This window comes from Aethalodelphis obliquidens, unplaced genomic scaffold (assembly GCF_003676395.1).
Source record: "Aethalodelphis obliquidens isolate GAN/ISIS:26980383/991018 unplaced genomic scaffold, ASM367639v1 scaffold20, whole genome shotgun sequence".
NCBI classification, from domain to species: Eukaryota; Metazoa; Chordata; class Mammalia; order Artiodactyla; family Delphinidae; genus Aethalodelphis; species Aethalodelphis obliquidens.
The window spans coordinates 340,395-409,384 of NW_020837964.1; the positions used below are offsets into that span (position 1 = coordinate 340,395).

At 56.9% G+C, this 68,990-nt stretch overlaps 3 protein-coding genes, 1 long non-coding RNA gene and 2 other non-coding genes across 7 annotated transcripts; 1 reads left to right on the forward strand and 5 right to left on the reverse strand.

Annotated features, from left to right (window-relative positions):
* Positions 1 to 3,281: 3,281 nt before the first annotated feature.
* Positions 3,282 to 16,940, reverse strand: CPNE7 (copine 7). The gene is given in 13 exon segments (XM_027119895.1): positions 3,282 to 6,439; positions 6,904 to 7,037; positions 7,555 to 7,594; positions 7,596 to 7,690; positions 7,692 to 7,892; positions 8,676 to 9,152; positions 9,437 to 9,535; positions 9,761 to 9,874; positions 10,508 to 10,591; positions 11,095 to 11,412; positions 13,837 to 13,865; positions 13,868 to 14,018; positions 15,669 to 16,940. Coding segments are annotated over 12 exon segments (1,707 nt in total). The 5' UTR covers positions 15,681 to 16,940; the 3' UTR covers positions 3,282 to 6,439; positions 6,904 to 6,950.
* Positions 16,941 to 17,070: 130 nt separating this feature from the next.
* Positions 17,071 to 19,318, reverse strand: RPL13 (ribosomal protein L13). Of its 2 annotated transcripts, XM_027118933.1 has the most exons (6): positions 19,263 to 19,309; positions 18,966 to 19,086; positions 18,699 to 18,840; positions 18,325 to 18,498; positions 17,783 to 17,839; positions 17,071 to 17,254 (listed from the first exon to the last, which is right to left on the reverse strand). In XM_027118933.1, the coding sequence occupies exons 2-6, from the start codon at positions 19,067 to 19,069 to the stop codon at positions 17,096 to 17,098; spliced, it is 636 nt and encodes a 211-aa protein (XP_026974734.1). In that variant the 5' UTR covers positions 19,070 to 19,086; positions 19,263 to 19,309; the 3' UTR covers positions 17,071 to 17,095. The 2 variants fall into 2 exon arrangements, with proteins under 2 accessions (XP_026974734.1, XP_026974735.1); XM_027118934.1 differs by lacking the exon at positions 18,325 to 18,498 and having other exon boundaries at positions 19,263 to 19,318.
* On the reverse strand, positions 18,554 to 18,637 carry LOC113627417 (small nucleolar RNA MBII-202). The gene has a single exon (XR_003435538.1). It is a non-coding gene; the product is annotated as a small nucleolar RNA MBII-202 (small nucleolar RNA).
* Positions 19,319 to 20,706: 1,388 nt separating the features above from the next.
* On the reverse strand, positions 20,707 to 24,346 carry LOC113626936 (uncharacterized). Its single transcript, XR_003435351.1, has 3 exons — positions 23,602 to 24,346; positions 22,815 to 22,859; positions 20,707 to 21,580 (listed from the first exon to the last, which is right to left on the reverse strand). It is a non-coding gene; the product is annotated as an uncharacterized LOC113626936 (long non-coding RNA).
* A 76-nt stretch (positions 24,347 to 24,422) lies between these two features.
* On the reverse strand, positions 24,423 to 55,250 carry SPG7 (SPG7 matrix AAA peptidase subunit, paraplegin). The gene is given in 19 exon segments (XM_027118932.1): positions 24,423 to 24,956; positions 24,959 to 25,043; positions 25,045 to 25,110; positions 26,593 to 26,670; positions 27,176 to 27,342; positions 28,111 to 28,267; positions 29,382 to 29,497; positions 30,729 to 30,839; positions 31,405 to 31,507; positions 32,618 to 32,742; positions 38,780 to 38,953; positions 39,185 to 39,347; positions 39,608 to 39,733; positions 40,835 to 40,937; positions 41,938 to 42,077; positions 44,322 to 44,563; positions 51,434 to 51,523; positions 52,824 to 52,926; positions 55,068 to 55,250. Coding segments are annotated over 19 exon segments (2,379 nt in total). The 3' UTR covers positions 24,423 to 24,909.
* LOC113627408 (U6 spliceosomal RNA) lies at positions 53,149 to 53,255 on the forward strand. The gene has a single exon (XR_003435530.1). It is a non-coding gene; the product is annotated as a U6 spliceosomal RNA (small nuclear RNA).
* Positions 55,251 to 68,990: the final 13,740 nt, after the last annotated feature.

The following is a 68,990-nucleotide window of genomic DNA, read 5'->3' on the forward strand; positions in this document are numbered from 1 at the left end:
TCCAAAGGAAATGAAATCACCCTCGAAGGGACATCTCCCACTTCCACAGCAGCACTATTCACAATAGCCAAGACATGGAAGCAACCTAAGTGTCCATCAGTGGATAATGGATAAAGAGAATTGTCTCGCCCACCCCCACCCTCTCTCTCTCTCTCTCTCTCTCACACACACACACACACACACACACACACACACACACACACACACACGAAGAGGAATAGCATTCAGCATAGAAAAGAAGGAAATCCTGCCATTTCTGGAACAAGGATGAACCTAGAGGGCATTATGCTCAGCAAAATAAGCCACACAGAAAAGGACTCTCTGTTCTCACTGTATGATCTCAGTTACACGTGGAATCTAAAAGCCAAACTCATAAAAACAGGCAGTAGAGGGTGGTGGCCAGGGACTGTGGGGGAGGGGAAACGGGGAGGTGTTGGTCAAATGGCAGAAATTTCCAGTCGTGAGTAAGCTCTGGGATCTGATGTACAGCATGGTGACTGCAGCTCGCAATACTGTGTGTATAGCTGCAAGCCGCTCCGAGTCATCTTACGTCTCATCACCACACACAAAGAACAGGTGATCATGGGAGGCGATGCTGATGGTCTAGCCTTGTTGTGGGAATTGTCCCAAAATGTGTAAGTGTATCAAATCATCACATCGCACGCCTTAAACTCACACATGTTACCTGCCAGTTGCGTCTCAGTAAAGCTGGGGAAGAAGCTGCCGATTTGCTGTCAGCGCGGAACGGGGTCCCGTGAGCGCCTGGTTTGGGGCGCCCCCTAGTGGAAGCCAGCGTCCTGACACCTCGCGCTCTGTGCAGCGTTGAGGGCAGGGGTGGACGGAGTTCCTGAGGGACCCCAGGCCCTGGACTCCAGGAGGTGGCCGCCCCCCAGGGCCGGCAGGGCTGGGAGGGAGAGTCGGTCATAACTGGTCCCCATCACAGCTCCGCATGCCTGGTATGAGAAAACAGTGTATCAAAACAAAGTGTGGTTATGGGGTCCTTCTGTTTAAACAATAAACTATTTTAGAAAATTTGAAAAATAAGACAAAATGCAGATGTCCCTCGACGCCTCTGACGCACCAAAGCCCAGGCGGCCCCTGGGTCCCCAGCCTCCCCACTTCCTGGGAGCTGCTGCACAAAACCACAAGCAACAGGAGTTCACTCTTTCCCGGTCCTGGAGCCGGAAGTCCAAAACCAAAGTGTCGGGCTCCCTGTGCAGCCTGCCAGGGGGGGGGGGGGGGGGGGGGGGACACAGCACCTGTCCCATCATTGGCACTTTCCTCCTCTTATGGCGACACCAATCCCTGGACTCAGGGGCCATCCTATGACCTCATTTGACCTTGATCACACCTGCAAAGATCTATTTCCCAAGAAGGCCCCATCTGCGGGACCGGGGTTAGGACTTGATCGTGTCCCCTAAGGACGGGGGAGACGGTTGCTGGCCTTCCCCCCGAGGAGCCCAGGGGCCCCCAGGACCACGTGAGCTTTCTCCTCCATCTGCTCTCCCTCCTGACTCTGGGGGGACTGAACACATTACTCCAGCACAAGCTCGAAACTCAGTGCTGTCTAAAGGCCAAGATGGACGACCCGGCCTCCACCTCCCCTGGACGTTAGACTGACCCCCTCCCTGACCCTCAACCTGCTTCTTCCTGGCCTGCCCTTGGCCACCCAGCCAGGGCCTTCAGTGCTGGCCTGCACCTGGGCCTGACAGTAAGAGGGGGGGCCTGCTCTGAGGACCCCACCCTCTCCACTGTCACCCATGGGAAGCTCACCCCTCATGGAACCAAGGCCCAACCTCTTTTCTGCAGGACAGGACACTGTGGTGATGTCACCTTCAAGATCTGGGGCCACCAGTACAGCTGCGTCAGCCTGGAGGCGTGTAAGAGGGAAGAGCCTTTACTCTATTATGAGTTAATCACTCTGAGGGATATTGCCAGACTTCCCTGGTGGCACAGTGGATAAGAATCCACCTACCAATGCAGGGCACATGGATTCGAGCCCTGGTCTGGGAAGATCCCACGTGCCGCGGAGCAACTAAGCCCATGTGCCACAACTACTGAGCCTGCGCTCTAGAGCCCGTGAGCCACAACTACTGAGCCCACGTGCCACAACTACTGAAGCCCGTGTGTCTAGAGCCTGTGGTCCATGACAAGAGAAGCCACCAGGATGAGAACCCCATGCACTGCAATGAAGAGTAGAGTAGCCCCCGCTCACCGCAACTAGTGAAAGCCCGTGCAGAGCAACGAAGACCCAATGCAGCCAAAAAATATACATATAAATAAATAAATAAATTTATTTAAAAAAATAAAAGAGGGACATTGCCTATAGCTTAAATTATACACGATGGCCCATCCCAGGGAACCCTGCCTCCCAGGTAATGAGCGTTAAGGTAAAATACCTTTGTTTAGCTCCCAGGAAACCTCCTGACCAGCCCACCTGTGAGGAAAGAAATTCACATCCCTCCCGAGCCTGGCCTGCCAGGGTGGGATGGGAGCTGGGATCCTCGCTGGGACCACCTGAGCCTGCATCTGGCCAGCTGCCCCCTCTCGGGGTCCCAGGCTTCTAGGAGCCTCCACGGAGCATCAGACACGAGGGCCCCTGGAAGTTAAATCCCCGGAGAGAGGCTGCCTAGGGCGCCACAGCGCGGTGTCTCCTCTGATTTTCCTGGGTGAGAATCCAGATATAGGTTCCTGTCCAGCTCTGCTGGTCCAGCTGAAGGGTCAGAATGACCAGAATGGCCATGTCCGGGGATAGGGCCTGGGAGGGGGCTGGCCAGCACCCAGGGCCGGGCCGTGGCTGGCAGGGAGGGACTTCTGTTCCTTAAGACGTAACTTGCAATTCCCTGGCTTGGTTCGACCTGGCATTGGGCTCTGTCCAGTGTCCGAAGCCAAATTCCTGGGTCTCACCTCAGCCACATGGCAAGGGAGGGAGGGAGGCCGGGTCTGGCCATCCTGCCCCCTGGGACACGGAGCCTGGGGCACTGTTCCGGAGCCCCTCCCAGGACTGGAAAAAGTTATCACATCTCATGTTCTCAGGGACATCCTGGTCAACGCTGAGTGACAAGTGTCCATGCTGGGCAGGGCACAGAGCTCCAAAGACACGCTCACGGCCACCAGCCCACACCCTGGACTGAATGACTCCCAGCTCGGCGACCAGACAGAGACAGGGCCCACAGAGCGAGGCTGACACACACACACACACACACACACACACACACACACACACACGACCCCCCCCGACCCCTCCCCATGTCCCCAGGAACACACACACACAGACACACACACACACAGACACACAGACACACACACACACAGCTGTGGGCTTCGGGTCCTGAGAACCAGGCTGGGTGGCCCAACTCAGGACCCTGCTCCAGTGCACCCCAGGCCCAATGACTTCACGTCTCTGAGCTCAGTCCCCTTCTGCGAGATGCCAGCCACCGCGGTCTGGCCCGGGGCTGCTGCTAGGGTCTGAGCCACGCTCGGCAGGCGGCCAAGACCAAGCCCTCACGGCCGGGGCTCAGCAGCTGCTGCAGATCTGCGAGGGTCCAGGGTGCCCTTGCCCTGGGGCAGACGCCAAAGCAGGGGAAGCTTTCGCCCAGAGCCCCCTGGGCCCAAGGCCGCACGCCTGGCATCTGACAGCCCTGCCGTCCACGTCAGTTACGGCACTCACAGCTGCCTGCTGCCGCTTCCCCTCCACAGCAGAGGAGAGAGCAGCCTGGCTGCCAAGCGGCCCCTGTCCCGCTGCCTCAGCCCACAGCTGCCTCTGAGGACACTGGAGGGGAGGGGCCCAGGGCGAGGCAGATGACCAGCAGGCTGGGGCACCTCCACAATCAGGGTCGCACAGAATGAGGAAGAGGCACCCCGCTCCCCCAGGAGACCGATATTTATTGACCAACAGGTGTTTTGTGCCAGGCCGTGTGCACACCCTCCCATGCAGTCCTTACGAGAGGGTGCAGAATTATACCAAAACGCGGTGGCTTAGAACAGGGGCAAACAAGGATGAACTCACCCCGTTTCTGTGGGCCGGCCGGCTCCCTCCTGAAAGTGCAGGAAGGTGTCGTGGGAGCTGGGGAGCCCCTACCCAGGCAGCAAGGGACCAGGGCAGTCCTGTGATGTGTTCATGACAGAGCCTTGGAGACACACAGGACCAAGGCCGCCTGGACTCCAGGAGAAGCGGCAGCCACCCCACCTCTCGAGGGGAGGGGCGGCCAAGAACTCTAGGGCCGTGATTTAAAGCTGCCGCGTCCCCAGGTGACAGCAGGGGCTCACGTGCAGGCTGAGGAGACTGTCCAATGAGCACTGGGCCAGGCGTTCGCCTGACTCTGGACCAGTGCTTAAGTCAGTGACCATTGCAGGCTTTTGCAAATCCCAAACCCACCCTCCGAGAACGGGGGCTGCTCCGGGCAGTGTGCTGCAGGCGACTTCGAAAGACAATGAGGCCCACGTGCCTCCGTGGGGGCCCCAGGCCACGGCGCACCTTCTGGGTCCGCCTGCTGAGAACCCCACGTGCAGTGCTGAAGAGCTGGGGGCTGGCCGGCCGCCGGGGTTTCAGCCCAGCCCTTCCTGGGCTTCCCTCCCTGGGATCCCATCTGGATTCCAGAGCCCTTGATGGAGAACCTTGTACTGAAAAGTACAAGGACTTGTACCTCCAGGAATTGCAAGAGGCTGGCGGGTCCTGCTTCTGCCACTGGCCAGCTGTATGACCCTGGGCAAGTCACTTAACTGTTCTGAGCCCTGCTTTTCTTGTCTGTGAACTGGGCGTATTTGCCATCCTTCTGGGCCAGAATCTTCGGGTGGCAAGGGACAGAAGCCCCACCCCCAGCCCCAGCTGGCCTGCGCAGAAAGGGAAGAGCGGATCCACGTGCCCCCAGCATCATTTCTCTGTCCACCTCCTCTATGCCGGCTTCCTCCTCAGGCAGGCCTTGTCCATGTGGCGGCAGTGGTCACCAGCTGCTCCTGGGTCCCATCCCATCAGCTTAGCAACCTGCAGGAAAGTCTCAGGACCCAGTCTCATTGGCCAGCCAGGTGGAGTGCCCACCCAGAGCCAATCACAGTGGCCAGGGAACAGCACGCTCGCTGATTGGCCAGGCCTGGGTCGTGTCCACCCTGGGATTTGGACAGTGGTCCAGGCCCATGAAATACATGGACTGAGAGACGGCCCCCAAAGGAAGGAGGTGGGAACGGATGCCGGGGTGCCCGCCTGAACCACCCCTGGGGCAGTAATCACTTTATTATTCTACTGCCTGTGGGCAGAGCTGGCCACCTTCTCAGGCTGGGCACCGGCTGGTACAATCACCACATCTGTGCAGCTGAGCCAGCTGATACCTTCCTGCCCCCACCTCCCTCGGCGGCCCCCCTACACCTGCACGTGCCCGGCCGAACCACCCACTGGCCAGGCCCCACGACTGCCCCCGTCGTCCTCGCGTCCACACCTGCTCTGGCCCCAGGAGGGCATCCTCTGAGGGCTGCCCCCCACCCCCCTTGATGCCCGACTGCTCTCTGCTTCTTGTTGGCCAGAGGTGAGAGGCTGGGGCCTCACACCTCGGCCCCCTCCCTGCTCCACGTGCTCTGGGAGGGGCTACAGCCCACCAAGGCGACAGCTCCTGGGGCCATCACGGCTGCCCCCGTGCTGTGCATGGACCCCTCCCATTCCTCTTGGCTTCTGCCTCCCCAGGGAGCTCAGCTGACCAGCCTCTGCTGGCTTCGCCCCTGAGCCGGGCCCAGGAACTGTCCACGGCTTTCTGCCGCTGAAATGGCAACCCACTCCCACAGGACTCAGCGGCTGGGCTGCTGCTGGCTCACCCTCCTGCTTGGGACCACGTCACCGCCACTCTGCAGCCCTGCTGCCTCCCAGATGTGGATGGAAGGGCTGCTGCTGGGGTGTCCTCGCATCCCCGAAGAGACCAGTATCGGCCCTTCTGGAATTCAGCAGTAGCCAGGTTACCATGGCGATGCCCACTATCCCCGCTGAACGGGAGATGAATCAGGAGCTAAAAATAGGCCCCCAGAGTGGATGGATGGAAGGGTGGGTAGGCCTGGATTCAGGGTCGGAACAGTTTGTTTCTCCCCGACAAGATAATTTAGGGGAAATCTCAATTGGAAATCCACCCCCAGAGGGCTGGGAGGAGCTGGCAGGTGGTGACCCTCCCCTGACAGAGCCCATAGCACGCAGCCCCCAGTGGGTTCTCGTAGAGCCCAGTGTAGGCAGCCGCTCCCCACCCGAGCCTGGCCAAGAGGAGGCTGCTTGGGGCGGGGTGGCCATCGCACCGTCTGGCCCTTCCCACGGTCAAGCAATGGCCCCCCGCACCCTTTCATTCCTGGGAGGGCCCTTGGTTCAGTCCAGGAAGGAGCTGGTGAGCCTGACGAGAAGCTCCCGGCTCCAGTGTGGGAGCTGCAGGGCACACGTGCACCGCTCCATCCCTCCAGGGGTTGCAGGCCTCTGCTGGGGGGACAGTAAAGGCACAGAGCCGCTGCAAGGACAAGATGACACTTTATTCTGCCTAACCCTCCTGGCCGCACCCCCAGAGACCCCACAGACACAGAGAGACATGGGGATGCAGCTGGGACAAAGAGGGATCTGGCTATAGGGATGGGTGTCCGGGGGGGTCTGGGTTTTCTCAGAGACAGGACGCTGCCTGCTGCCCCCTCCCCCATGAAGATCAGATGCAAAAGCAGGAATCCCCCAGACCCCCCCACCCCCCCACCCGGCTCAGGCAGGGTCAGGCGTGCCCAGGGGGACCTGTCCCTCCTTCAGCCCTGGGGCCCGGAGGGAGGCTGGCCCACCGGGCAGCAGGGTCACAGGAGCCAATGGTGGGTGTGGGCTGGGGGAAGAAAGGCCCCTGGGCAGTCGGGGTGGAGGGTGCTAGAAACAGATGGTGGACACAGTCCTGGCCGGCCCCCTACCGTGTGTCCTCACGGAGTGGAGCCCGGGCTGGTCTCGCCGAGGTCTCTCAGAGGCATTCCTTGTGTCTGTAATACTCAACCAGCTGCCTGGGCACCTCGGCAAGCACACTCTTGGCCAGCGCCACGGGGGACGCCTGTGGGTGGGGACAGCGTGCCTCCAGCCGGTTTCCCAGCCCCCAGCCCCTCCCCTAGAGCCGCCATTCACACCGTGACCTCCACCCCCTATGGCTTGTGCACCAGCTCCTGGGACCACGACCAGGAATTCACCCAGTGGGCGGCTGGGTGAGCTTGCACTAACGATGAGAACGCGGTCGCTGGGCAGTCCGTCCGCGCTGGCACTGCGGGTGGCACAGGGGGGCCCCTCTGGATCGGTGTGACCCTGCTCTGGGTACAGGGCAAAGTGGCTGAGGCAGGAGGGAGGCCCAGGTCCCCAGTGAAGCTGTGAGTGTGTGTCCACGGGACAGGCAGTTCTTTCCACGTCACAAAGGGAGCGGGGAGCTGCCTGAGAGGAGCCCTGCCCTCCGGGGCACCCATCTGACACTTCTCTCTTGCAAAAGTTTCTAGGGGCCGAAAGCTGCTCAGAACGGCGAGGGGCCCGGGGCCCCAGTGCGCTGCCCGAGGGGCCCGCCCGACCACCCGCCCAGCACTCACGCTCTTGAGCTCCCAGAAGGGCACAAACTTCAAGATGTCAGAGGGCAGGCTCGCCCCGTGGGGAGCACAGGACACCGCTGTCGCCGTCGAGGACCTGCATGTCGGTGAAGTCGGCGTTGCCCACCCCCACGATGATAGATAGACACGGGCAGGTGGGAGGCGCGCATGATGGCCTCACGTGTGTCCGCCATGTTGGTCGCCATGCCGTTTGTCAGGATCAGCAGGATGTAGTATTGCTGGGGCCACAGGGACCCTTCAGGGCAGCTGCGTCTCCCCCTACTCAAACTCCAAGTCCACCAACCAGATGACCTGGGGGTGACCATGGTTTCCAAGCTTTTCTAAAAGCGTATTTGCTGAAGCGTAACCCACACACACATGCACACACACACACACACACACATAATCACAATGAACTGTGAACACATGCTCTCTTTGACCCTGAAGCAGATACTGGAACGGCCACACCTTATAGATGGGGAGACCGCAGCTGGGGGAGCCGGGGTTGACCCAGGTCTGAGGCCAGAGGAGGAGAGGTCTGTGGGCCCTGGGTAGGAAGGGGCTCCCACACCCTGAAGAGTCGCTGAGATTCAAGGAACAGAGTTTGGAAAGGACACAGTCTGGTCCAGCCTGGCCCGGTGCCCAGTGCATCTGCAGAAGACAGACTGGGACTTGTTTCAAATAAAGGTCCATTTCCAGTGTGAAAGAAACAAAACGACTCAGAAATCGTTACTAAAAATCTGGATGAGAGAAAACATACAAGAGAAGAAGGAATCACCCTGGAGGTGCAGCCCCTGGAAGGCCGGCCGGGCTGTCCACCGGTTGGCCCAGTCCCTGGCCCAGTGGGCACCCAGCACCGTGATGTCTCCAGAGAAAAGGAGCCAACCGAGAGCGCAACAGGGGCGCCCTCTCCCAGAGGGCTCCTCTCTGAGCCTGCAGACCAGGGGGATGGGCAGTCTCCTGTCCACAGCTGGAGCACCCCTGCAGTGCCCAGCCCAGCCCTCAGCCCCACATGCCCTCCTCCTGCCCCCCAGAGTAGGGCCAGTTCTCCATTAACATCTCACAGCCCTGCGTTTGCCAGTAGCGCAAACTCCACACCCTCACCGCCTGGAACAGAAGCTTCACCTGAGCCCGGGGACCACTGCAGTCAGGGTCCCTGGAAGCGTCAGCAAGGAAGGACAGGGCTTCTCCATGGGACAGAAAGACGGGTGGGGGCAAACTTCAGGTGGAGGCGCAGGGAAGTGGGTCCCGCGACACGCGCCCAGCATCCACCCGCATCCACCTTGCTCGGCTAAGATGAGGGGTCCGAGCCCCAGCAAGGACAGAGGCAGGCCTGAGTGTCCCCAGAGCCTGGCAGCCCCCCCCAGGGGAATGAGAGGGGATATGGAGGCCACCACAAGGGCAAGGTCAGCAGACTCCAGCCAGGGGCCCGGATCACTCTCTGCAGAACTGAGGCAGGAGCACCCCTTCCACCCACTGCGGGGGGAGGGGCTGCAGGCTGGGCCGAGGCTCACCTTCAGGTCTGCCAGGATGACCACCCCAGAGTTCTTGGGACTGCGCTTCTCCTGCGTGTACTTGAGGTTTACACAGTCCCACTGGGCCTGGGGGACAGGGACAAGCAGAGACCCCCACCCCAGAGTGCCAGCACCCAACACCCACCCCAAGAGGCAGGGGAGGACTGAAAGCCCTGCCCCACTGGTATTTGTCACTTCAACTTTAACACAGGCTGGTGGTCCCTACTCCAGCCACCTGGTGGGTGTGGGTGTCCTGCTCTGTCACCATCTTTAGCCTCTCTAAAACCATCACAACAATTTCTGGGGCAACCCAGCGCAGGGCCAGCGCCCCAGCGCATTCTGGGGGACAGGCGGGCCCTTCCTGCTCTCACCTGGTCCTCCCGGAAGGCATTCTGCATCTCCACTAAGGTGGTAGAGAATTCTGCGATGAAGTCGTGCTTCCCGCGGGAGTCATAACCCCAGACGAGACCCTGGGGACCCCGGGACCCCTCAGCCCGCCTGCCCCTCTGAGGCCCCCAGCCTGGGTGTCTCCATGCCCCTGCAGCAAGGCCGCCCCCTTCCCACCATCCTTCCCCACGTACCTCAACTCCAGGAAGGTGTGGTCTGGGGGGACTCGCCCCACCCCAGCCCCGCCCCCAGCCGCCCCATCCCCTCCCCAGCACCCACCCTCCGCCAGCCGGCCCCGCCCCGCCCACCTTCAGAGGCGGAGGCTCCTCACAGCTGCACAGGCTGCTCAGGCTGCTCAGAGACACCTTGAAAGGCTGCCAGGTGCGGACCAGGAGGGGCGGCTCAGGCGGCCCTGCCTCAGGCTCTGGGCAGGACCCTGCGAGCCCAGAGCTACATCTCCGAAGCTCGTTCCTTCCAGAGCCACCTTCCTAACCCCCCCCCCGCATTCCTGGACCACCTGAACTTCTTTTTCCTTAAATAGCCTTTTTTGTACTCAAATTAATTTATCTCAAAAAGAAACGCCTTCCGGGGTTTCCCTGGTGGCGCAGTGGTCGAGAGTCCGCCTGCCGATGCAGGGGACACGGGTTCGTGCCCCGCTCCGGGAAGATACCCACATGCCGCGGAGCGGCTGGGCCGGTGAGCCATGGCCGCTGAGCCTGCACTTCCGGAGCCTGTGCTCCGCAACGGGACAGGCCGCAACAGTGAGAGGCCCGCGTACCGCAAAAAAAAAAAAAAAAAAAAAAAAAAAGAAATGCCTTTCCACTGGTGTAACTGAAATCTTGTTTTACGGGCAGGTAGCGATAACAAATCCGGATTCTTGATTCCAGGACGGAAGCTCCGCGCCCACCTGGCCGCGCTCTGTTCAAAGGGGTATGGCGGTTTTGGAGGTCAAGATGCTACAGCCGTGGGGGGCCAGGGAGGTGCAGGGAGGGCCGGGGTGACTCCTTCCCCTGTCCTTTCACGCTCTCCCTGGGTGCTGGCCAGGGATCCCTCACCTCCGTCCTGTACACCAGCTGCTTGCTCTGATCATCGTTGATCCGGTGCAGCTCCAGGAGGGGGTCCGGCTTGCTGAAGAGGCCCTGCAGGAGGAGCAGAGGGTGTGCTTGGCAAGCGGTGGGGTCCAGGCTCTGCCACCTCCTGGCTGTGAGGGCAACGGCCTCCCCTCTGGAGCGTCCCTGGCTCCCCAGCGCCCAGCACCCAGTTCCCATCCTGCCCCCCACCTGTCCCACCCCCGCTTCAGTCTCCGTCCAGGGGAGGCAGCAGGCAATGCCAGGTCAGACCCCTGCTCTGTGCCCCTACCCCACGTGAGAAGCCAGCAGGACCAGAACCGAGTTCAGATCCAGTTCCTCCACTGTCTGGACGGGGACCTCCCTGAGTGCCTGTCACAGGGAGCTGAGGATGAGCTGACGGCAGCGACACATACAGGACCCTGACAGCAGCACAACCGCCTGGACGGGCAGCCCCACCCACGGCTCTGAGTGCGTCCCACTCCTCAGCCACCTGTCTCCCTGTGGACACAGTGTAGCTCTGTCTACACCTCCTGACAGGAGGGAAAGCTGGGCCCCAGGGGGGTGCCCCTCACCTTGTCATCCAGCTTCATGGCACGGAGGGAGAGCTCCGCATGGCCTTTATTCCCAGAGATGTCTCTGGCTATCACCTGGGCGAAGGGAGAGCGCCAAGGCTCCCGGCTGGGCAGGAGGGGTCTGACCCCACCCTTCCCTGCCCAGCTGCAGCCCAGCCTCGGGAGGTGTCCAGAGGCCCCGGCCTCGGCGAGGAATGGGTGGGGGTCTGCAGGGGGCGGGGCTGGTGGAAGGCGGGGCCTCACCACGCTGGGGGACTTGCCGGCGTTCCTGCTGACCTTCAGCAACAGTGCTGGGGTCACCTTCTTCTGGGCCACGATCTGGAAGTCAAAGCCTCAGGGAGGGGTACGCACCTGCTCCCCTGAGGACCCTAACCCCGTCCTGGGTCTCCCTGTCTCCTCCCCAACGCCCCCACTCACCCTCGGTGGCCAGTTTCCCCAAACCTACCCCCCAGGGCACCACGCCCTCGGCGCCTGGCAGCGGCCAGCCCGTGACCCTCTCTCGCTCCACCAGGCCCTCAGCTCGGCACACCTCACGGCCTCCTAGGCCCTCCCACCGCCCACGCCTCCCACCGCCCACGCATCAGGTGAGGAAAGGGAGGCTCGGGAGGAGGGAGTCACGCTGGTGAGCGCGTGTGTGCAACCTGCAGCAGAAGCCGCGCCCTGGGAACCCATCACCCTCTACGGACCAGGCCGAGGACAGCGCAGCCCCTACCACAGCCCAAGGCCAGCGAGCGAGCGGCCATGGGGCTTCCCAGCCCCATCCAGGACCCCCAGGCTGCTCCCTCCCTGGGGTCTCAGCCCCCTGCCCAGCCCTCCCCCTCCTCTCAACAATCTCCCCGGGGTCTGCATTCCTCATTGGCCTATAAGCCCCTGACTGGGCTAAGAGTTGACCCGGGAATGCCGTCTGCAGCCAGCAACACCGGCTCACCAGGGGCAGCTCTCAGACTGGTCTGCAAACAAGATAGAGGACGACCACCCTCATGGCTGCTGGACGACCAGGTACTTTGTATGTGTGGGGACTGCCCCCTTCCACTGGCCAGCGAGTCCTCAGCTGTGGCCGTGGTGGGTGAGAGCAGTGCTGACACTCTTTGCCCTGCCCCACACAGGATCCTGTCTGACAAGCTGAGACAGAGGGACAGAGGACACCCCCCCCCCGCCAACAGGAGGTGCCTGGCTAACAGCTCAGAGCACACAGGAACATTCTGTGCAGAAGAGAAACCCATCCCAGGTGGGGGAAGCGGAGGCCAAAAAGGGCCACGTGCCAGGCCCCCCCCCCCCCGATTCTCCCATTTGCAGACTCACTTGTGGGCTCTCCTGTTCTGTGTAATGGGATAGTTGCTTTAGCTGGTTTGACAAGTGACCATGCTTCCTGTGCGCCCCGCAGCTCCCACGGAGGTGGCCTTGTCACGGTCCCAGTTTCCCATATGAGGAAGCAGAGGTCAGGGACTCGCTCAAGGGTGCACCACTGGAATCTGAAGACAAGGTCCTAGCCTTTGGCCACTGATGGTAGCGCCCCTGACGGCCCCACAGATCTGGCAGTCCTGGGGGGGCCCTTCCCTAAAGTTTACGTGTATGTCCAGATGTGTGTCCATACATGTATCTGTGTATCCATAGATCTGCACCCACATGTGCATGCATGCTTGTCCGTGCATGCATGCCGATACACGTGTGTCCGTGCATGTGTGTCCCTGTGTGTTGTCCTCTTCCACGCTCATGAGAGCAGGTAAGAGGCCAACACTGGGTAGAAGCCTTCCCTGTTGCTTTCACGTGGGGCTCTGCCCTAAGTCTTGGTCCTCTTAACTGACGGAAGGCTCTACCCTGCCGGCTCCAACCCAGGCAGCGATGGGGATGTCACACACAGGCTTCACGCTTGGTGAAAGGAGTCGGACACAAATGAGAACACACTGTGATTCATGGACATGAAATTCGAGAACAGGCAAAACTACTGGGGGAGGGGATTGAGAGGAACAGGGGACCTGCTGAATGACAAAAATGTCCTGTGTGATCTGGGTGATGGTCAGGTGTATACAACTGTCTAAGCCCATCGATCCCAACCCTCGAGGTCTACACATCTTACTGTACGTAAATTACACCTCAATAAAAGACAGGCACCCCAGAGCACTCACGAGAATCTAACGTGACACATCGAGTGTTCGGCTCAGAGCCTGCGCTAAGCTGTCCGGCTGGTGGCTGGTGGCAAGAGCTCCCGTTACACTGACCACGGTAGAGCTAATTGGGAACGACCTCACCAGAGCATGGAGTGTCCCTCGGGTGGCAGCTGGACCTCAGACTGGTCACTGCCACGGGGAGAGACGAGGGAAGGGCTCCCTTATGTCATGGAAGTGAAAAAAAGCAAACTACAGAACAGTATATGCCGTTTGTGTTTTTAAACGTGTATCTACAGAGAAAAAACTATGTTCCTTCGCTCAGTGAAGAATAAATCTCTCTAGAAGGATGTAACGAACCTGGGGACGGGGCACGAGGGAGATATGTGGTCCAGGGTGTACCTGTTACACTTTCTGAATTTAGACCCATATGAATGTATTACCCAGTTCAAAATTACATTTTTTTAAGTAAAAAATGTTTTACGAGAAGCAGCTATGGAGTCAGAGCAGCTGGTACACGGTCTGTGTGTAATCACGCTGTCCCCAGGCCACCACTGCCATCGCACCGGCCCTCAGGACCAGCTGAGGTCTCCATGCTGCCCTCCTCCCTCTCCCTCCCAAGGGGACGGGCGCCCACCTGCCCCGAGGTGCACTCCATGCCCCCCAGAAGTCGTCATCCTGGCAGCTGAGGCTGCTGGGCCCGTGGGTGTCGTAGACCTCAAAGCACAGCTTCTGCACCTCCTCAAAGTAGTAGTCCAGTATGAAGACCTTGGAGAAGGCCGGATGCAGGCCGCTCCGGACCACCTCGGTTCTGTCCACCTGCAAGCAGCCCTGGGTGAGCAGACCCCCGGGGTGGGGGTGGGATCTGTCCAGCTGAGCACTCCCCGAGGCCCTGTGCCCCGGCTCTATACCTCAGGGTCCCCCTTCTCCCACCCATCTGCCCTCGGGTGGTCTTGAAGGACTTGCTTCCAGGACCTGCTGCGGGAAGACAACCCCTCCCCCTCGCCCCGCCCGCCACCTGCTGCTGCGATGCCCCAGGGGGGCATTGCCCAGACCCCTGGGCACCTCCCTCCCTGAGACAAAGGCAGTCCTCTGGCCCCCACAGAGGGCCTGCTCCATCCCCACACCACGGATGGGCAGGCAGGCTTAGAGGCGAGGGCGTGTCCAAGGGCCTTTGTGAGGTCACTCACTCAGCAGGGGGATTCCACCTGGACCCCAGTCTCCACCCAGAAACCAGTACTCTCACCTCCCTTGACCCTCCAGGCCCCAGGTGTCTCTGCAGCTTTGCTGCACCAACCCCTCCCCTCCCAAGTTGGCAGGGCCACCGGAGCCCCTGTGAAGTCATAGTCAAGACACCTGCCCAGGGCCAGATGGAACAAGAGACACTGTCCAAGTCTGGCTGTCCCCCTCCTGGGTTCCCCTGACCAGGAGCCACTCTGCACAGGGCTGGCCCTGGGCACCCAATACTGCTGCTCCCAGGATGGTGGCCTGCTTCCCTGGGGGAGTGAAATCTTTCATAACCCAACCTCAGCCCCCGATCCTTCACTTCTGTTCCACTCAGGCAGAAACAAGCTGCTGGGTCCAGCCCACACTTCACGGACCGCACAGACAAGGACACAAAGGTGGGACCTCGGGCCAGGGCAGGAGGGGGAGACCACGAGGACAGCTGCCCAAAGTCCCCAAAGGGGTGATGGCAGTGCAGCCAGGGAGGCAGGTGGCAGCAGTGTCCACCGGGTGGGCGGTCCAGCTGAGGGAGGCCTGGTTTTACTCGTGCCTGGCTCATCTGGGGGCTCTGAGGATACCCTTGGCAGGAGCCGCCTGGATGGTGCGCCCAGCCCCTCCACCCTCAGTCCCTTTCAACAGTGACCCAGCTTTACCTCCTCTGCCGGAGGCACCATCCTTCCTGGGGAAATTTTCAAAAGGGCAGGAACTTACCACGCAGCACCGTTTCATCAGTTCGTCCCCCAGCACTGTGCAACTGGGGCTTACAAAGGAGGGGAGCCCAGCTGAGGCACCACAGTTGGAGGGTGGGGACCAAGGCCTAACACACACCTTCCCACTGCCCCTCAGGTCCTCAGGCTCCCCAGATGTAACCCCCGAGAAAGCTCTGAGCCGTTCCCAGGAGGGTGGGCCCAGAGGTGAATCTGGAAGGCCAGCCCTCTCTTCCTGGGCTGCAGGCCTTCACCAGGCCCTGGACCACGGTCCTCCTGTTGAGCAGTCCTCACCGCTACCCAAGGCTGACACGCACCCAACACGCTGCAGTGAGAGCCAGAGATCTTTCAGAAAGAAATCTCCACAAAGGTAAGATAGTTTATTTTGGTTACTGCCATGTCCCTGCAACCTGGGACTGTGCCTGACCCATAGCAGATGCTCAATAAATACTTGAACAAGTGCCCGTTCTCTCTTCATCGATTTGTTCTGAGACAATTCCCCGCACATCGCTTTCTACCTTCCCTGGCCCACCCACACCTGCTCCATCATCAGCTTCCACCGTCCAGGTCCTCAGGACAGTCATGCCAGGCAGGCCCTGGGCCAGAAGTGGGTCAGCTCATTCAGTTTCCTCTGGTCTGGTTCTAAGCAACTGAGAACTGAGTCTAGCTGAGGGAACAAAAAAGAACAAGGACACTGGGAAATTCCTGGAATTGGGCATGAACTGCCCTGGACAGAGGCTGCCGTTAGGAAAGGGAGGTCGTTGCCTCTCCTTTCCTCTGGACCTTTTGTGACACAAAGACTGTGTTTTCCTCCTGTAACGCCCAGAAAACATACAAGGAGAAAAAAAGGCAAGTGCAACCACCTACGCGAGACATCAAGGAAAGAGGACTGTTCGCCCTTTGCACAGCTGCCCCTTAGTCTACTCTTTGGCTTGAACTAAGTTGAGTAAAGTGGGAAAAAAACCGAAATAACCTAAAATGACTACAGTTTCCCTGTAAACTACAACAATTTGAATCAACTGGGAGTTAGAATTTCAATTTTTTAGAAAAATATCACAATTATCTACATTTTAACAAAGCAACTACAGGATACAAAATCAAATTAAAATTCACTCTGGAGGGGTGACACTCCCATGGGTTAAAATGCAGTGATGTATACCTTCCCTCCAAAATAAAAAACACCACGTAACTTGAATATTAAACAAAAATTATTTGTAACTACCCAGACCGACGCTAGTCTCCTACAAATGCCCCAGCACTCCCTGGTGGCCACTGCAGGCACTGCGGGTGACACCAGCACACGTACTTTGGTTATCTGTCCAGGAGATGCACCTACAACCCACAAACAGTTCTGCCCAGATGGACACTGGCACAGTAGACCCCGGCCCCGCACACCCAGCCAGAGGCCTCTCTGCCCCCCAGCCTGTGAGCACCTCAGCCGGGGCTCCAGCAGACGGGCAGCTACCCTGCCCTCGGGTAGCTTAACTCCTTGCCAGGTCTCTGAGCACAAAGCAAATGAACCAGTGTCTCCAGGCTGTCCAGAGGCAGCCCCCCATGTGCCCTCTCTCACAGATGGCCCATCGGGCTCCAACCCCCAGGCCTCCACACCAGCTGACCTTTCTATGGCTCATGACTTCCAATACACAAAGTGAGCATGGACGTCGAATCAGTACCTCATAAACTGTTACCTTTAGAGATGAGAACAGTGGTTTAACAGTCCTCCGAATTGCCTGAGGTAGTTGGTACCGAACGCACAGCACCTGCAGGGGTGGAGGGTTCCGACAAACTCACTAAGCACCTGCCTCCCAGGCCCCGAACCTGCTCCCCTCACAGCAGGCCTGCTGCGCCGAGGGACAAGGACGTGCTCCAGGTTCCCCTCAAGGAGGAGGCTCTCCAGGCCCCAGTTCCTTACACAACGAAGGTCACATGGACACTGCAGGTTTATCACAAGTTACCAACAGCACTTTATTTTTTCTTTTCAACATCCTGTTCTGCAGCTTCCTTGGCCCTTTTTGCCCGGATGCCAAAAAGCCGGGCGTTGGCACGGGCCATGCGGAGACTGGCGAACGCCTTGAAGTTCTTCTCTTCCTCTGTGATGACTCTGGCTTTCTCCTTCTTGTAGACCTGGAAGGGAGCACAGGCCCAGGAGCAGCTGTCAGCAAACTGAGAGGCCTTGGAGGGGCATCTGCTCACCCAAGAAAGGCTACAGGGGAGGCCACCAAAAGATTCTAACAATCCCCCGTGGATTTAAAACAACCCCAAGTCATGTGAAGGGTGGGCGGGGCACTGTGCTTGGACAGGACCTGGAGAAGGGGAGGCTCAGGCCCACGCCCCACTCGCAGGAGCCTCAAGGGCCTGGTCAATTGCCACTCAGGTTACAGGATCACCAAACACCCAGGGTTGCCTACAGCCTGGCCTTTCCAAATAGGAGAGAAAAAGAGCCCAACAGAGGGAGTGGTGACAAGTAAGGGTCCACAAAGCTTCCCTCAAGGAGTCCATCTGTTAAGATGCAGGAGGCTCTCTCCAGGGTGGAAGGAAGGTCCTTTCCACAAACTTGTAAATCTCAACATGGGCCCCAGATGCCAGGCTGACTCCCTCCAACCCAACCCCCGCCCTGTCATTCAGTTCCTCCCTCCAAACATGCCCACTTACGTTCCGTATGGGCATGACTGGTCCGGTCAGCTGGGTGGCCAATTTGAGCTCTTCAGCCTGTGTGCAGTGAGAAGGGAGTTAGGTGGGTTCAGCTCATCTGCCCAAGCCTGTAACCCCTGGCTGGGTGTCTGCCAACGGATCCCTGTCCGTCTAGCCGATGGCAGGCACAGGCAGATGAAAAAGCGCCAACCACGTGTGCAGCAGAGACACAGGTAGAACAACTCTCAGAAGCCCATACCGATGGACTGTTAATTTCACACAAAGGTCAGTAACAGGAAAAACACTTTCCCAATTCTACAACAGCTGGCTCCGAGTCCCACAGCTCTTGCCCACGGTGAATCTCGGCAGTCCTAGTAATTAGCTTGTGGACTCTCAGAGGCTTTCTTCTAGTTATCTACCAATTCTCTACTACCCTGCATGAAGACCCAGCTTTGGATGATAAAAAGCTACAGACAAATACGTGCTCTTCTCAAGGCAGCTAAACCCACAGTGAGACCTCCACGTCCTCACCCGGCTGGGCACAGAGGGACCCCGGTACTCACAGAGCTGTCTCCCTTCTTGGGGGCCGACGGCTTCCTGGGGAAGAGGATGAGCTTGGAGCGGTACTCCTTGAGCCGCTGCACGTTAGCCTGCAGGGACTCCGTGCACTTGTTCCGCCGCCTCGGGTCCACCGAGATCCCAATGGTCCGGGCCACCTTTTTGTGGATGCCGGCCACCTGCCCCGAGACAGACACAGATGAAGACCCGAGGGCTCCCCGGTCCCCACCCCCTGCCGGGAAAGCCCAGCCGTCAGATGGAAAAGGGTTCAAGCACACTTTCATCACAGCGGTGCAGCGATTCCGGAGAATGTCATCACTTGGCTGTGGGCCACGAGGGACAACCCGTGGGACTCAGGACGCGGGCTGGCGACACTCACCCTCAGCTCCTCCAGGCTGAAGCCCCTGCCGGCGCGCACCTTGGTGTGGTACCTGACCGTGGGGCATCTCACCACCGGCCGGAGCGGGCCGGACGCGGGGCGCGGGGCAATGCGGCGCGCCTTGGCCTGCCGGGCCTTGCGTCTGCGCAGACAGAAGCCGAGCGGCGGTCACCGGCCGCCCCTCCCGCAGCGGGCCGGGAGCGCGAGTCCCGGCCGCCCTCCGCGCGCGGGGAGAGAAGGGGGCGCGCTCGCCTCGGGGCGGCTCACCTGCGTATCTTGCGCGCCGGCTGGTTGAACCATGTCGCCACGCGCCGCTGCCAGTCCTTGTGGAAGTGGGGCTTCAGAATCATGCCATTCCGGCTGGGCGCCATGGCTGAGGCCGACTGGCCTGGGGAGCAGGGAGGACGCGGAGCGAATTAGGGCCCGGGCACGGTGGCCCGCCGGCGCGCGCACAGAGCCCGGGCCACGGCCCGACGCCGACGGCGGCGGGCGGACCCCAGGGACGATAGATGGGGCCGGATGGTGTCGGATAGCAATGATAGCGCCACGCTCGGGTATACTTACCTCCTCCGCGGGTTCACGGACGCGGAAAAGAAAGGAGACCGCAGAGCACCCTGGGATGGTACTGGGCCCGGCCAATCAGAAGCGACGGAGCGTTCTGACCAATCAGAGCCAGGGCCTCCGAGTGACGTACAGGCCCCACCCCCACCCCGGCGGCCCTAGCTGCACGGACAGACGTGGCGCCGCGTTTCCCGTGTTACGGGAGTCCCGCGCCCCCGCCCCCGGCAACGCCCGCGCCCCCGGCCCGCGGACGGTCTGGGTCTCGCGAAGCCTGGGCCGGCCGGCCGGCCTGCTTGTGCACCACGGTAGGCCTCGCCCTCCGCGTCCTGGTCTGCGGCCCCGGCCACCACGTGGAGCCTGCTTGCCCTCCCTGTGGGCGGAGCACACATTTAGGAGCGGGCCTTCCAGAGCGCCCTGCGCGTGTCGCACGGAGGTCTGCGGTCGGGCCGTTGGTGGCGAGTACCCGGCAGTGAGTGTGGAACTGAGAACCGCGTGGCGGGTCGCGGCTGTCCCGCGCTCCGCTGTGCACACTGCCACCCACGCAGCTGAGCGTCGTGAAAACACCAAGTAGCCAGGCCACCTGGGCTGTGGCGCCTCCAGTTCCCGGGACAGCCTGGGACGACGCCAACACATCCTGCCATCTTAAGCCTTGACACCCAGCAACCCCTTTACGTTCCCAGCCTCACCCCAGTCACCAAGCTTCCTCCCCTGAAACCTAATCAACGTTTTATGAATTTCATGACAAAATAAGAAATTTGGAGGCCTGTGTCCTACACTGAGTAAACAGGTAGCTGATACTAATGCTGATAGCTTTCTGCCCTACTGAGACACCCCCGGGTATTAGAAAAATCAGGGACTCATTGAGGAATTACAGGGTTATGGTTGGGGAGACCAGAACATGTGAAAGGGCAGAGGAGGATTTTTAACACATAAGTGCCAAGGCTGTGTGGAAGGTTGGAGCCCTGCCACCTAATAGGTACCCGCTCAGCTCTGACGCAAGGGCTGTATCAGTCCTGCTTGGCCGACAGTTGTTAGCAAATGCAAGAAAGCACTTTTCGGTAAACTCGGAAGTGGTGTTTATCTGTGAAGTTAGGGTCATAAACTTTTATTTTGGAATACTTTTAGATACACAGCAAAGTTGCAAAAGTAGTAGAGAGTTCCATTATATTATCTACTCAGGTCCTTTTAATATTAACATCCTACGTAGCAATGGTGAGGTTGGCAAAGCTAAGAAATTAGCATTGGGACTTCCCTGGTGGCTCAGTGGCTAAGAATCTGCCTCCCAATGCAGGGGACACGGGTTCGAGCCCTGGCCCGGGAGGATCCCACATGCCACGGAGCACCTAAGCCCGTGCACCACAACTACTAAAGCCCATGCACCTATAGCCCGTGCTCCGCAACAGGAGAAGCCACCGCAATGAGAAGCCCCCACACTGCAATGAAGATGGCCCCTGCTCGCCACAACTAGAGGAAAACCCACGCACAGCAATGAAGACCCAATGCAGCCAAAAATTAAAATTAAAAAAAAAAAATCTCTGCATCCTTTCACAGACACAGACGGCTAAACTGAAAGGTCAGTGACCCACAGTTAAGTGGCTGTGGAATTAGCTAGTATAAAATCTTTGTACTAGTTTTGAGGCTTTGGGCAAGTTATTGGTGTGAAATGGGAGGAGCTGCTGTTAGGACACAGAACACAGCGCAGTGCCCGGTGCATGGTAAGTCAAGGTCACACAGCTCTGCTTCCAGGTGACAGGGAAGGGAAGGCAGTGCAGGCGAGAAGGGAGCGGGGGAGAGCGAGGGGTCATCATCTGCCTTGCAAGTCACTTTGTCCATTGGAACTGAACCCATGCTCACCCCACCTGGCAGCCTAACTGCAGCAGAGGGGCCCTGGAGGAGATGTCTGTTGAATACACGGTTGCCTTGGCCTGGGACGTATTTCTTCGGACACAGACGTTAGCCCACACCTCCCATGTCTATCTCAGACGCCTTTCAGTAATCCCGCTATGGACCAGGATACCTTGCTATTTTCTAATCTCAAACACATTCCTGTCCCCATCCACCCTTTCAGACCCACAGACTCATGCAGCTCAGTCTGCTCATAGGGTGCTGCCCGGGGTACCGGGGGAGGGTTTGAAGTCTGGAGTTAGTGGTAAGAAGCTGAAGCTGCAGTTCGAGGACCTCGGTCTGCTGCATACAACCCGGCAACCCGGCCACACAGTTTTTCGACACCTGAATGGTCCATACTTACATCCTTGAGGAATATGCAGAATTAGCAAGGCCCAAAGTTCCCATGTGATGTTCTGCTGAGAGCTGTTTCCCAGCTGGGAAGATGAAAGAAGTGAACTGTTATGTAGGCATCCTTCTTGACACACAGACTTGTTGGCTCAGGGTTTTAAAAGTCTTCAGCTAGGGACTTCTATGGTGGTGCAGTGGTTAAGAATCCGCCTGCCAGTGCAGGGGACACGGGTTCGATCCCTGGTCTGGGAAGATCCCCTGTGCGCCACAACTACTGAGCCTGTGCTCTACAGCCCACGAGCCACAACTACTGAGCCCACATGCCTAGAGCCCATGCTCCGCAACAAGAGAAGCCACTGCAATAAGCCTGTGCACCGCAATGAAGAGTAGCCCCTGCTCACCACAACTAGAGAAAGCCCACGCGCAGCAACGAGGACCCAACGACAAAGAGCCAACGGAGCCAAAAATAAATTAAAAATAAAAAAGTCTTCAGCTAGAGGGACAGCCCCTGCCTCCTTGCCACAGAACTCCACGGCACAACTCTGCAGAGGGGCTTTTGTCCCGGGCTTGGGCCTGCAAGGGCCACTGAAAGGACTGGCTAATGCCGCTGGACTTAGCACTCACTGGGGTCAGGGTTCCTGGAGGAGCGCCCTGGAGGGGTGGGGTATGCACAGCCTCCCAGAATTTCCTTTTAATTGTGCCCCAATTGCTTGCCCCACACCTACACCTGACTGGCCCCCTCCAAAGATAGTCAACACTAGCTCCTGGAGCCCTCTGACACACAGTCTTTATTTATTTATTTATTTGACAGCACCAGGTCTTAGCTGTGGCACGTGGCATCTTTAGTTGTGGCATGTGGGATCTAGTTCCCTGACTGGGGATTGAACCTAGGCCCCCTGCATTGGGAGCACCGAGTCTTAGCCATTGGACCACCAGGAAAGTCCCTGACACACAGTCTTGATTTTTAAAATTAATCTTAGGGAATTCCCTGGCGGTCCAGCGGTTAGGACTGTGTGCTTTCACTGCCGAAGGCCCAGGTTCAATCCCTGGTGGGGGAACTAAGATCCCACAAGCCGCTGGGCACAGCCAAAAAAAATTAGTTGATAAAAAAAAATTAATCTCACAGCGGCAACGTGTTTTTATTGTGTTTTGACACACACAAAAGTCATGTTCCTAGAGCACTTTGCAAAAATTAGCACGCTGTCATAAATATGGGCTGCTGGTTGAATTAGGAAAAGCAGGAGCCGAACAACTCAGCAAGGACAGGATAATTTTATGGTGTTTCATCACAGAACTCAACCACCCGGCCTCTCAACTTACCAAAGTCGCAGCCAGCACGTAAACCTGATAGAGGCTGAGAGAGTCCTGTAATATGAGGGACACCTAATGTAAGTGAGCACCTGGAAGTACGTTATTATAATCACAAATATCTTATCTGAAAGTTGCTAAGAGTGGATCTTTTTAAATTAATTATCTATTTATCTTTGGCTGTGTTGGGTCCTCGCTGCTGCACACGGGCCCTCTCCAGCTGAGGTGAGCAGCGGCCCCTCCTCGCCACGGTACGAGGCCCTTTCATTGCAGTGGCCTCTCCTGCTGCAGAGCACGGGCTGCAGGCACACAGGCCTCAGTAATTGCGGCACTTGGGCTCAGCAGTTGTGGCTCGTGGGCTCCGGAGCGCTGGCCCAGCAGTTGTGGCACATGGGCCCGGCTGCTCCACGGCATGTGGGATCTTCCCGGACCAGGGACCGAATCCGTGTCCCCTGCTTTGGCAGGTGGACCCTCAACCACTGCACCACCAGGGAAGTCCCAAGAGAGTGGATCTTTAAAGTTCTCATCACAAAAAAAAAGCTTCCGTAACTATGTGTGGTGACCAGTGTTAACTGACTAACCGTGGTGATCACGGCACAATACAAACAAATAGGAATCACTGTGTTGTACACCTGAAACAAATATGAAGTACCTCAACAAAAAAATAAAAACCCATGTTTACATGAGCATAGACGAGAGTGGAAAACAACCTGTATGATGATGTAAGAACTCTAAGTTACTTCATCTAATAGTCTTCACTGGTCTTCTGGAGCTCTGATTGTATTAAATGTACATTTACCGTCAGGCCACGATGTACCCGCTCTGCTGGGCAGGGGCAGGTTGCCCAGCGCGGTCTGGCTGCTCCAGGGGACCACGAGCTATTGGGAGAATCCCCTTCACCTCCGGGAGCCCTGTAAGGGAGGCGTGAGAGGCAGCAGAGGTGCACAGGCCCTGTGCCCAGTGCGCCCTGCGGGTGCCATGCCTGAGGACTGGGAGGTCACGTCACCTAGGACAACTCCCTTCTGTCCATCAGAGCACCGTCCCCGCAGCCCTCCCTGCTGGGCGGCCGTGAGCCCACTCGCTGGCCAGCCCTGGGAAGCCAGGCTGCACCTTCCTCCACTATAGCAAGGCAGCCCGCTTCACGCCACTTCCATCCTATTCCTGGCTAAGCGTCACCAGACGTGGGCCATTTTAATGGTAAACTATGAGGGGCTGAGCACAGCCACATCCGTGTGAGATTACAGAGGCCGCCCCATGGCGAAGACGCCAGCCTCACCCTCTGAACCCTCGGCCGATCTTTGGGAAGGAACCTGGGGAACTGGGGCAGATGGTGAAGCATCTCTTGGGCCGCTCGCCCCCATGAGCTTCCTCGGGGCGCCGATGCACAGGGGAGGTGGAAGCAACGAGGAGCAGGTGGGAGCCCCCAAGTGGGTCACACCGCCGGGGACTCGGGGGCCGACTGCAACCCGTCCATCTGTCCCACACCCTCCCTCCCAGAGTCCTACAAGAGGGAGGGGTCCCAACTGGTCACCTCGCAGCTGACATCACACCGTCTGAATATAGTATCCGTGACTCAGGACGGCCCTCGGGGCAGAGCTGACCACGCAGGAAACAGAGGCCTCCATCCACAGCATTTATTAGTGGTCACAGTTCCCAGGTGTCCCCCCAGGGCCCCTTGTGTGCACCCGTCCACGCGGCAGCAGGTGACGGTGCTTCACTCCTCCAGGCCCAGTGCCTATCCCTGTGACCCACTGATGAGCGAGCCCAGGACAGGGCCCCGCGGAGGACAAGCAATGAGGGGCTTGGAGGCCCTGTCACGGCGGAGCCCTGAGCATCCTGACCAAGTCTCAGGAGCCGGGAGGAGCCCAGCCCAGGCCCCACACCACGAGGCTGTTCAGGGCCCCCACAAGACAGGGCGCTCCGTGCGTACCAGCGACCCTCCCACAGGCGAGAACGACCCACAAACACGAATGAAACCGTGCGTCTCTGCAGAGACATTTACTTGTCCCGGGCAGGGAAGTCAATAAATAGATCTCAGGGGCCTTGAGCTGAGACCTGCGAGGGCTGAGAGGAGGGACCGTCTCGGGCGGCCAGCAAGGTGGTCCAGCTATCGGGGCCAGGACTGCTCCTCCCCCTGCAGGGGCTGCTGCCGGCCGCCTCCGCCTCCCCCGCCTCCCGCTTCTCCCTCTGGGCGTCACTCCACCTCTGCGGCGCAATCCTCTTCTTGGGCCCATGGGGGGGGTGGGCCGATGAGGGCCTCGATGTCCTCGTAGTTGATCACTTCCTTTTCCAGCAGGGCGTTCGACAGCTGCAAGAACAAGAGGCCAGTGTGAGCAGCTGACGAGCGCCCGGACAAGAGCCCTTTGAGAGCAGGGCACGGTGGAGGGAGGGCCCAGCCCCCAGACCCGCCGGCAGGGCGGGCGGCTGAGAGCGCAGAACCGCTCCCTGACTCCGCCCTGGAGAAAAGGCCAGCTGCCAGCCTCATTAAGCTTTCTACTTCCCTTCCCAACGTGTTTATTTGGGGCAACTTCAACTTCTTTCACAAACACGCGTGAGCGTCAGCATGCGGGCAGTGGAGCTGGCGGGCAGGACCGCCTCGATGGGACCAGGGGAGGGGCCCACGAAGAGCCGCCACACCCGCTGCTGAGGGGTTCCCATCGCTCCCACACCGGCCGCTCCGACAGCTGGCCCTGGGCAACACGGGCTTGAAGTGTGCGGGTCCGCTCCTACGCGGATTTCTTCAGTGAACGTGACTGCAGGACTATGAGACCCACGACCCACAGATGCAGAATCGCGGGCAGGGAGGGCCGGCTGTGAAGGCGGCGCTCGGGGGCCAGCTCTATGGTGCTCAGCCCAGGCACGCCCGGACGGCGCGAGCAGGTCCCAGCGCACACGGGAGCCCCGCACGGCAGCGGGCCGGTCCTGGTGGGTTCCGCACGGCTCCCGGCGGGCAGGCGCTGCTGCTCTCGGGGCCCCACAACACGACGCCCACAACATCACGCTGAAGGAACAGCGTCCTTCACAGGACGGCCCGTCCACAGAGCGCTGCACCCTCTCTGGGTCCACGGAAGCTTCACCTCTGCGGTCACCTCCAAACCCAACAGCTCAGGCTGGCGATGAGGACACCAGACAGAGCCCAACTGGGGGACGTTCCACACACACCAGCCCAGCCCTCCTGCACTGCCATCAGCAACAGGAGGGAGCCGTGCCAGCCAGGAGGGCCTGACGGACGTGACGACCAACCGGAAGGCGGGGTAAGCGCTGGGCGAGGCGGCTGAAGCGTGGACTGCGGTTAACGCCGCCGTGTCCGCGTCGGCTGGTCACTGTGTTGTGGGGAACGCGCCCCACTGATGGGAGATGTTAACACAAGGGGATCAGCTGGGGGCAGAGGGCTCTGTGCTGTATCTGGCGCTTCCATGGGCACCTAAAACTATGCTAAGCTTTACAATTGAGTTTAAAAGTTCCAGGAGAAGGGTAAGAGCTGGAAAAGGACTACACAGCGTCGACCAGACCCCACTACTGGCTGAAACTGGGTAACGGCCCAGGAGGGTTGGCGATGTCCCTCCGTCTCCTCGGAAGGAACTGGCCTGAGAGGTTCAATGATACAAAGCTAAACGAGGTACAAAAGGTGCTACGTTCAGTTGAGGTGGGTGGGCCTCGCTGGTTATGTCGTTTTCTGGAGTGCTGTGCACGGGAGGGGTGAGCGGCTGGGTCAGCAGGGCAGTGGCGGCAGGCCCAGCTCCTGGCGGGACAGGCAGGCACAGGGCCCGGGGGGGTGGTGGGGGCTCACCGCCTGCAGCTTGTCCAGGTTGTCCCGAAGCACCTTCTCAGTGTGCCTGTAGGCCGCGGCCACCAGCAGCCTCGCTTCCTGCAAAGGGAAGAGAAGAGTCTGTGATGGGCCAGGGCGGCTGGCCACCACGCGCGGGGTCCCCTGTGGCCCGGCCCTGGCGCTAAGGTACACAGAAGAAACACAGGTTCAGGAACACGGCCTTTCGTGTCTTACAACGAACAGGAGAGCAAGGCTGTCAAGGGCCTCCTGCCCCCACCCCAGCCCCGGGAATGCCCTGTTCAAGGGGCCTGCCCAGCAGACAGCCCGCCAGCTCCTGGAGCCCCGAACCCACGTCTGTCCTCCACGCTCACGGCTGCCTACGTGCCAGCGACACTGCGGTCATCTCCCGTGGGCAGCTGCAGGGCTCACGGGTGCTGGCTCCGTCACTGGACACATATACTTATTTGACATCCCTCACAGTCCTGTGTTGTCTACGGTCCCACTGGGCGCCAGCAGGCCCTCGCACAACTCCTCTGGGCACACAGCCAGCACACACGAGGCCTGTCTGCCACCCGCATGCAGCTCAGGACCAGGGAGGACTCACATGGTCCATCATCTGCTGGAGGCCCTGGCTGAAGGGACGCCGTCCGATGCCTGGGATGCCGTCCTGGGCCTCAGGGAAGGAGATAGGCCCGATGCTGGGCGCCATCCCGAACTGCTTCACCATGGAGTAGGCGATGCGCGTGACCTTCCTCAGGTCGTCCTGTGCCGCTGGAGTGAGGGGTCAGAAAAGGGGGTTCTTTCCTGGAGGTGTAGGTTGAGGCACCCGGGGCCCTGCCGACCCCTGAGAGCAGAGCAGGGTACCCGGGGACAACTGTATCCTGTCACTGGTCCTTAAAACTTAAAAAAATGCTCTTTTGTTTAAAAAACAACTCCTCAGGGGCTTCCGCAAAAAAAAACAAAAAAAACGAAAACAACTCCTCGGGAGGCATCTCTGGATTCATGGCGCCGGCACTGACCTGGCAACATCCAGGTCCGTGGGGCCCCAAGTCTCCCAGAACCTCCTCCACCTCCTGACGGCCCAGTGAGACCACCTAGCTCTGCTTACAGTCTGCACGTGGGGAAAAGCTTTTTCTTTTTTTTCCGTTGTGTGGGCCTCTCACTGTTGTGGCCTCTCCCGTTGCAGAGCACAGGCTCCGGACGCGCAGGCCCAGCGGCCATGGCTCACAGGCCCAGCCGCTCCGCGGCATGTGGGATCTTCCCGGACCGGGGCACGAACCCGTGTCCCCTGCGTCGGCAGGCGGACTCTCAACCACTGCGTCACCAGGGAAGCCCGGGAAAAGCTTTTGTAACAACTAAATCATCTAGAAAGTCTTGCTTAGTTCCAAACCTCCTTTGACTACAGCTCATCTTTTAGAAACACTTAATGAAATTCAAAACTGCATTTGCACCTGCTACTCAGACCCCTCCATCGGATTCACCACCCCTCACGCAGAATGGCTGCAGGGTGTGGAAGTCGTGTGGGCGCCGGCCCCTCACCGGAAGTGACCCTGTTGAAGGAGATGGACTCGGACGCACGGCCGCCGAGGGCCATGCACATCCGCTCAAACAGCTGCTCCCTGGTGAAGAGGTGCTGGTCTCTTGGGAGAATCTGAGTGAAGCCCAGGGCTGCGTTGGTCCGCGGCGCGATGGACACCTGCAGAACAGAGGTGGCCCCAGTTAGTGGGCAGGACGTAGGCCTCAGAGATTGGGGGGTGCAGTAAGACACTCTTCAATCAGAGGGTTCAAAGCAGGGAGCAAATGTGACTGTCCCCATGTTTATAACAGCATCACGGAGAAGGGCTCCCACACTGTTGGGGCGTGAGGCAGCTGCACACAACCACGCGTCCGCGAGGGAAGGAAAGGTGACGAGGACGGGACGGCCCGCCGAGGGCCCTGCGCTGCCCATGCTCCCACCCACAGCCCGCGCCTGGTGAGCCCATGGGGCAGGTTCTGGCAGCAGGAGGCCACGTCCCCACCTCGCCTGGCGGAGTGCCGAGCATGGGCAAGGGGCCTTCTCGGCGCGACTAGTCTGCCTGACTCTCTGTCGTTGAATGGAAAACCCTAAGAACGGGCAATTTTAAATTAGGGTATTTACTTCACCATGGGCTTTCCCATGTTAATTTTTTGAGATACTGCATGAAAACATTTATCTTGATCACTGGGTCTTCTCGGCGGGCAGCTCCTGCACACACAGGCCTTCACCACAGCACTCTGCCCAGGACACAGCGGGGACCGGCCTGAGCAGCAGGACACCAGCCGACGAAGCCCGACTGGCAACGTGCCGCTGCAGCCGTCACCCCCGGGGAAACACCACACGCGGGCTGCAGCTGCCGCACAGCCCCGTCTTCGGGGGTCACAGAACAAGGAGCAAGGCAGCTCCTCCTCAGCTGGGGGGACCAAGCCCCCGGCTCAGGCCCCTGTGGAGGGCACAGTTACAACCCTCCACACGGGGCACCCACGCCCCAAACACGGGCCCCGTCCGCAGGGGCCACTCAGGGACCCCTGGTCACGAAAGCACACAGCTGAGGGGGCGTTAACGACGGTACGCCTGCCAAATACACTATGTGTGCTCACCTCACTGCTTTCTAAACTCAGGAGTCACAAAATCAGCACGTCCCGGAGCTGACGGCAACCCTGGCAATCCTCAGCTCCACGGGCGACCGCGGCCACCCCGCCCCGTGCCTGGGCCGCCGACCCTGCACCCCCTCCACGCACAAGCGTGTGGGCCTTCCACAGCGGGCTCGGCCAGGCCCAGGCGCCGCACCCACCTTCCCCACGGCCTCCGTGTGCTCCAGCAGCCAGCCCACCAGGGCGTGGCCTGACTCGTGCAGCGCAACCACCTTCTGCTCTTCCTTGGAAAGCACCTGGCTCTTCTTGGCGGCCCCTGAAAGAACACCCAGGAAGGTGAGCTCAGGCGCGCGGCCACCCCGGATACGCGGCCAGGCGCGTGCTCGTGGCACCGAAGCGAGGCCTCGCGCGCCCCACTGTGTGTGTGCTGCCAACAGCAGCCCCTCAGGCGAGGCCCTCACAGGGCTGCGGGGCCGACGGCACGGGCTCGGGTCTCCTGCCGGCCCCCAGACCTGGCAGGGCAGCCGCAGCCCCCGCTCTCCGGTCCTGCCCGAGTAACTGACCCCTTACCTCGCAACCTTACAGGCATCCCCCTCAAGTCACTGCTGAGGTCCTGTCCGCTGTCCCCAACCGTCCACACAGCCGCATGTTTCCACCTCTGCACCCTGAACAAGCTCTAGGCTCAGGGTACTTGGTAAATCACGCGACCGGGACTACCCCCAGCACCCGCTGTGAGGGGACACGTCCTGAGACGCACTGGCTGTGGCAGTCGGATCGCCCCACCCAGAGCCGGGCCCAGGAGCAGCCGCTGCAGCTCGGGAGTACCCTGCTCGAGGCACCACACACCCAGGCAGGACTCTGGACGGGTTTTCTCTAGTCTTTCCCGTTCGGATACTCTCGCTGTAAGCGTGTCACTTTCCACGTAAAAGAAATGGCTTACACAAAACGTAATTTACAGCGAGAACCTGTGACGCTGGCTTGTGCCCAGGCTGCAGAGGCACCTGTCCTGGGTCTGAACTCAGCTGCGGGCGGCGGGCCCGCCTGTGGGAGGGGCCTGCTCCTTGGTGCCACCCTCAATGACTTGCTCTAAACCCTGCGGGAGGACGAGGCGCACTGATGGCCTCTGGTGTTGCCCCCGGGCTGTGGGAGCTCGTCCTGCTCTCCTCACAGAAGGCCAAGGACCCCTCGTACGGCAGCAGGTGAGCACAGCTGCAGGCGCCGGCCCCGCCCAACACAGAGCACGGAGCCTCCTGCAGAGCAGGCCTCCTCCTCGCCCGGGGCGCAGCTGCCAACCCCTGGCGATGTGGGCAGGGGCCTGTCCGGCGCTCAGGCCCCGCACGTTGGCCGATGGGCTGAGGACACTCACATTTGAGCTTGTGACACCCTATGATATTTCTGTTTGCACAGTATCTTAAACTAACGAGAGTAAGTCACACTGTTAAGGCCTGACGTAAAAACAGGAACTCTTGACCCGTCTTCCCTCTTGGGCAATAATTCTGTCGCGCGGCGTCTAGGTCTGCCCCCCACCCGTGGGCGGGTCCATGTACCGGCAAAGACGCGTTCCACCGCGTAGTCCAGGTTGGACGTGTGCACGGCCGTGTGCCCCTCCCGCGCAGCGTGCAGTGCGGCCTCGTTACAGATGTTGGCGATGTCAGCGCCTGTGGGCACGGGGGTGGCACTCAAGCAGACGCAGAGAGATGGGGGGCGGGAGGAGGGGGCTGCCCCATTGCCCTCGAGCGGCCGCAGAGCTGAGGTCAGCCGCCTCGCTGGACCCCTGCTGGTTCCTTCCACCTAGTGTTCCACACAGACGTCGAGGGATGAGAAAGGCTCTCTGACACCCATGAGGTTCTAGTTCAGGACGTTAAACAAAGTCCAAAGGGAAGAAATTTATACCACGATAAAAGGGGTTTCTACTTATATTACCCTGTAAAACGAGAGCCATACAGAAAAGAAACCTGATTTGTGACAACACGGAGACCGTGGGGGAGGGCAGTGGGGGGCCCGGGAGGAGACGTGGCCTTGCAGGTCAGCCCCCAGTGGGGAGGAGCGGAACAAAGGCAGGACCACCAGGACTGCCGGGGGTGGGGGGGCGTGCACAGGCGACAGAACCTCGGGGAGGAGAGTCCTCTTACCTCTGCCTGCTGTGTGTACACCTCACTCCCACCCCGGCTGTGCTGGCCCCCTCCGCCCTCTCCAGCCCCAGACAGAGACCCGTGCCCCTACCGCTGAAGCCCGGCGTCAGCTCCGCCAGCCGCTGGGAGTAAAAGCTGCTGGCCCGCGTCAGCTTCAGGCTCCTCAGGTGCTGCTCAAAGATCTCCCTCCTTTCCTGCGGGACACGGGACAGGGGACACGGGTCAAAGGACACGGGTGTAGGCTCCCGCCAGCTGCCACTCGGGAGCCACCGGCCGAGAGGTCAGCTTTTGCTCCGAGAAAACAACTCAGGGCTGCAGGCGGCGTTTCAAAACCGGAAGGAAAAAAGGAGACAAGAGAAGATAAAGCACGTCACACATCACAGGTAGCAAAGGTTATTTTGTATCCTGTGTGACACGTCAGGAAGACGGGAATCCAGGCCTTTGGAAGCAGTGGCAGGCCACAACCTACGACAGGACAAGGCTGGGTGTTCCCGGGCCCGGCCCTGACCCCCACGTCGGTCTTTGCAGGAACGTTAACCCACCAGCCACCTGCCACGCTCACCCTCCAAACCCTCCCCTGCCCCTGCTGGGTCCTCAGCCACGCTAGGCTCCTGCTCCCTGGGCGGCCACCACAAAGGCCCAACCCCCTGGAGGTGGACGTCCGAGCAGAGGCCTGAGGAAGTGTGGCCAGAGGGGCCGAGAGGTCCCTGGGGCTCACACCCTCCACCCCGTCAGGGCAGCCGTGCAGCTCGTGCTCCAAAGCCATGCAGCACACGGCTCTGAGGCTCTGCGAAGACTGTGCCGCAGGACTCGGCCCAGACGTTTCAGGATAAAGAGGAAAACAACAAGGATCAAAACCAGGAGAAGAGGGGCTTCCCCAGTGGCGCAGCGGTTAGGAATCTGCCTACCAGTGCAGGGGACACGGGTTCCAGCCCTGATCCAGAAAGATCCCACACGCCGCGGAGCAGCTAAGCCCGTGCGCCACGACTACTGAGCCTGCGCTCTAGAGCCCGCGAGCCGCAACTACTGAGGCCATGTGCCACAACTACTGAAGCCCACGCGTCACAACTACTGAAGCCCATGCACCTAGAGCCCGTGCTCCTCAACAAGAGAAGCCACTGCAATGAGAAGCCTGCACACTGCACGAAGAGTAGCCCCTGCTCGCCGCAACTAGAGGAAGCCTGCGCGCAGCAACGAGGAACCACCACGGCCAAAAAATATAAATAAATAAATAAAATTTAAAACAAAAAAACCCTGAAGAGCAGGGAGCCGAGGCCCGGAAAGGCCAGCCAGGCCGCACTGACCTGCAGCGTGGGAAGGTCGATGAACACGTGTCGGTCCAGTCGGCCTGGCCTCAGCAGAGCGTTGTCCAAAATGTCAGCTCGGTTGGTGGCCGCAAGGACGATGACATGGTCGGTGGTGCCCATTCCTGAAGGAACAGACAGCAGCTGTTAGGGTGGGGCCCCCAGCCCGGAAGCTTCCCCACAGGCCCCCTTGAGGGACATGGGGCGGGAGAGGCGGGGCACCTGAACGCAGAGCTGTGGACCCACCTGGGCCCGTCCCTCCTGAGCGCTTCCACCAAAACCACAAGAGCAAGAACCCACCACTTCCTTCCCAGGCCGCGGCCCAGAGGCAGAATCGCAGGTCAGAACTCGGTTCTGCCCTCCAAGGCCATCCTCCACATCCAGACAGCAACCCTGCAGGAAGTGTTCCCGGGGTGCAAGGGGCACCTCCCCACACCACTGCCAGGGACATCGGGGACATGTCCCCTCCAACACTGGGACTGAGGGCCCCAGGTCTCTCATGAGAATTTAAAAGCAAGTCCAGAAACCATCACTAACGGCCCACACCTATGTGTGAACCTGGGCTGGACGCTAATTTGAATAAAGCAATTGCAAAAACGCCCCACGAAGCAGCCGGGGGGATCTGACCCCGACTGGATGTTAGATGCTAGTAAGAACAAGTGTCACAATGATAGGGAGTTATTTCTCCTAGTGAAGGTGCAGAACTCTGGGTCTGCTTTAACCCACGGGGGAAGAGGCAGGGGTGTTGGCAGACAGAACTGGCCGTAGTTACGACAGGCACCGAGGCTGGGCTGGGGCACGGCACTCAAAGCAGGCTCTCCCCAGCTTCGGAAAAGTTCCATGACACAAAGTTTAAAAAATAAAGATGCCAGGATCCATCTTTTGCTAACTTAATCTGTAATAAACTGACATTGACAAATACAATTTCAAATCACCTGTACAAAGTCTTTCAACGGAAGTGAAATCAGAGTCCTTCACTCTACTGCACGATCCCAGGACAGCGGCCAGGGGCCCAGGTAGCCCCGACCCAGGGAGGGCACCCACCTCGCCCAGGGGTTGACACCACCAGGACAGCCCAAACCACACCCAGCCCCAAGGAAATCACTCCAGAACTTCAAAGAAATATCTCCCAGAGACCAGGCTCCCAGCCTGGGCTCTGCATTTTGGGATGTGGTGAGCCCAGACACCTCATGGAGCCTGGGCCAACTCACGTCTCGAGAGTGGACAGTGCAGAAAAGCGTCTGCTTCCCAACACAAAGGCAGCATCTTAAAATAACTCAGACTTTTGAAATAAACTCGGACAAAAGCAAGCACCACCCAGCATACGTGATGCACCAGCCCCTCTGCCCCGATTGCCTATGCTCAATTTTAGGAAAAGCGAAACTCTGAAATGGAAATGAGACGCCTGCTGGAGGGAGGGGCCCTGGGCAGAGCTGGCCGGGTCCACTTCCCGGGACACCTGGGGATGGAGGAGCCCGTCCACCTCGAGTCCCAGAGCGCTACCTGGGACACCTGCCGGGGCTCCCCACTCAGATTCCCCAAACACCTGCCTGCCATAGGCCGGGGCTGTGAACACAGAATCCTGAGATTATACAACAGTGAAATAACGTTGAAAAACAGTAGGAATAACGGGTGCAGAAGGAAGCAGCAGCCGGGCCAGGGTGAGCGTGAGCCCGGAGCTCCAGGCGGGGACTCCCGCAGGACGGCCATGGCCTCTGCGTCAGCAAGCAGGGACTGGCATAGCTCTGGGCACACCGCAAGTGGCAGAAACCGTACAGATGTCCCCGTGGCTGCGTGTCAGGTTTGCTCCCACGTGGAGCTGAAGCTGCCGCAACCCCGTCTGACGGGCACGCATCTCTCTGCGCGGTGCCCGGCCTCCACCCCGGACGGAGGCAGATCCCACCGCCACAAAGATCTCCCTGCACAGCCTCGTCCCCTCCTCGCCACTCGCGTGTTCTCCTTCCCAAAACTGTCATTTACACAGTCTCATATAAATTGAAGCGGACGGCCTGTAACCTTTTGAGGCTGGCCTTTTCACTCAGCATAAACCCCGAGACCCAGCCAGGCAGTCGGGCATAACAACAGCGAGCGTCTCTTCACTGCTGCCTGGTACCCCCATGAGAACACATCAGGGCGTAGGCACGCACCCACCGCAGAACACACGGCCTCTTTCCAGGTTTCAGCTGTTACAAGCGAGTGAACACTGGTGCACGTGTGTTTTGCGGACACCGGGTCAACGTGCCGTGTGTGCCCAGCGTGTTCAGAGCCGGCCGAGCTGTCTCCCGGGAGGCTGCACGTTCTCCCTCTCCCGCCGCAGGGGGTCAGGTTCGCTTCCCCTGCTGCTTCACAGATGCGTCATCACAGCTGCTTCACTCAAATCAGAGTCCAGGTTCACGCACAGACCTGGGATCCAGTCTCTTCACATCCTCCCCACGTCTGCTCTTGCCACTATTTTGAATGAAGTGAGAGGAATGACTCTACCTTCAGGAATGAGTGCTCAGCTAAGTAACAGGGACGTGTGCGTGAGGAGGACAGAGTCGTGGACCAGCAGCCGGGGGCCGAGAACATGCTCTCCAGAGGCGCCCGGCTGGGCTCACGCAACGCTGAAGGCTCAGCGCAGGAAGGACAGCACTTCAACAAGAGGTGCTGGAGCGGCTGGACGTCCACACACAAAGTGAGCTGTGACCAAGCCTCACACCTCACACAGAAATTCACTTAACACGGGTCACAGACTAACACGGAAAAGGCCGTGTGAGCGCTACCTGCGGTTTCCTCTTTTTCCTTAATTAATTTTCGCTTTCTTAATGAAGTATAGCTTATTTATAGTGCTTCAGGTGTAGCACTGAATCACAGCGCAGTGATTCAACTATTCTTTCGTATATACGTATACATATTCTTTTTCAGATTCTTTCCCATCAGAAGTTGTTACAAGATGCTGACTACAGCTCTCTGCGCTGTACAGGAGGTCCTTGGGGGTTAGGTACCCGGGCCTTTCTACAGACTCCAGGCGGAATCGAGGCCACGGGGGTGTGGACGGAGACGCCCGTGGTGGGGGGCGAGGAGCGAAGGCCTCCTGCGCCCACTGGGCTGTGAGAGGGAGCGCAGGCGCCCCGCCCCTGCCGGCTTCCCACTGCAGCACCGGGTCTACCGCATGCTCTGCGCCCGCCCCTGCCGGCTTCCCACTGCAGCACCAGGTCTGCCGCATACTCTGCACTTGGCGCATGCGCTGCACTTGGATGAGCAGACACTGCTCCTCCCTGAGGGGTGACAAAGGCTCCTCGATGCTCAGCTGTGTCTGTGCACAAAGGCCCGCGGGCGGCGGTCCAGCCCTGCCAGGGCCTCTGAGGGGTGCTCCACGGCCTGGGGGGCGGGTCCTGGGGGGCCCACGGCTGCAGCAAAGCCGGTGGAAGCTGTTCCTCTCCTGGCGGCACAGAGGGGCCCGTCAGAGAAGGCGCCAGCTGGGAACGCTTCCTGGGGGTGCACATCACCCGGAAGGGTGGTCTCTGGCTTCAAGAGCAAAAAGCAGCAGGAGCAGAGAGAGGGGGGTACTGCTCCCGGGGCCCAGGTGCTCGGCCACAGCGGGCCACGAGGGAGCCCCACCGTCACGCACACACGGTCACAACTATGGGTGAGGTCGCGCATCAGCCTTACTCGACACGTCAGGAAACCCCGGCTCGGAGGACGGGAGGGGAGGAGGGGCGCGCACCCCGCCGCGTCCCCCCATGGCCCACAAGCCCCCCGGGGCCAGCACTCGGGCGGGCACCCGCAGGACAACATGAGTCTGGCACGGCCGCCAGGGCCGTGGAGCTTGACGGTGGCTTCCAGACACGCTCTGCCGTGTCCCACGGCATCACCAAGGTTACCCACGGCTGAGATGCAGCACTTCTGACAGCACGCTCATCAAACCCTGCGACGGGGTTTCTGGAGACTCGGAGTCTAACTTGCAGACGACCAGACGGGGCGCTCAGGGTCCAGCTGCTCACAGCCCAGCACACGGGGAGGGGCTGCTCAGAGCGGGGAGCAGCGGGGGTGGGTGAGGGGCCCGAGGAGGGCCCATCTCCAGGGAGCGACCCCCAGAGCTTCATCTCAGCTGCACAGACACCGAGTTCCCAGGCATGTCCTCCCCAGGAAGCTTGCTCCTCAGACCCTGACCACGGGGCAGAGTCCCTGAGCCATCCTGACGGACACCCGGACGAGAGGGAGACGCAGGTCGCCAGGGGCAGCTCCAGACGCAAACCATCCTCAGGACCTAACGAGGCAGCCCTTTCCTCTGCTGTGAGAAACCACACTTTGATTTCTCACACATCTGAAAAGATGACGAAATGCCTCCCCTGCATCAGCGCCCGACCTGCCCAGCGCTGCAGGCCCGCGTCCCAGCACCAGAGTCGGGGCACGGGGGCACCGCCGTGCACAGTGATGCCACCAAGGCTGTTGAGCGGCTCCTGCCACACACGCGGGGCTCAACCTCACTCGGAGGACACAGCAGCCTCACAGGGGGCGTCCCTTCCAGGGCCTGGCCTGGAAGAAGTGCCACAGTCACGAGGACAAGGACATAAAGACAGGCCCAGGCTGGAGACCAAGGAGACAGGACAAGTAAGCAACGCGAGGCTGGGCTGGACCCTGGGCCAGAAAGGGCACATCTGCAGGCCAGAGGCAGCTGCTGGACACCTGTGTCAGGCCTCATCCACGTCGGCGTCTGGGCTGCGTGGGGTAAGGGAATAGTCATAGGAACTCTGACTGCTTTTCCATTGTTTTTGTAAGTCTGAAACTCTTTGAAAATGAGAGGCTAAATAAAAAAGTTTCACCCTTAGCCACACACAATCAGATTCCACTGCCCACACGCTGGCCACCAGATCCACCATCCCAAACGCTGAGAATACTTTAAAGAGGAACATAAATACACGAACAGGGACTTCCTGGTGGTCCAGTGGGTAAGACTGCGCTCCCAATGCAGGGGGCCTGGGTTTGATCCCTGGTCAGAGAACTAGATCCCTCACGCACGCCACAACTAAGAGCCCACATGCCGCAACTAAGACTGGCGCAGCCAAAATAAAAGATAAATATTAAAAAAAAAATACAAATAAATGGTTCTCTTAGACCAAAACTACTTTGAGAAAAAAGTGTTTTCCTTACCTACAATACCTAAAACAGCACTGGAATTATGATGAAAGAAAAATTAAAACTGGGTCCTACGCGGCTGGGACTTGAAAAGAGATCTGTGTGCCCATGTTCACAGCAGCATCATTCACAACAGCCAACAGAGTCCATCGAGAGACGAGCGGATAAGCCAACCGTGGTCCATCCGCACCTGGGAACATTACTCAACCTTAAAAAGGAAGGGAATTCTGAGACTTCCTGGCGGTCCACTGGTTAAGGCACTGTGCTTCCAATGCAGGGGGTGTGGGTTCGATCCCTGGTCAGGGAACTAAGACCCTGTGAACCTTGAGGACATGATGCTGAGTGAAATAAGCCAGTCACAACAGGACAAACCCTGTATGTTCCCACTAAAATCAGACACCGATGGGAGGATGGTGGGGCCAGCGGCTGGGGGAGGGGAGAATGCCGAGTCGGTACCTAATGGGGACAATTTGTGTTTGGGAAGATGAGAAAGGTCTGGAGACGGATGGTGGTGATGGTCATACAACAATGGGAATGTACTTACTGCCACTAAACACTGCATTTAAAAATGGTTAAAACGGTAAAATTTATGTTTCATATATTTTACCACAATGAAAACAAACACAATATCTACACACACACACACACACACACTCACACACACTCCAAAGAGGATCTTACAGGAGTAGCTCAAAAAAAACTAATTCCGTTAAAAAGAAAAAGAAATTGTGTGGAAGCCAGTCCACAGGTCATCTCAAGGGCAGCAGACACAGCACCCCCGGCCGTGCATCTGAGGCACCGGCCGCACCCACGCCGGGCACAGAGACTCTCACAGCAGCTCCTCTGAGACTGACCACCACCGTCGTGACCCAGCCCGACACGGCATCCCCACCTTTCTTCCTTTTTCTTTCTGAACTGCTGCCCTGACTTTGGGAAAGTGAAAGCTGTGTTTCTGGTGATCACCTGCCGGAGGAAGAGTTCCCAGTGCTGACAAACCCTCAGGGCGCACGAGCAGCCCTGCGACCCGGCCCGAGCAGCGCTCACCATCCATCTCCACCAGCAGCTGGTTGAGCGTCTGCTCCTCCTCCGTGTTGGAGAAGCCGGACACGGTGGTGGAGCGCCTCTTGCCCACGGCGTCGATCTCGTCGATGTACACGATGCAGGGGGCCCGGGCACGGGCTTCCTTGAAGAGGCTCCGCACACGGGCCGCGCCGAGGCCTGAGGACACAGGGGATGGGGAAGCGGGCAGGTCAGGGGCATGGACCCTGCTCTCGGGGAAGCCCCAGCAGGCAGACCCTGCTGCACGTGTGCCGGCCCACTCCCTCCTGGACCCCCCAGACCACGGCTCCCCAGAACGTCAGCGCCCCGTTCCCTCCACGCCCACGACCCCCTAAGGCAACCAGCCACTGCAGAAGGAGCGCGCCCTGGACACGTGGTCAGGGGGCCCACCTCCAATGACCTCTACGAACTCCGGGCCAGCCATCGCGAGGAAGGGCACCTGGGCCTCCGTGGCCACTGCCTTGGCCAGCAGCGTCTTCCCACAGCCGGGGGGGCCGAGCAGCAGTGCGCCCTTCGGGACCTTGGCTCCGAGCTGAAGGAAGCGCTCTGGGCTCTAGAAAAGCAGCAGAGGACACGCACTGACCCCCGGCGCTCCAGAGAACCTTCAGGACATGACTGTCGGGGGCCTCGGGTGATGTCCACGTGGCTCTGGGAAAGCAGAGTGCTCTGCGGTGACGGTTGACAGGCAGCGCAGGGCACCGTAGTCACGGAAGCCAGCACTTAGGTGCCGGCCAAGCAGGGGGCTCACTGTGTAGCGCAGCACCGGCCAGGCAGTCCGCCCCGCCCCCTGCGCCGCAGCCGCCACCCACTCACCTTCAGATAATCCACAAACTCCTTAACCTCCAGCTTGGCCTCATGCATTCCCGCCACATCTTTGAAGCTGACTCCTTTCCCCGTCTTGCCATCCACAATCGTGAAGCGAGCCATTTTAAGCTGATTCTGGGCAGAAAGACAAAGGGCGGAGCCCTGTGCAGCCCAGTAGGACATGGCGGAGGAGCCCTGGGCGCCAGCTCACCTGCACGTCCTGCCCCACCATCCCCACTCACTCAGACGGCAGCTAAGGGCACGGTCCAGACACACGAGGGCGCTGACAGCTAGAAAGCCCCCAGCGTCCAGCAATCTGCCTTAAAGGAAAACACTCCCCGCGTCAACTAGGTGACTCAACGTCTCTGCATGAGCCATCTTACTTCTCCGTGTGACCTTCCCCACTACCGTGTGACTTCTTTTTCTGATTATAAAAGTTATGTAACGACACGCAGTTCTGGGGAGTGGTGGTAAAAAAGTTGCTTGGTCAATTTCTGGAGCGCAATCTGGCTGGACAGACAAGCTCTTGGCGAGGAGCTCAACCTCGGCCACGATCTCCTTCAGGACAGGCTCAAAAGATGCAGCTGCGTGGGATTCGCCCCAGCACTACCTAAATACAACGATAAACAGCCCACAGTGTGCAAGAACTACCAAACTGGCTGAGCCAGGTCCGGCGCACCCCACGAGACACCATGCTGCCGCTGACAGTGTGCGTGCACGTCCTGAGCTACCGAGGGCCCCAGTCCCGGGGGAAACTGGGGCGCTCTGTCCCCCCGGCCGGTTCCCAGGAGGGGCTCCTCCGCGGCCCTCTGCTGATGCGGCTGACAGGCCAGGTACGACTTGAGGGGGAGGGAAAGTGCACGTCACAGTGAATGCCATGACAACAGAAGAATACTTCTGAAGTCCATAAAGATCGCCCTTTTCCAGACAACCTTTAAAGCTGTCTCGGCTAGCAGGGGAAACCCCCCAGAGAGCCAGGTCCAGCTGAGAGTGCAGAACGCAGGACACAGTGCAGAGGAAACCCCTGGGCTCGGCCACCCACATGCCGGGAGCGAGGCCTCAGCTGGAGCCAGTGCGACGCCCCCCAGGTGAGCCAAGCGGAAGGAAAGAGGAGCTGCCGGACGACGTCCAGGCGGACGTCCACTGTGCACTCATCCTGCAGGTGACGGGAAAGGGTCAGCACAAACAGACGAACCCCAGGACCACAAGCTCGGGGAGACGGTAAGTACAACTTACAAAAGCACTGAATCCGCCTTCCCGTCCTGTCATTCCAGCCAGACGGAAAACATACCACAGGATGGCCAGGCCCACGGCTGTCATCCCCAGGGCGTAGAGGGCGCTAGCATGAGAGAGAAAGGGGGGCACAGCCTCAGGCCCGGCCGCCGGGCAGCCGACACACATGCCTCACACAGGCTGGGGCCCGCAGACGCTCCCAAGATGAGAAGGGCTCCCTCACTCTGAGATCAACCTGTGGAACCAGCACTGAAAACGGGTTTCCTTGTCCCATTCTCACCAACCACTCCTCCTGCGTCAAGTGCTCCCGAAGTCTCAGATCTGGAGCACAGCAGCGCTGGGCACGCAGAACCTGACCTTGGCATGAAGCCAGAGTGCCCCCCGCCATCCAGAGCCCCGGGTAAGTCATGCCTGCCGAGAGCAGCTCTTCACCTTCCACGTATTTTGTTTTCAAAAGTAGGCCATCAATTTTGGTCACTAAGGCAAAATCGGTGGAACAGTGAAGAGAGAAAACCGTAGGGCATCACCCCCCAGATGAAGAGGGGGCCCCATCCAGGTGTGCCCCCCCATTCCCTACAACAAGCAGAGGTGGAGCCTAGGGGCCCTGCACCCTCAGGAGCCAGAGGCTGTGGGACAGACACACAGCACTTCACAGTCGCCGCTGGTCACCACGAGGGGACGCAGACCTCTGCACACAGTAGCGTCCAGATACATGGCCTGCGACCCGCTGATGAATGTGCTCCCACCAAGGAGTCTGCAGGCCCTGCCACCCACAGGCCCTGCATGGTCTCTATGTCTCTCTTCAGCACGGAACCAAGAAGTTCCACTGGACACCCTGCTTCTCCCTTCCTGCCTCATCTTCCTGTTTGCAGGCAACAGCAAACCCAACCTGGGCTGAATTCGGAAACACCACACACAGCGGAAGTGGTGCCTAAAAGTGACTCCAAGCTGTCCCACCTCATGCCACCCCTCACGCGCCCGCCTCCCACGAGGGGCTCCAGCTCACTGCAGGCACAGCCAGTGTGAGATTTTTATTGGGGTTTGTTTCTCACATTACAAAGTCAAGCCTGGTTTAGTTTAGAGGCATACAGAAATGACCAACCTACTTTCCAAAGAATCCCGTCCGCTTATAGGAAACCGGAATCCTGTCCTTGCCTTCGATATTCAGCTCATCCTCAGCTGCTCGAAGCTTCTCCTCAAATTTGTCGATATTTGCCACCTGCATTCGGTACATCAAGGCCAGCCGCTGGGGGCAGAAAGCAGAGGGACCGCGAGAATGATGTACAGGTCAGACCACTGACCCTGAGGACAGAGAACGGTGCCCCAGCCACAGTGTGTGGACAACTGCAGGACTTCAGAAGCAGAGGCCTGCCACTCAGAGACCCTCTCCACGTCTAGGGAGTTTTCGTTCTCTCAAACACAATTACAGTGACACGTTCACGAAAAAACATTTTAAGCAAACGAAGGGCAGCACGTGCATCTTAAACTCAGCACCCGGGTCGCACTCCGCTGTGAGGGCACAGCAGAGCCTCGGCAAGGAACCCGCAGTGCTGGACCAAACCCACAGTCACCCTGAGAAGGGTCCCTGTTTAACCATCGGCTGGACCTGACAGTCAACCGAGTGCGCTCCTCCGTCCTCAGGCAGACGAGAGACTAAGGAATAGGGAGCAGGCGGCGTCTCCCGGAAGCTGGTGGGACAGTCTCATCACCTCCACCCCAGTCCCACGTCAGTCATGGTTCTGGCAGCCGGGCCCATGCTTTCCAGAGTTAAACTGTTCCAGGCTCAGATTCTAAGCACACTCTCGGAATCTAAATGGAGCAACCAGATTTCCCCCGCTCTGAAGTCTCTTGAAAGTCTTGCGGGTCAGGCTCCACTTTGTGGGCTGAGAAGGCCAGATGGAGGGCACACAGGGGACCCACCAGTCACAACCAAGCTTTGCACTGGAACGCCTCTTGGCCTTAGTGGCTGGATTAACCTAACGCACCCCAAACCCTTGGTCTGAACTTCATCGATCCTTGATTACTCAAACACCGGCCTTGGCCAATTTGGATGCAAGGGAAAAACGTAGAAAGGACCCTCTTTCTATTTCAACATCCAAAGGCAAAAGGCGTGACCCCAGAAGCCCCTTCAACCCCGCGCCTTGTGAAGCCTTCTCTGATCCCCTGGGCCCCTATCAGCCGCTGCAGCAGCAGCCACCAGGCCCCTCACCCTGGGGCCGGCAGCGGCTACCATTGCCCCTGGCCTGTCAAGCGCACTGGAATTTCACTTCTACCATCTGCCCAGCTGTGCAGACGGAGAGGCTCGCAGGGCTGGGCTGCGCCCAAGGGCGCTTGCTCGGGCAGGATGAGCCCCCTCACCCCAGCACCCGCCCAGCCCAGAAGCACAGCGGCGCCCGGGGCGCCCGCGGGGCACGCTCTGGGGCACCGTGTGAGTGAGCCATCAGGGAGCAGGCACTCCGCCCACAGGAGCAAACCTGGGCTCCCGCGAGCAGAGCGAGTGCAATCAGAAAGCCCTGTCTCCTGGCGTGGAGAAAGGTGCCTGCTTTTCCCACTGTCTAAACTGTTAACGGAAGACGGGAAGGATGCTAAAGTCAGAATCCTTGATTGGATCCTGGATTAAAAGTATTAGCACAAAAGGCTCTCAGGCCAGTATAGAGGCACCTGGGAAACACAAACAGGATAAGCGTGTTAGAAAATATTCTGGGGGACTTCTCTGGTGGTGCAGTGGATAAGACTCCACACTCCCAATGCAGGGGGCCCGGGTTCGATCCCTGGTCGGGGAACTAGATACCACATGCATGCTGTAAATAAGAGTTCACATGCCACAACTAAGGAGCCCGCCTGCCACAACTAAGACCTGGTACAACCAGGTAAATAAATAAATAAATAAAATATTAAAGGAAAAAGAAAATATTCTGGTATGGATGTCACCTTTCCAGGGCCTCAGGCTGGCATCGTGTTCCTGGGGGTAAATGAGAGGGGTCAGAGATGGGAAGGCAGGCGGGACAGTGACTCCTCCTCACAGGAGGGTCTACACAGCAGCTCTCCTTGCGCCCACCCACCTGCTTTGCTGGGCGTGTCTCCCCCTCCCTGACGCCCAACCCTCTACCTGGCACAAGCCTGCAGCCTCCCCTCCCCCTCGCAGGGCCCCTCTCCTCCGCCCCCTTTCTTTCCTGCTCCTGCCCAGGGCCGGCCTTGCCCACCGGTCTCTCAGCCACCTACTCCGGCCCCAAGGGGTTTCCACCAGCACAGTCCCAGCCCCTCCCTCCCCCGCCTGCTGGGCTCCAGCCAGCCACATGCCGGCCAGAGCCTGGATGCCCGCTGCCCCCTCTCCCTCAGCCCAGAGCCCCTGTCGCCTTCCCACCTCCTCTCTGCACAGACCCCGCTGGGACCACACTGCCTCGCCCCCTTCTCAAAGCCTCCAGGCCTCCTCCTTAAATCAAGACACTCACAGCTTGCTCTAAGCAACCCCGCCAGGCCCGGTACTCACAGGCCGCCCGAATACCACGGCGCCGGGGTGCAGGTACACCTCCACCACGTCGCTCTCGGGCACCACCTGCACCCGCTGCACCTCGCCCTTGGCCAGCATCTCGTGCACGAAGTCGCTCCAGGAGATGCTGCCGCCGCTGGAGCCGAGCGCGTTGAGCAGGCTCATGACCACGGCGATGACAAAGAGCGTGCGCAGCCGCTCGCGGTACATCTGGTCCTCGCGCTCCCGGCGCCGCCGCGCCTCTGTGGGGTGGGGGGGGCGGGTGTAAGACCAGGGTGGAGCCCCCGCCCCTGCCCCGCCCCCCCACGTCAGGGGGCTCGACGTCCCCGCACGCCGTTCAAGGTCACCAACATCCCATTCCTGGGGTCCCACCTGCTGGGATAACATGAAACCATTTTTAAAGTCAAAAGCTTCCCAGGACCAGCGCAGCTCCACAGGGACGCCACATCTCACTGACAGCACATCTGCCCCACTACGACCCTCGCTGGCCTTCCAGGCTCGACCAGATACCGACCCATCCCCAGTGCTTGTGGCTCACGCCCAGGTCCCTGTTAACAACAACCTCTCCACCACCACCTGCCCTCCCCCCACACAACCACCTGGGACTGACACTCAAGCGGGCTGCGCAGCATTCGTCACAGAAACACTGGACGAGCAGCACACCTCGAAGCGTAAAACAGTCTGGAGACCCACTCTTTATCAGAACCATGAGATAAATTCCCCGGATTCACACCTGACATAGGAGCTCCTGGGGGCGGCACCTCCCTCCAGCGCACAGCACAGATGGGAAAGAGTCCCAGCAAAGGCAAGGCCACAGTGCTCCTCCCACCAATCACACGGGGGCAGGGGCTGCGTCTTACTGACACGAGGCTGTCGACCCAGCACTTCACATGGTCTCGCTAGCCCACCGCCCCCAGGAGCCCACCTCCCCAGTCCTTGCACGCACCGGACACCTCATCCACACCCCAGGAGGCCCTGGAACAACCCGGCCTCGCTCACCTGTGCAGGGTGGGCCCATCCTTCCTAACACTCCACGCAGCTTTTGCAAGACCTGCAGTTAACAACGCCTTTTGAGAAATGCGTGTACAATTCTTCACCAGCTCTGCCCAAGACAGACCTGTCTCAGCAACCAAAGCTTCCACCGTTCACTCACCCTCCCCAGAGGCCATGCCGGCACACACAGCAGAGCTGGCCATGGTCACCTCTCCAAGGACAGACTGTGGAGGGACTCAGGGCCCCCTGCCCTCTGCACAGCCTGGAGGTGCAGCCACCCACACATACCACCTGCTTCTCCAACGGGCGGCCTGGAAGAATTCGAAAGCATTTTAAATCGGTTTAGAAACCTGAAGCCTGAGGGACTTCCCTGGTGGTCCAATGGCTAAGACTCCGCGCTCCCAACACAGGGGACCCAGATTCGATCCTGGTCAGGGAACTAGATCCCACACGCTGCAACTGAAGATCCCGCGTGTCGCAACTGAGACCCGAAGGAGCCAAATAAACATTTAAAAAATAAAAAATAAATAAAAGGAAAAAGCTGAAGCCTGAGAGACCGTCACAGCAGCCATTCTGAAAACACGAAGGTACATTTTAGGTATCACCCCATCTTACGATAGCTTACAACAGTGTGTCCGATATTTCAAGCTCATAAAGGTGACCACTTGTGATTGTGGACAGCAGATTCATGCTCTCGGGTGAGGAGCCGCCTCTCTCAAATATTTAACCTTCAGCCTGGCTAACAACCCAGTGGGGGGCAATCAACGCTGGCAGCCGCACTGCCCCACAGCCCTGCCGCGCCAGCCTGAACTGGTTGAACTAGTTCTGTTTCTGAAACTTTAACATAAGGAAACCAAATGTAACAAAACATGTATCCGTAGTACTGACCAGGTATGAGATCATGAGGGCCGCTCCAAGAAGGACAACGGGAAAGCAGTAAGGGAAGATACGAAAGTGAGACGTAGGATCGGCTAAGCAGATGGAAGCTTCCTGAGCTCTAGGAGATGAAACGAGATCTGACCCTGAGACTCTACAGAGAAAAGGCATGTGAACACCCTGGGCAGAAAGGGCATTCCCTCCACTCCGAAGGCCCCGTCTCCTGCCCGCCAAGTCCATCATCCCCACAGACTCGGGGACACGAGGCTGCCGACTGGCGCCTCTGCCTGTGCCCTGTCTGCGGGGGGTGAACCCGCCTTCGTGAGCACAGCTCCTCCCGCCGGCTGCTCCTCGTATATCCAGCTCACGGAGAGCTGAGGGTCACCCCAAAATCTCTACTGCCTGGGGCACCCAGGAAAGGCTGCTGCCTCCTAAGCCGTTAGACTGTCTACCCGCTGGGCAGCAGCCTGCGGGACCGCTGGAAAACTATGGTCCCACGAGTCCTTCTTGGGGGTCGGAGGATGTCAGCTGCTGCGGTGGGTGAGTCACCTGAACCAGCCACCTGGAGACAAATGAACGAGTTACGACGCTGCTGAACGTGCAGGAGACCACGGCAGGGGCCCTCCAGGTGTCCACCCCAGCCGTGAGCACTGTGCCGTGAACACTGGGAGGATGCGGCGATACCCCGGCTCTCGTTCATACCACCACGGGGCTGGTCCTGACCCTCAGCCCGGAGAGAAACCTGAAGATGGAGACGAGGTGCACCTCACAGAGGATAAAGGGGCACCATCCACAAAACGTGTTCTGGAAATGCCAGCCATCGCTGTTTGTTAACCTTTCATGACGAGGTAACTGTAGGCGCCACGTACTCGTGAGAAGTAACAGAGGCCCCTCTTCCGTGTCTACTGGGCTCAGGGCCTTCCAACAGTCAATCTGACAAAACCGGGAACATCACAACCCAAACGTGGACAATACTGACACAGCCACCCCTTGCGACCCGCGCTCCTGTGTGGCTCTAGTTCTGTGCAATTTCACCACAGGTCAGCGTCTGCGTATCCATCACCAGTCAAGCCACGACAACTCCATCACTCCAACCGCTAATCTGTGCTCCAGCTCTGTAATCTTGGGTTTGGAGAAGCGAACGTATATAATCTCTCAGGACTGGCCTTTCTCATTCAAGGCTCTCAGAGGGCAGGTCTGAGCGGGACGCTGGGCTGTGCTGCCTGCATGCAGTCCACAGAGCTGAGAGCTCACGGGCCAGTCAATTCCCTCACAGTCCAGAAGACGCCCTCATGGAAAAAAAACCTTTGGTTTAGCAAGCAATTATCGTCTAATGCAAATATAACGGACATGAACTTTATCCTGCCTTCTCGAGGCAAGCTACAGTTCACCCCAAAATGAACAAATATACAACCAGCACATGAAGGAGGCGGGGAGGCGCAGACCCGGCCCAGGGCCGCCACCTCATCGGGTGTGCGCCAGGCGTGCAGGTGTGTGGCACGGGCGGAGGGAAGGAGCCGGCGCGATCCTTTCTCCAGACTGACTCTGCCTCTGGTCCCCGGCGCTACAGTGCCCGATGGTAACTTGCGATGGGATTCAGCGGGGGGAGCACGTGTCCGCAGCCACGGCAGGTTAGAAGCTGCAGAAAGAAAGTGGCCATGGCCACTCCTCCCAGAATTAGTATCCGCAGGACCATGCACCAGCTTGAGCGATGGGACACGGGCCAGGCAGACGCAGAAGCTGCTCCAGCCCACCTACTTTCTCCTTCTAAGAAAAGGCTTTACCCGTTTCAAGTTAAGGAACGGTCCTCTCTGTTTTCTCCTAATTCTTTTCCAATTCTGTTTTTTAAATTTAATGATTCAATCCACTCAGAATTTATGTTGGTATATGAAATGAGAGTCTAATTTAATCTCCTTCCAAACAACTAAGCAACGGTTCCAAACCATTTCTCATACAATCCACCCTTTCTGCCACCGTGTGAAATGCCACTTTAGTTACTTGCTAATTCTTAGACAAACTAGACTCTGCTTCTGGATTTCCTACTTTTTTCCATTAAACTACATGTTACTGGACCCAGCATTGACTTGTTGGGAGGAAACAACGTTCACATCTGCCAGTATCCGCCTCCTCAGGGTTTCTTTTCCGTATTTTCTCAGGAAGCAAAAGCCCTCACCTTCCTCCTCCAGCTCAGAATGTCTCTGAAATGAATGACACACTTGAAGACACATCACATATCTCAGAACATGAAGACACATGTGTTCAAACAATCAGCTTTAAAGGAAAACTATGATCTCGGTGATAAACTACAAGTTATTACTATTAAAGCGCTACTTGCCAAACGCCGAGCAGAGGGCACCTGACTGGGACCTCCTTCAACAGTCAGGTGCCTACAAACCTCAGGGAAAGCTGGGACTGCCAGCACTACACCCCAGGAAGGTAGAAGAAGGAAAATCTACAAAGTAAATTCACATGGAAACGTGTGGAGTAAGAGACCTGGAACTGCTGACAAAACCAATGAAACTGTAGGAAAAATATAAAAACATAGTATCAAAAAAAATTGTAGGAGGGAATTCCCTGGCCCTCCCAGTGCAGGGGCCACTGGTTCGATTCCTGGTCTGGGAACTAAGATCTCACATGCCGCACGGTGTGGCCGGGGGGAAAAAAAAGTAGGCAAAATAAAGAAAAGTACCTATGGTCAAAGGTCATGCAGTGAAATGCTTAAAAATGCATGGGGGGGACTTCCCTGGTGGCACAATGGTTAAGAATCCGCCTGCCATCGCAGGGTACATGGGTTCGATCCGTGGTCCGGGAAGATCCCACATGCCGTGGAGCAACTAAGCCCGTGTGCCACAACTACTTAGCCTGTGCTCTAGAGCCCGCAAGCCACAACTACTGAGCCCATGAGCCACAACTACTGAAGCCTGCACGCCTAGAGCTCGTGCTCCACAACTAGAGAAGCCACCGCAATGAGAAGCCCACGCGCTGCCATGAAGAGTAGCCCCTGCTGGGCTTCCCTGGTGGCGCAGTGGTTGAGAGTCCGCCTGCCGATGCAGGGGACACGGGGTCGTGCCCTGGTCCGGGAAGATCCTACATGCTGCGGAGCGGCTGGGCCTGTGAGCCATGGCTGCTGGGCCTGCGCGTCCGGAGCCTGTGCTCTGCAACGGGAGAGGCCACAACAGTCAGAGGCCCGTGTACCGCAAAAAGAAAAAAAAAAAAGAGTAGCCCCTGCTCGCCACAACTAGTGAAAAGCCCATGCACAGCAATAAAGACCCAATGCAGCCAAAAATAAACAAATAAATAAAATAAAAAAGAAAAATACCCATGGTCAAAGGTCATGCAGTGAAATGCTTAGGAATGCATGGGGGTGGGGTGGGGAACTTTCCTGGTGGCCAGTGGTTACGACTTTGCATTCCCAATGCAGGGGACTCAGGTTCGATCCCTGGTCAGGGAACTAAATCCTGCATGCCGCAACTAAAAGATCCCACATGCCGCAACTAAGACCCAGCACAGCCAAAGAAACAACTAAATTAAAAGAAAAAAAAAAAAGAATGCATGGGGGTACTTCCCTGGTGGCGCAGTGGTTAAGAATCCGCCTGCCAATGCAGGGAACATGGGTTCGATCTCTGGTCTGGCAAGATCCCAGGTGCCACGGAGCAACTAAGCCCGTGTGCCACAACTACTGAGCCTGCACTCTAGAGCCCGCGAGCCACAGCTGCTGAGCCCACATGACACAACTCCTGAAACCCGTGGGCCTAGAGCCCGTGCTCCGCAGCAGGAGAGGCCACCTCAATGAGAAGCCCGCTCGCCGCAACTAGAGAAAGCCTGCACGCGGCAATGAAGACCCAACACAGCCAAAAATAAATAAATAAATTTATAAAAAGAAAAAAACAAGAAGAGCCAAGTCCCCTGGGGGCTTTCCCCCAGGGTGATGATGAAGGAGGCCTGCAGCACACACACTGCCTGAGCCTGCAGCCAGGAGGTCGACAGCCAGAAACGTCTAATCTGAACCCAGTCAAGGGCACTATGGGAGTCGAGACCAATGGAAAGTTACAGCTCCTCTCAAGGTAAACGAAGGGGCCGCCAGCGAAGGATGGACATGAGCATCAGGAAAACGCAGCCCCTCCTAGAAAGTCGAGCACAAGGGGCTTCACCCCATAACCAGGGGGCTCTGGGGCCGAACCTCCAGACCCCCAGCTCCTTAAGACGTTTCTGGACCAGACTAGGGAGGAAGGTCCTCCCCACGGTTACCAAAACCTGGTCGGGAAGCCGTCTTGTTCCAACTAAGCTGCCAGGGTGGCTGCGCCCTTCTGGAAAGATGAGGCCTGGGGAACGGGACCAGTCTGTGTGCAGCTCTGGTGACAGGCCCAGGGTCCGATAAAGAAAGCGTTTCTCAGGCTGCCGTCCCCCCTGAGGCGTCTGGGGCTCACAGGAGCCTGGTTCTGAGCATGGCTGGCCTTTGGGTAAAGTACCTCCTCCAGGGCCCCCGGGCCTCGGGTCCCGCACCACAACCCTCTGCAGCCACATCAAAATCAGCGCCACTTCCCCACGCATGTGTCCCTCCCTGGACCAGGCAAAGAGCAGGCATCCAGAGTCCTCGTATGTAGAAAGGGCCAGTGACAGGGTCACTCTGAAGAGAGAGTGCACAAATCACTGAGCACAATGCTGGGCACGCTCCAACCATTCCTAAGGCCTAGCGAGTTCCATGTGTATCAGCTGCCTGCAGCCAGCTGTCATCTTAGAGGTCAATTCAGTCCAAAGTTCCCTTTTCATTTCCCTCCCCTTCACACAATCATCGAGTTCTAATTCCAGAGTCCAGAGGAGACTTGCAAGTGAGTTCGCTGTGCCCCAGGGCTTGGGGCCCCACTCCTTCCCCAAGGTCATGCCCCGTACCATCCTGTCCTCTGGGGCTGCTCCTCAGGCCTGGAGGCAGTGCCAACACCAGTCAAGTGTGCACGAGAGCAGGGCTTCAGCCGGGGAGTCCTGGAGCCTTCCTCCCCCAGAGCTCTGAGTCCAGGGCGGATCCGAGGTCCACCCTCTCCACACAGAGCACAGCAGCCCCACCCGCCTTCAGGTACCCTGAACAAGGGACACAGGTGCTGATGATGCCGTCCCTAAAAGGATGGGCAGGAAGAATCCAGCAACTGCATTAGGGACGGGGGGCAGGTGTGATCCTAGGATGGGCTTCCTATTCCTTAGACTAGAGCACACATGTGCAGGCAGCGCTTAAGATCTCATGGATATACCTTCGTCATCTTCAGGGCTCCTCCCCTTGGCTTTATCGCTGCCTTTAGTCTTCTGCTTCCACCCTGAGGTGTTAAAGTAGTGCGTGCCTCCTACGAGGAAGAGGGAAAGTGTTTAACAACAAGCAGGCTTGCAACTACAGGGGAACCCTCAGGAGAAGGGGTATTCCCAGACAACCAAAACAAAACAGAAGCTATCTGAAAGCTACGTGCACAGGATCTAGAAGCTGGGGTAATCATTCTTACTCTAATAGCTACTCATTGTAAACAATGAACTACTTCAACTGAAGTAAGTATTTCTGTAATTTAAATTAGCCAACGTGAGGGAACAAAAATGAGGAACACAGGGCTTCCCTGGTGGCGCAGTGGTTGAGAGTCCGCCTGCCGATGCAGGGGACGCGGGTTCGTGCCCCGGTCCGGGAAGATCCCACATGCCGCGGAGTGGCTGGGCCCGTGGGCCACAACAATGTCCCCTGCGTTGGCAGGCAGATTCTCAACCACAGCGCCACCAGGGAAGGCCTTGACATGCAGTCACTTTAAATGAATTTAAACAAATGAACAGCGGGAAGCGGCTTCCGCACGATGCAGCAGCAGCGGCCCCGGGCCACCACCTTCACCCAGACGCGCCCCGGACCGCTCCTCACACCAAAGGCTCTGACTTGTCCGAGGTCTGAACCAACCACTGCTTAAAACGGGGGAAAGCGTCTCACAACGTGACTGGGCTGCACCCTTCTTCACACACATTAAGAGAATCACAAATAAAACTGCCTCGATGTCCACCTGACACGGGGGTGTCTGGAGGTGACGGCTGTGCCACTGGGGGCACGTGTAGGCTGCCATGACCGGGGGTGGGTACGTATGTAGCAGTGGGAGATTTCACCTTTTCCCTGTTCCAACTGAATAAAGGGGGGAGTAAAAGTACAGGTGTCAACCCTTATGGTCCTTTGACCTAAGATCAAAAGAGACAGCCGGATGTCACAAGATCTCAATAAACGGTGCGACTCCAGTGTAAGAGCACATTATCTGCAGGCTGTGTTTACTTGCCTTCCGTACGCAAGACATACACAGCCAGTTTGCAGCTCCTTACTAAACGTTCCTGGAGTTGGCTACAGCACGTGGAAAACCTTTGTCAAGCAGCCCAATTATTACCAGAATTAAAGAGAAAAAAGAGAGAGACAACTCAAAAGAAGCAAAAATGGCTTGTTCAGACCTCAGACAAATTTCCTCCTCATAAACGTCATCTCAGAGCATCTGAGGGCTCACAGCGAGTAGCAGCCGAAGGTCCTCTTCGCGATTTCGTTTTTCTGATGACGTCAAACAAGCAACATTCTCTGCATTTACTCACAAATGCCATGGGCTCTGCCTGTCACCTCTGTCTTCAAAAGATACACACCTAGGAGTTTCCAGAGTCCGACTGGATTCTGGACGAGATGCTGTTTCACCAACAATCTGCTGATCCCTTCAAATGTAGGGGTTAGCAGTCGCAACTGGAAACTCTGCAAAGAGCGATAGAGAGAATCAGTCCCACCAACACCACAGCACCCCAGGCAACGCAGACTAATTCCCTGCTGCACAGTCTTTCCTAAAAGCTCTGATATTTATTCACTTGTAATATTAACACCGTCCTGAAATGTGAAGCAATAGTCTGAGCATTACTGCAAAGTTTTAACATAACATCAAAAGAAAAAACAAACAACAACATCAAAACCTTAAAAGCAGTGCTTGCCTCGGCAGCACATACACTAAAGTTGGAACGATACAGAGAAGATTAGCACGGCCCCCGCGCGAGGATGACGCGCAAATTCGTGAAGTGTTCCATATTTTTTGGACTTGAGGACACGGGGAGGGGGAAGGGTTAGGTGGGACGAAGTGAGAGAGTGGCATGGACATATATACACTACCAAACGTAAAACAGATAGCTAGTGGGAAGCAGCCACATAGCACAGGGAGATCAGCTCCGTGCTTTGTGGCCACCTAGAGGGGTGGGAGGGAGACGCAAGAGGGAGGGGATATGGCGATATATGTATACATATAGCTGATTCACTTTGTTATACAGCAGCAGCTAACACAACAATGTAAAGCATTATACTCCAATAAAGATGTTAAAAAATAGTTTAAAAAAACTAACTAAAATAAAATGGGGATGTTGATTAAAAAACAAAACAAAACAAAAAGCTTAAAAGCAAGCGAGCAAGTCAAAGAAATGCTGAACTCAAGGTGCGGAACACTGGCTGCCATTCTGTGAGCCGAGGCTCACAACTGTCCTGCAGGACCCAAGGAGCAAAGGCCACAGTGGCTGCCTAAACCCTTTGCTCCCCACAACTGCAGACGACTATTCCTTGTAGAACGTTCCCAGGTAGTCCACCAGTTTCCCGCCTGAATGTGTTTTATGTTATGGTCAACGGTGCATCTTAATTTCTTCTATCTCTGTGGCGGCAATTTCTTCATTTCTGTTTTATTTACTTATTTATTTATAATTTTTTTCCCCTTAGTTCATCCTTGGTCTGCTGTTATTACGGAGAAAAGTAACTCCTTACTAAAGGAGTACATTACATGTAATTTCCTGTTAGCAGCAGGTTAAAAATGCCTCGTCCATACAATTACTGTCCCATTTAATTAATACCACTATTCTTGGCTCAGTGATGACCAGGAGGCATATAAGGGAGGACCATAGAGTGTGGACTGGGCCCAGTAACTGAGAAACGTCAGCGTGTTAGATCGAGTGGGGGGAAAAAAGTCATTCTTCAAAGTCAGCTCTAAACACTGCTTGTTTAAACCAGATGACTTTGTTTAATTACTATTATAGCCACTGGTGAGGTTATCTGTTTAGACTTCACAAGTATGTGTGAATTGCCTACTTCAGTCCTTATTTATTTTCATAGAATAATCAAAGAATCTGATTAAAAATAATAAATTATGATTTTCCTTCTCAATACAACTAAACAGCAAAAACAAAAACAAGTGTAATGCAGCTATAGTTGTCCTCAGACTCAGGAAATGTGGCCAGGAATCTAGAATAGGATTATGATATGAAATTGGTTCTCAAGTTATGGTAAAATACAATAACATTAATACATTATAACCTAAAATGTGAGAGTCGAGGTCCTAAGAGAGGGCTAAAAAAATCGGCGAAAAAGGCTGCTTTTTCAGCTTAGAACTTAGGGTCTTTGTTTTCAGAGTGAAATGTTAACATTAACAGTGCCTGGAACACACCCTTCACACAGAGGGTCTATGAATTTGAATCCATAACATGTCAAGCTACACGACAAAAGTAAAACACAGTTGCAAGGTACTTTGCTCACACGAAAAACTTTCTGACAGCCCACTTCGAGCATCTGGAAGGTGCTGGAATTCATCTGGGTGGGATCTGATCTATATGAGCTAATAGTTCTCTGTCAGAAATTGATGAAACTCTTACTCGATTCAATTTCAAAACGCCAGGAAGACGGGCAGAAAATACCAACACACGAAACAAGGACTAGAAAAGTCCAAGCAGGAACTGTGCGGCCTCGCCCCCCGCCCCTCCCTCGGGCTGCTCGCCCGCCTCGGCCCCCGCTCCTCCCCCGAGCTGCCGGCCGGAGCGGCCTCTCGGACGACGAAGACCCGGCGGCGGGAGGGCATCTTCCCCACACATTACCTGCAGGACTCGGCCTCCAGGCCCGACGACACCCATGAGAGGCCTGTGGACAACATACGGCCACCTCCACCCGGTCTTGGCGGAGCTGCCTGGACTCCAGCCAGCGTAGGGGCCCCGCAGCCGCCCCGGCCCTGGCCCGGGACCCAGGCGGAGGGCCCGCAGCAGCAGACACGCAGCCGCCATGTTGACTCAGAAGCGGCGCCTGCGCGGTCGGGGCCTCTTCGGGGCGCCTGCGCGGTCGGGCGGGGCGGGGGGGCGGGGAGGGTTTCCTCGGAGCGCCTGCGCTGTCCGGGCCTCGTTGCGGCACCTGCGCGGTCAAGCTTGCCAAGCCTCAGTCCCCTGCTCGCGGATTCCGGCGACGCACGCGGCGTCAGCGGCACCCCTAATCCGACTGGAGTTCTCTAGCGGTTTGAGGTGCCACCTTGTGCGGCGCGCCTCGAGTAGAGCTGAAGCCAAGGAGGGCATCGGAACGCCGCGCCGAGCCGCCGCTCCCGTAGGGACTTGGCGCAGCGGGTCCCGGGACTTCAGAGCGAGCGAGGGAGCCCGAGGGGCGCGGAGCGTGCGCAGATGGCAGGGCCGCCCGCGGCCCTGACCCCGACTTCGACCCTCAGACCCGGATCCTGACCCCGACTCCGACCCTCAGACCTGGACCCTAACCCCTACTCCGACCCTTGGACCCCGGCGCGGTCTGGGCGCGAAGAGGGTGCTGCCGAGGGGAGGAGGGCTTCGCTGGTCCGGGCTGTGGCCGCAGAGCCTGCCCGGGTGGTGCCCGGAGGGTCCTGCGGACGGAGCGGACGAGGAAGGGGCTTAGGGTAAGAGCAAGGACTCCAGGAGAGGGTATCTGAGTCCCCCGGCGCAGGCGGCTGGCAATCTTGGCCTACAGATGCTTAATTTTGGAGAGGTAACCATCTCGTCCACTGTTATTTTCTCCTGGAGGCAGGCTGACTCCCTCTGGAAGTCGTGCCCAGCTCTGGAGACCAGGATCACAGCCCGGGGGACTTAGTCCGCTCTATCCCTGGGAGGCGGGGTGGGGGTGGGGGGCTGTGGTTTTATCCCTGGGATTCCGGACCCCAGGGTCCCCGCCTCTTTCCCAGCCCCCCAGAGGTCCGGTGCTTGAACCCTTAGCCTTGAGACTGCTGATTGTGTTATGGTGACTTAAGTTTGTTTGTGTGTTTTTCCGTAATCCCCAAATTCCTAAGGTCATTAGATGATAACCAGTCTTACTGAGGGCCAGCTAGTGCCTGACTGTGTATCAAACATTCTTTTAATCTTCACAAGTGTGCAAAGTAAATGCTTTTACATCTATTTTACAGATAAGGAAACAGACTCAGAACACTTTAAAGTAACCTTTCCAAGGTCACAGCTAAGAATTAATGGCACAGAGTTTCAGAGATGGTCTGACTGGTTTCAGGGCCTGTGCTCTTCGCCCTATGGCTGTAAAGGTCATATGTGTCCCCCCCCCCCCCCCGTCGGTCCTGAAGCTGCAAAGGTTTAGAGACTTTTTTTTAATGCAGCATCCTGATTATAGGTCCCCCCTCTGGCAGCCAGTTTCTCGAGTGTGGTTGATTGTGGAGAGGGGGCTGCCCCTGTCCTGCACAGCTGGACTGCCTGCCTTCTCACTTTCTCTCTCAACAATCCATCCATCCTCCCCGGTGTCCTCCTTCACTGTTTCACTGTTTTTCTTTCACTGGTTAAACTGTCCCACCCACATTCTCCCGTCCACTCTCCCCAGACCAGTCCTGTAACCATGACCAGGCTTCCCAGTAGTTTCTGGCCCCCTTACACCCTATCAGAGCTTGTGCAACGCCGCCCTAACAGGAAGTGGCTGAGCCCCACCCTCACCCGGTTCCCTTCTCACCCAGCACAGAGAATTTGTGACTCACAGCCTCTAACAAATTTGAACGTGTTTCGGGAGAGTGTAAGATGCAGTCCTGTTAACACTGTTTGAAGTAAAAAGTGGTATTGGAATCTAAGCTCTTTGCAGGAGGTTCATTTGGAAGCAGTGCAGGGTGATAGCAGGAGCTGGGCTTTGGGAAAGTAGTGCGGGCTTCTGTCCTTCTGAGTCTGTGGCCTTGAACAAGTGATTACCTTCTCCAAGCCTCAGTTTTCTCATCAGTAAAATGGGGATAAAGTTATCTGCAGAATGAGGCTGATACTGGGTGTCCCACGGGGTTGTTGTAAAGATAAAATGCAATGAAAATACATGAAAGCGGCTCATCAGCTGGGAAGCCGTCCACATCCAGGATGTCGTGGGAAATGAGGTTCTGGGAAACATTAATTCACTCACCCAAACACATTTACTGAATAACTGTGCTTTGAGAGCTGGCTGCAACCCGGGCCTCAGGTGAGAGGTGGACCTTGACTCTGAACCCCGCCCTGCTCAGTCCCACCACTGCAGTGGCCTCGAGCGATGGGGGTTCAGTTAGAGAATTCAGATGCCCAGTGGCCTCAACCCTGGCAGAGAAGGACCTGGGTGGGGGGAGACCGGCTCCTCCCGGGCCCCACTCCTGAGGCACCGCCTTCACTTTCCTGAGCCACTCCTGTCCGTCACCTGCTCTCTGTTCTTTCTGTACCTTGTGACTTGTGTTTACTCAGTTCTACTTCCTCAGCTCTCGGAACCCTGTGCACATCAGGACCTTTGGGCTTGGCTTCCCTTAACTGTGTCAGAGGCCATTGTGGTGAACTGACTGCGGCCCAGGCTTGTCTAGGCCTCTGTATCACCTCCCTGTCACCAGGCGGGAAGGGCAGGGGAGCAAGGCGCCTTGTCCTGCTGCCGTCCCTGTGACCCTTGCTGGGCTCCTGTGCTGCCAGCTGTCAGCCGAGGGGCTTCAGGCAAGCTGCTCTGAGGACATCTGTCCGTCCCCTTGTCTGTAAAATAGGAATAACACTTCAGCAGTCTGGGACAGAGGTTGATCTTTTGGGCCATCTTTGGTTTTAAGATATAAGCTCTGTTATTAATATCAGAAAAAATAATTTTTGGCTTCTTCACAAATTAGGCAGCTTGGCTGCAACTAAAGTGCTAAACTTTTTATTTAAATCACAGTTCCAATAAGGAGCTACTGTATAGCACAGGGAACTATATTCAGTAACTCGTAATAGGCTATAATGGAAAAGAATCTAAAAAAAGAATAGATAGGGACTTCCCTGGTGGTCTAGTGGTTTAGAATCCACCTTCCAATGCAGGGGGTGGGGGTTCAATCCCTGGTTGGGGAACTAGATCCCACATGCCTCAGGGCAACTAAGCCCGCGGGCTCTGGAGCCTGAGTGCCACCACGAACACTAAGGCCCGACGCAGCCAAATAAATAAATATGAAAACAATAAAAATAGAAAAGAATGTATATACATATACATATATATTTCCATATACATGTGTATGTATAACTGAATCACTTTGCTGTGCACCTGAAACTAACACAACATTGTAAATCAACTATATTTCAATAAAAATTTTTAAAAAGCATAGTGACTCCACACTCGGGCCTGGTCTTTGGAACCCTTTGGCTGTCGCATAAGGTAATGACTAACTGTACCCATAATGGTGAGCTGCTGGGCTGAGGCTGTCTTGCAGCTTTGAATGACCTGGCCTATACCTAGATCTTTGCAAAATGTTAGGTTGTCATCTATAAAATACACTCCCCTGTGGAATGTTTGAATAAAGTCATCTGCATTTTGGTAAATTTTGTTTCTGGACTGCACATCTTTCTTAGGAAACGATTTCTTCTCGTGTGGCTCACTAATTGGGTTTTACTCACATGTACAACAAGATTTCATAATATCAGATTTGTTCTTGAAAGGAGAAAAGTCCATTATTATTAGCAAAAAACCTGTCCAGGAACTCGCCCATGACTAAGTAGCTATGTATTCCTCAATAGTTCTCCAGACGTGGGCGTGGGATTCTGGACAGACATTTAGGAGGGGCCTGGAAAGGGCAGGTCTGTGCTAACACCCAGAGTTCTGGACACACATGCCAAATTCATTAATTCAACCACTTGCTCTGTTGATTACATCAGTTATCCATTGCTGTGTAACAAATTACCCTAAACTCAGCAAGTTAGAACAACCAGTGTTTATTGCCACATGGTTCCTGAGTGCTTGGCCTCTCACCAGGCTGCAGTGCAGGTGACGCCTGGGGTTGTGGTCACCTGAAACTTGCCAAGTGTCCAAGGTAACGCCCTTGCCTGGCTCCTGGCCCGTGGCAGCAGCTCCTCACCGTGTGACTCCATGGGCTTCTCACGTAATGAGGTGCCACGTGGCAGGGACAACCCAAGGGTATGAATCCCAGGGGGCAGGGGTCATCGAGGGCCAGCTTGGAGGCCGCTGCCCGCAGTGATGGTTGGAGAAGATGTCTGCTGTTCATACCTCTCAGTAAAGCCCATGCGCTGGGTTCCTCACTACCCATCGTGTGGCCCTAGCCCTTTGCAGCGTCACGCTAGTCACCACATTGGGTAGTTCAGGGAGAGGACAGTCATCCCCCAAGTCCTTCCTTAGGACTCATAGGTTTTTTTTTCGCCGAGCCACATGGCTTGCGGGATCTTAGTTCCCCAACCGGGGATTGAACCTGGGCCCCGGCAGTGAGGGTGCCACATCGTAACCACTGGACCGTGAGGGAGTTCCTAGGACTCGTGTTTGCAAACGGGGAGAGCACTTTGCCTTTGGGGTCACGGAGTAGAGGCGTGAGTTGACAGTGCTGCCAGCACCCTCCGAGCTGTGGTTGGAGCGGGCGTGGCCACAGCAAAGGGGGAGACTGCAAGGGAGCCTCCAGATCCATTCGCAGCGAGTGGGCACCCCCATCGTTCCCTTGTCAGGGGCCAACCCCTTTCCTACAGTGTGAGTTTGCAGTGGCTTTTCTGTCTGTTCACATTGGGGTTTGCCTGTCCAGGTCCTTTAGCCACTTGGGAGCCACAACCAGACACCCAATGTTCACCTCCACGCCCTGGCACCTGTTCAGAAGCCTTGTCTGGGTCCCGCTGGCAGGAAAGAGGGATCGTGTCTGGATGTCCACGTTATAGCCAGTATCTGAAAGTTACAGGCTTGATATGTCTCTGGTCCCTCGGGTTACCTGTTAGGGGGATGACAGGATAAGGAAAGAAGGAAGGCCTCACTGTTCTGTGTTTTGTCTCCTGGGAGCTCCCCATTGGAGGTGCCCTGCAGCCAACAGGATGCTCTGGGATCCTGTAGCCACTAGTCAGATTGTGTGCCCATAACACACAGCTAGCAGCTGTCACGGAGAGGCTCCGTTTCACCCACTGGACACAGCATGCCGTCTCCTGGAAGGAGGACGGTCCTAGGCCTTTGTGCTTTTCCATATTAAGACACAGAGTGGCCACCGGCTGGCTGCTTCTGGACCCCAGAGGTCTGTGGCTGTTAACGGTTTATCAGCACATCAGTGGTGGGCCTGCCTCTGCAGATGTTCCACAAACCACATTGAAGTTGGACAGTCACAGCAAAACGGGGAAAAGACAGTGACGAGCGAGTGCTTGCAGAGGTCCTGGCCTTTCCTGCCAGCCCACTGAGGAAAACCCACCTTCCTCCGAACTCCTGTCCCGTTCCCTCAAACTCAGAGGTGGCTGGCCCATTCTCGATATTCTGTAGGGCAGAACAGAAAGACAAAGGACAAAAATAGCTCAAAAGAAAGGATGAAAGAGGCAGAGGATGGGGAAAACACACCAGTGCTGTTACTGGTCCAAAGCAAAGCTGATGGGGAGATGGGGTAGGAGGCTGGAGTTTCTGGGGGCGAGTTTTGGGGAGATTGGTGACAGGCCTGCAAAGAAGTTGCAGAGAAGGAGGGAACTGGAGAGAAAGGGAGATTTTTGTGGTATAAACTGAAGTTGCCTTTGACAGATGTTGCATGGCTGTGTCCTGGGTGCTGAGGACACAGCCGTGAACAAAGTGATGGCTGGTCTCAGTGGCCTCCCGTTCCAGTGACAAACCCTGAGGCGGGGTGATCAGGCTCCACAGAGAAGGGAACCTCTGAAAAATTGTGGTGAAATATGCATAACATAAATTCTGCTCTCGTGGAAGGGGAGGGGAAGGCGGAAGCTGGGAATGTGCAGGTGGGAGATGCTCTGTGGCCAGGTTGGGTGGAGGGAGGTGGAGGGAGGCAGGGCTGGGCTCAGGCCAGGGTCAGAATGCCCAGTGGTCAGGACCCTTCCTCTGTGCTGGAGGGGCTGGAGGGCTTTGAGCCCAGGACCAATTGCTCTGTTTTATAAGCATGATTTGGACTGCTTCGTGGAGAGCAGACTCTAGACAGATGGGAGGTGGGGAAGGGGAGGGCAGGAAGACCCTGCGTGGGCGGACGGGAGGTGCGGTGACAGGGGCTGGTCTCCAGGAGGCCCTGGAAACCTGGGGAGCTTCCAGTTTCCCCCAGTGGCTGGCCGCTTGGCTTGCCTCGCAGTCCCAGGGAGGCCAGGCTGGCCGAGCACAGCGTCAGCACACAGGACAGACTCAGCGCAGATGCGGTGCAAGGCGAGGGCTGAGCGCTCAGACAGGCCTCCTTCCAGGACAAGCTGCTGCGGCAGTGGCCACGAGGCTCAGGGGTGCAGGCACGGCTGCCTTTTCTCTGTGATTGACGGGGTTGATTTGACAGAGGAAGAGGTGGCCGCTTCTACATAGAATTTCAACCATGGCTCACATACTCCACCCTCTCCCGTGGATCGTTGAAAAGATAGACCAGCACAGGCGGCTGGGCACCAGGATCTCCCAGCAGCTTCCCCCAAGGGGTCCTGTGTTTCCGGAATTCCTCTTGTGGCCCCTCCAGCCAGCCCTGGTTGGAGAGGGCACAAGAGTTGGTCAGGTCAAGCTGGAGATTATTCGGAGACAGGAGGATACTTGGCTTCACAGATGCCTCAGATCACAGCGTGCAATTTGGGTTTTGCCGTCGCCACCCCTGCTGCTTTATGTTTTATTTCGTTTGACAGTTTATTTGTTACTTGGGCCCTAAGGCAATCCTATATGAGGTTACAGTTTAATAAACAGAATAAACAAAACAAATCCCGTAGACTGTGTTTACAATCCGTCTCTACTGGCAGAAGGGAAGAACTGAAGCACCGTGAGGATGGACGGGGAGAAGCTGGCCTGGCCGGAACTCGCGGTTGCCACAGGGGTCACAGCCCCGAACACAGGAGCCCAGGGGCAGCTAGAGCACTTCTACGTGCACGTCGGTCCTTTTAGAACCCCTTTAAAGTTGGGACGTAAATCTGGGTTTCAGTGACAAACTGTATTAATTCCTGTAACACCGAATGCCCACGCTGTCCCCAGATTACCATATCGTGGGAGTTAGGTGCACGAGCACAGCACCCGCCCAGGACCCCGAGAAGCAGGCAGGGGCTGGTTCTTAGGCTGAGGTCAGTGCAGGAGCTGGGCGGCTGGCGTCCAGGCCCTGCAGCCCGGGCCTGGGCAGGGCACGTCCTCCACAGCAAACCCATCGGCAGGTGCCTGAGTGATGTGCGGGACAGCTGCAGGGCCATGTGCGAGCCCACGAGCCCCTGAGGCTGGGCTGAGCTCCATCTGTATGCGCTGCTTCACCTTTTCCCATCTCCCCGTGATCTCCAGGGCCGAGCCTCCTCTCTCCCTCCTTGCTGTGTTCCCGCCCGCCCATGTGGTGGCACACAGCTCCGTCTTCTGGACCGCGGCACTCTGGGAACAGCAGTCCCCACAGCCCAGCCACGGCCCCCAGGCTGCCGAGCATCTGTGCACCCTGCTCGCTCCTGTGGGCATTCAAGAACTGGAGCTCGATGCAGGGCAACTCTAGAAATCAAATACGGGAAGGACGATCCCAGCACTAATGTGAGCATTTCCTTAGGTTTGTGGTCACGGTTAACAGGTGTCGGCTGCGTTGTGCAAACCGTGCTGGGTGGGTTATTCTTCGTGAGAATCCGGCCAGGTAGGTTCTCTCATCCCCCATTGCAGGTGGGGAAACCGAGGCCCTGAGTGAACGCGCTGCCCTGGGTCACAGTTAATAGGGGCAGAGCTGGGGTCTGAACCCAAGCAGTCTGGTGCCAGAGTGTGTGCTCTTAACGACTACTGTCGTGGGAGAGGGATCCGTGGGATCTTGTCTACAAAAGATGGAGCACACGCCCGCTCCGGAGTCCATAGTCATGGTCATCTTGCTGTTCATGTATTAAATACACATTATGCATTATTTTATTTAATTAATTAATTTATTTATTTTTGGCTGCGTTGGGTCTTCGTTGCTGCGCGCGGGCTTTCTCTAGTTGTGGCAAGCGGGGGCTACTCTTCGTTGAGGTGCGTGGGCTTCTCACTGCGGTGGCTCCTCTCGTGGAGCAGAGGCTCTAGGCACGCGGACTTCAGCAGTTGTGGCACATGGGCTCTAGAGCACAGGCTCAGTAGTTGTGGCGCACGGGCTTAGTTGCTCCCTGGCATGTGGGATCATCCAGGACCAGGGCTCGAACCCACGTCCCCTGCATTGGCAGGCGGATTCTTAACCGCTGTACCACCAGGGAAGTCCCTATGCATTATTTTAAAATGTTTTGATATTCTTTGGGACTTGACCTTGGCATGACTGGTGCTTGGTCAGTGCAGGCCTGGCGCGTTCACAGCTGCACCACCCTCTCCTCCAGCCAAGCCTTTAAATATGTAGATTCTGCTACGTAAGAGCCCAAGACTTTTTGATTTTGTGGGTTGTATCTATTGATGTTTACCATGTTCATATCAAAACCGAGAAATGTTTAAGACACAGGAAGGCATGTTCCTCAGCTGTCAGAGGGACGTCGTTGTCTCACGTCACGCGTGTGCACTCAGGAGCAGAGGGAAACAGACACCTCCTAGTATTGTCAGGAAGAGAGTTTTACCTTGCTGACACCCACAAAGAGTCTTGGGGACCTCCCCTGAACCTCTCTTTGCAAGCTGTGGTCTAAGGCAAACATGGCATTTCTTTTTTTTTTTTTTTTGGCGGTACGCAGGCTTCTCACTGCTGTTGTGTCTCCCGTTGCGGAGCACAGGCTCCGGACGCGCAGGCTCAGCGGCCATGGCTCACGGGTCCAGCCGCTCCGCGGCGTGTGGGACCTTCCCGGACCGGGGCACGAACCCGTGTCCCCTGCATCAGCAGGTGGACTCTCAACCACTGCGCCACCAGGGAAGCCCAAACATGGCAATTCTTATGTAACTAGAATTATTTTTTTACCAAAGATATCTATGAGTGTCATACTTTTTTTTTTTTTTTTTTCTTAGCCACACCGTGTAGCTTGCAGAGTCTTAGTTTCCTGATCAAGGATTGAACCCGGGCCTGGGGCAGTGAGAGCGTGGAGTCCTAACCACTGGACCACCCGGGAATTCCCCATGAGCATCATACATTTAACAAGGGAACTTAGATTCAAGATTATTCTTTGGATGGACCTAGAGATTATCATATTAAGTGAAGGAAGTCAAACAGAGAAAGACGAACATCATGTGATATCACTTATATGTGAAATCTAAAAAATGATACAAATAAACTTATTTACAAAACGAAAACAAGACTCCTAGACATAGAAGGCAAACTTAATGTTACCAAAGGGGCTGGGGGGGGGAGGGAGAGATAAGTTAGGAGTTTGGGATTAACACATACACACTACTGTATATAAAATATCTTGTAATAATCTTTAATGGAAGAGAATCTGAAAAAGAATATGTATATGTATATATATGTATACCGAATTACTCTGCTGTACACTTGAAACCAACACAACATTGTAAATTAACCATACTTCAATTAAAAAAAAAAGAAGACCATTAAAAAAAAAAAAGATTATTCCTTTTGGGCCCTTTTCCAGCTAAGACAACTTCAAGTACCAAGGGACAATTTGGGGAGTTTGTTTTTAATATAAAGTCTTTACTGAATTCAGCATTACTAAAAGTTTCTGAATTTACCATGCTGGAAAATAAGCACTGTAGTTAGTTGCAGAACTGGTACCAGCCAGCGGGCTGCTGTCCTATCCACCATCACCAGCAGAGCTCAGCTGCATCTCCAAGGGCTGCTTTCCAGGGATGGCGAGGAACACGGCCTCCCTGAAGGGACGTCCATGGCTCTTTCACAAATCCAAGGAGAGGGGCTGCAGGCTGTGTCATGTCACTTACTTGAACGTGTCTGCCTAGCAAAGCTTCTGGCATATTCTACTCCAGTTACGTTATCACCAAACGGTGCTTCAAGTCCTGACTGACTGTGAAAGTGTTAAGAGATCTTCGTGTTTTGTTGTGGCTGTGACACTGTCCAGCACACAGCAGGCACCTAGTTGTTTGCTGAATGAGTTCACGTTCACCTCCCAGCTGAGCAAGGCCCCAGCCTTCTGCAGGCTGAAATTCATCACATAAAACATTGTGCAAGTGTGGGACAGCCTTACTAGGAACAAAGTCTTAGGAAGACATTTTTACTCTCAAGCTTCCTACTTGGATTTGTGATGAATTCATGAAAGAAAAGAATACATCATGACATTTCGACTCTAACATGACATCAAAACAGGTAGGACTGCAGGAAAAGTACTGGGTACAGAGTTTTACAAATTGGCGGGTGGTTCTGGTGGTCCCAAGGTCGGGGACCCCAGGAATACCTGAGTGCTGCTTTTTGCCACAGTTCCTCTTCCTCCTGAGGTTTTGGGGAAAACACACCACAGAGCTATGGTAACTGGAAATCAAAACGCATAATAATTTACTGTGAAATGAGCTTGGGCTCCAAATTCTAGTGCTGAGAATGCTGGCAAGCTGGGGTCGAGCACAGGGCTGAGGCTGGGCCAGCTGGGCCCAAACCCAGATGTCAGTTCTTATCACATGGCCGCAGGGAAGAGAAAGAAGGGAGGTGCCAGACTGTGGGCCTGCTCTGGCCACTCGGCAAGGGAGAGAGGAGCCCAGCAGGTGCAGCAGCCCTGCGGCTCTCCCAGGCCACGGCACAGGGGTGTGGGTGGGCAGGGGAGCGTGGAGAGGTGATCTGTGCCATCGCCCAGGGGGGGACCAGGTAGGACGCATCATTTCTAATGCGGGAGGGCATCCAGCATTACCGGGCCTTTCTGGAGCCATGAATGGCTTGTGTCTGGTCAACAATTAGCTCCTTTTGGTTCCAGGGACACGGACATGCTGGAGTGTGAGTGCCTTTGGCAGGAACCTGGTTTTGTTCATGGCTAAATCCACAGCTCCCAGGTCAGTGCCTAGCAAACAGTAGGCCCTGTACGAGTGTTTGCAGGATGAATCCAGGTGCTCTGTGTGGGGTGCGGATGGGCCGTGATGAATCCAGTCGAGGAGCAGTATCAGAGGAGATGTCCAAGCGCAGGCACTGTTGGGGCCAGGCCTTCCTCACTGGGCTGGGGGACGCTCTGGGGACGGAGGATGGCCCCTGGACTACGTGGGTGCACACTCTGGATTTCGCTCCAGAGCTTCCGAGTCAGAACCTCGGGGTATGCGCAGGTAACTGCACTAAGGAAAGCAGGCTTCCCAGGCAAGGGCTGGAGAACTACCCTTTAGGGATCAAAATCAGGAATTTGTAGATCTAATGTTTTGCTTGGCCACACGATGTTTGGCAAATTAAGTCCTTTTGTTGAAATGTCCAATAAAAATTTAATTTCCAATAAAAAACTGGAAGATGTGGCAATGCTGGCTCTGGCAGCCCCCTTCTGTCCCCCTGGCCTAGCAGGCGGTTGGCCCCTGACCCCTGTCCCACCACCCTGCCATTGTCCGCCTTCACTAGGTCCCTGTTATTCTTCCTGTGTCTCTTTTCTCTGGAACTGCTGTGACAGCTCCCCTGTTGGCGTCCTGTCCTGTTCACACTGTTTCAGCAGGGCTGCTGCTGAGCCGTTCACTGCAGGGGCTGCTTGCAGGCTAAGACACACCCCTGTGCCCAGACGCCTTGCAGGTCCTGGTCACCTCTCTGCTGCTATCCCCCTAGAGCCCCACAAGGAGGCCCAAGCATCTCAGACTTAACTGTACAAAACTAAGCTCTCCCCCGCCACGTCTTTCCTGCCAATGTCGATTCCATCCCAGACATCTCTCTTTCTCTTACAGCCCACAAAATCTTGCCTACTCTATCTTCAAAACACATGCCAGATCACACTGTCTCACCAGTCCAGACGTCACTGCCACCTCTTGCCAGCTCCTCTGGGCTCCCATCATCTCCAGAGAGACTCTTTCTTTCTCTCTTTCTTTGGCTGAGCCAGGTCTTAGCTGTGGCCCGCAGGATCTTCGTTGCAGCACGTGGGAGTCTTAGTTGCGGCATGTGGGATAGAGTTCCCTGACCAGAGATGGAACCCGGACTCCTGCATTGGGAGCGCGGAGCCTTACCCACTGGGCCACAGGGAAGTCTGGCGACCCTTTCAACAGTAGGTCCCTTCACCTCCCTGGGACCTGCTGTGGCTTACTTTACATTCAGAGTGAAATCCTAACTCTGAACTGGGACCCTCACCAGCCACTTCCCTCATCTCATTTGCTCCAACTTTGCTCTGTGCTTGTCGGGGCTCCTTCCTGCCCCCTCCTGGGGTGCTCTTCCTCAATTCACTTGCCTTCTCCCTCACTCTGTGATTCAGCTCAAAGGTCATCTTATCTGAGTCCTTCCCCAGCCCCCATTACTCCACATTTAATACAGGCCTTAGAATGGTGCCAGGCACACAGTAGGCACTTAAAAGCCCTCAATGTGTTCTGAACCAATGAGTGCTATCACTCCAGACACCACGAGAGGAGAGGTGCTGTCCCTCTCTCCACCTTCAGGACATGGGTTAGTCTGCCCCTTTGCCCAGGGCTGTCCAACAGAAACAGAATGCAGCCAGGGTATGATTTAAAATTTCCCAGTGGCCACAATTAAAAAGAAAAAAGAAACAGGTAAAATTAATTTCAACACTATATTTTATTTAATGCAACTGTCTCAGATACTATCATTTCCACATGTTGTAAATACAAAAAATTTACTTTTTTTTTTGTGGTACGCAGGCCTCTCACCGCTGTGGCCTCTCCCGTTGCGGAGCACAGGCTCCAGATGCGCAGGCCCAGCAGCCATGGCTCACGGGCCCAGCCGCTCCCCGACATGTGGGATCTTCCCGGACTGGGGCATGAACCCATGTCCCCTGCATCGGCAGGCGGACTCTCAACCACTGTGCCACCAGGGAAGCCCTACTTTTTCTTTTTTTAAAATTTATTTATTTTATTTACTTTTGGCTGCGTTGGGTCTTCGTTGCTGTATGTGGGCTTTCTCTAGTTGCGGCGAGCGGGGGCTACTCTTCATTGCAGTACGCGGGCTTCTCATTGCAGTGGCTTCTCTTGTTGTGATGCGTGGGCTCTAGAGAGCAGGCTCAGTAGTTGTGGCGCATGGGCTTAGTTGCTCTGCAGCATGTGGGATCTTCCCGGACCAGGGGTTGAACCCGTGTTCCCTGCACTGGCAGACGGATTCTTAACCACTGCGCCACCAGGGAAGTCCCCAAAATTTACTTTTTTACATTTTACATTCTTTTCTTCTTAGTACTAAGTCTTCCAAATCCAGTATTTTATATTCACAGCCCATGTCAACCTGGACTTGTCATATGTGACTGGGGCGGCCTCACTGGATGTTCTGCACCACATCTTACTTGGTAGTTCTTCTTTAACCTTCTGTCAGCACTTTGAGTGTCAATACTTAAGTAGGGAAACCTGCAAGCCACTCCCCAGACAAGACCTGATTTTCACTCAGTATTTTTAACTCCCCACACTGCTCTTTCAAAGCACTTATCATAGCCTGTAATTAGATACCTGTATGGCTATTTGATGAACTACCTTCTGTTCCTGGTCGTTCTCAGTGCCTGATTTAGTGCCTGGCCCATAGCAGACACTCAGTAAACATTTGTGCATTAATGTATTCAGTGGCTTAATTCTTTCCTTTTCTCTACTGTATATTTTTACCACATAGGTTCTGCTTCTGTGGAACTTCGCTTTGCTTTTGCCTTAGTATGTTTTCAGATTATTTCAAAGCAAATTGC

Excerpts from the sequence above, each read along its gene's own strand:
- RPL13 (XM_027118933.1), bottom strand. The coding sequence starts at position 19,069 with ATGGCGCCCAGCCGGAATGGCATGATTCTGAAGCCCCACTTCCACAAG. Across the intron at positions 17,840-18,324 it reads CCAAGAAGGGAGACAGCTCT|GCTGAAGAGCTCAAATTGGC; the intron begins GTGAGTACCGGG and ends CACTGCACACAG. Across the intron at positions 17,255-17,782 it reads CAGTCATGCCCATACGGAAC|GTCTACAAGAAGGAGAAAGC; the intron begins GTAAGTGGGCAT and ends GCTCCCTTCCAG.